Source organism: Pollicipes pollicipes, unplaced genomic scaffold (assembly GCF_011947565.3).
Source record: "Pollicipes pollicipes isolate AB1234 unplaced genomic scaffold, Ppol_2.1 Scaffold_5724;HRSCAF=6776_pilon_pilon_pilon, whole genome shotgun sequence".
Taxonomy (NCBI): Eukaryota; Metazoa; Arthropoda; class Thecostraca; order Pollicipedomorpha; family Pollicipedidae; genus Pollicipes; species Pollicipes pollicipes.
In genome coordinates this window covers 54471871-54542005 of record NW_023596746.1, presented here as the reverse complement: position 1 = coordinate 54542005, position 70135 = coordinate 54471871, and the positions used below count along the sequence as shown (strand labels likewise).

The 70135-nt window shown below is 54.3% G+C and overlaps 3 protein-coding genes and 1 pseudogene across 4 annotated transcripts; 2 read left to right on the top strand and 2 right to left on the bottom strand.

Moving 5' to 3' along the window:
* Positions 1-15551: 15551 nt before the first annotated feature.
* LOC119103212 (regulation of nuclear pre-mRNA domain-containing protein 2) lies at positions 15552-37370 on the bottom strand. Its single transcript, XM_037226656.1, has 13 exons — positions 37130-37370; positions 24551-24677; positions 22512-22668; positions 21035-21170; positions 20073-20248; positions 19495-19648; positions 18420-18508; positions 17583-17616; positions 17293-17378; positions 16923-16997; positions 16434-16496; positions 15952-16130; positions 15552-15858 (listed from the first exon to the last, which is right to left on the bottom strand). Exons 1-13 carry the CDS (start codon positions 37284-37286, stop codon positions 15552-15554), a joined length of 1740 nt encoding a protein of 579 aa, XP_037082551.1. The 5' UTR covers positions 37287-37370.
* Positions 37371-41020: 3650 nt separating this feature from the next.
* On the top strand, positions 41021-46989 carry LOC119103736 (60S ribosomal protein L17). Of its 2 annotated transcripts, none has more exons than XM_037227369.1 (5): positions 41021-41034; positions 43512-43600; positions 44000-44134; positions 45352-45576; positions 46841-46989. In XM_037227369.1, the coding sequence occupies exons 2-5, from the start codon at positions 43520-43522 to the stop codon at positions 46952-46954; spliced, it is 555 nt and encodes a 184-aa protein (XP_037083264.1). In that variant the 5' UTR covers positions 41021-41034; positions 43512-43519; the 3' UTR covers positions 46955-46989. The 2 variants fall into 2 exon arrangements, with proteins under 2 accessions (XP_037083264.1, XP_037083265.1); XM_037227370.1 differs by lacking the exon at positions 41021-41034 and adding an exon at positions 41239-41249.
* Positions 46990-48598: 1609 nt separating this feature from the next.
* On the top strand, positions 48599-56229 carry LOC119103211 (pentatricopeptide repeat-containing protein 2, mitochondrial). Its single transcript, XM_037226655.1, has 8 exons — positions 48599-49158; positions 50714-50939; positions 51475-51577; positions 51971-52165; positions 52854-53042; positions 54557-54673; positions 54943-55050; positions 56040-56229. Exons 1-8 carry the CDS (start codon positions 49089-49091, stop codon positions 56211-56213), a joined length of 1182 nt encoding a protein of 393 aa, XP_037082550.1. The 5' UTR covers positions 48599-49088; the 3' UTR covers positions 56214-56229.
* A 45-nt stretch (positions 56230-56274) lies between these two features.
* LOC119103433 (juvenile hormone epoxide hydrolase 1-like) lies at positions 56275-61549 on the bottom strand (annotated as a pseudogene).
* Between the last annotated feature and the right edge of the window lie 8586 nt (positions 61550-70135).

Here is a 70135-nt window from a genome sequence, read left to right as displayed (position 1 = left end):
TGTCATGAGAGGCGCATGGACGAAGGGGGACGGCTTGAGAGGCTGGTGTCATGAAGGCGCATGGACGAAGGGGGACGACTTGAGAGCTCGTGTCATGAAGGCACATGAACGATTTGTGGCCGGTGCGGCCAAATGTGACCGGGCGCATAACGCGGGTGGTGCGACGAATGGGGACAGGTCCACGACGGAACTACCGAGATCATCAGGCCGAAATGATTTTTGGACGTGATAACGGGACCGGTGCGGTTGCAACAAGCGGGACCACACGAGTGAATGTGGTGCGACGAGGACAAGTCGCAAGGTGGTGGAGAGAGTGTGAAATGCATCATGTACGGCTTGAATGGCAACTAAAAAGTTTGGTGAGACGAACAGAACTCATGTGTTGAACAGACTTGTGCTTGATTCCGATTCCAACGAAGTCGATTCAGACTGACTCACAATATGCGGGGGTTGGCTACGACTCTGACTCCAAACAGCTCGGCGCAAGCTTGAGCCGACTCAAGAGAACATGGCTTCATTCCGTGAACGATTCCGACAAGTACTTTTAGGTAACAGGAGTTTAGGGGAGCACCCTCCCATGGCCTACATGAAAGCCCAAATGGGACATGCGTGTTGCAACATTACAGTTAGATGCCTGTGTTCCATTTAGTGCGCGTGTGAACCGCCAAACTTTTAATATCCTGTTGTTAACATATCTGTTACGGTCGACTCAACTCTGGCTGTGGTTCGCAGGATAGTTGCAAAGGAATCGATTCCACCCTAACTAGACAAAGACCGTTATCCATCCGGAAGACTGCTTCCGACCCAACCCGCAGTGAAACACAGGTTTGCAGGCGCGATGAGCACGCTGATGTGATGGGTGCACCTCGTGTGATGAATAGGACTGATATGATAAGCCAGACTGGCGTGATCTACTGGAAAGAGATGACTGGGGTTGATTGATTAGGATTGGCGCGATGAATGCGGCTGGTGCGCTGAGTGGAACTTTTCTGGCGAACTAGACCGCAGGGACGCACGTCACGAGCGTGACGAGCGCCACTGGTGCGACAGGCACCACTGGTGTGCGGCATGCGACTGATGCAACAGACTGTGAAATGTCATAAGTAGCACTGATTAGGAGCGAGGCCGCAGTCCTGGCTTGAACCATTAGCACGTTTTCAACATGAGCGACCCGGCCCAGCCAGGCAGGCCGTCATGCTTCATGCAAGCGTTTGTCTTTCGCATACCCGAGCGCCGGCCTCAAGCTTTTTTGCAGGAAACCGCGGCTGAGCGCTCAAGAGCTGTGCTAGACTGCTGGACACTGATACACAGTTACATCCGAGCTACTTGATCGGGGTGTGTGTGCAGAATTGCAAAGTCACCACGCTTAACCACGGACGTCGCACTGGCGGGTGAGTGGGACCATGTGCGCAGACCAGGACGATCGTACTGGCAGGGGGCGTGGACCATGTGCCCAGACAGCAGGACGATCGCACTGGGGGGCGTGGGACCATGTGCGCAGACCAGAGACGATCGTACTGGCAGGGGGGCGTGGGAGACCATGTGCCCAGACCAGGACGATCGCACTGGCGGGGGCGTGGGACCATGCGCGCAGACCAGGACGCGCTATGGTGCGAAAACCGTGGGTCAACCCCTCTTGGGGCATTGGGGGGGGGGGGGGCGGGGGGGAGGGTGGGGGGGCCAGAGCAGTGACTAGTACGGTGAATGAGACTGGTGTGATGATTGCGACACGCAAGTGCGGACACGTGTGATGGGGTTGATGCGCATTATGACTGGAATTGGCACGGCAGGAGGCAACGTGTGGTGAGTGGTCATGACGTGATGAATGGGACTAACGTAACCGACTGACCCTGATGTGATGAATGTGACCGATGTAATGAGTGAGACTTGTGCGACGACTGAGTCTGGTGTCATGAGTAAGCCTGATGTGATAACGCGTCTGGTGTGATGAGTGAGCCTGGCATGACGGTAGACCATACCCGAAGAGTAACAGTAATGCGCTTGAATAGCATGGGGTCTGGGTATGCAACATGATGCATACACAACACGGACACGATGAGTGGGACTTCTGTGATGAGTGAGGTTGAGTGATGAGTGAAACTGAGGGGTGAGTGGGGCTGTGTGATAGTGAGACTTAGTGACGGACAGGACTGATGTGATGAGTGGGACCGTTGTGATGAGCGAAGCTGAGTGATGAGTAAAACTGAGGGGTGAGTGAGGCTGTGTGATAGTGAGACTTGGTGACGGACAGGACTGACGTGATGAGTGGGACTGTTGTGATGAGCGAAGCTGAGCGATGAGTGAAACTGAGAGGTGAGTGAGGATGTGTGATAGTGAGACTTGGTGACGGACAGGACTGACGTGATGAGTGGGGCTGTTGTGATGAGCGAAGCTGAGCGATGAGTGAAACTGAGTGGTGAGTGAGGCTGTGTGATAGTGAGACTTGGTCACGGACAGGACTGACGTGATGAGTGGGACTGTTGTGATGAGCGAAGCTGAGCGATGAGTGAAACTGAGAGGTGAGTGAGGCTGTGTGATAGTGAGACTTGGTGACGGACAGGACTGACGTGATGAGTGGGACTGTTGTGATGAGCGCGACTGACGCGATGATACTAACTGGTCGGTGAGTGGCGGCGGTGTGACGCCGCTGGCTGACCAGACGTGTGAGGCAGACGTGAAAGGGGAAGTGTCAGGTCAATACCACCAGTGTGTATACGCATGACTGGCTGACGGATACAAAGAACGGGACCCGCTCGCTATGTGTATAAGTGATGCGACGAGCGGGGCTGGGGGCCTGGCACGATGGGTGGGATCATTGCGACCAGTGGAGGGAAGGGGGGGGGGGGAGTGGTGATCGGGTCTGGCGCGATGAGTGGGACCATTGCAACCAGTGGGGGGGGGGGGGGGGGGGGGGGGGGGGGGGGGGGGGAGGAGGAGATGTGATGGGTCTGGAGATCGGGTCTGGCGCGATGAGTGGGACCATTGCAACCAGCTGCGCAGGCGTGAATAAACCTGGCGCGATGCTGAGGTTGGTGTCACGAGTGAGGCGAAGGGCATGCTTATGATGGGAGTGACCGCTTTGGTGGGTGTGACTGTTCTAAGAGGACAGACTGGAAGGGTAGTTCCATTGGCGTAAGGAGTGCAATTATGGGATGGGAGTGGCTTGTTCATTGAATGCCTTTGTGTGGTAGCTAGTCAGGTGCAAAAAAGGAGCGACTGGTTCGATATGAGTGGGACTGCGTGATAAGAAGGCCTCGTGTGATGAGACTGAGACTGAGATGATCACTTAAACTTCCACGAGAAAACCATTGGAATTAATCTGATTCTCATGGTGTACAGGTAATTTTCTCTGAGTAAGCAGTCCATTGTCTTGACCTAGTCTGACATCCACAGGTCACCAGTGAGCTAGTTCGGCCCCTTCAGTGGAACTTGGCCTGTAAAATACCGCTGCCGGATAGACGATTAGCCATTGTGAGTTATGGTAGCTTCTGGCACCCTGGTTACGATATTCTTGCAGTCTGCCAACAACAAATGCAATTGGTCTATGGCCCATCCTAGCCCAATGACAGACCATCCATGCGTATGGCATTCAGCTGAGCATGTTCCACATCAGCGGGTCATACGGTGCAAAGCCCGATTTTGATACATGTTGAAGATAGTTCGGCCATTTTTTTCTGCCCAGACCACAAATTTTGCGGAAATACGCCTGTGAATTGACCCATGCATTTCGATCTACAAATGGATACTTAATGTCTATTGACCAGGGGTAAAGCGAAATAACTTCGAGAAAAATAAAGCAATTTTAGCTGTCTTTTGGGGGCACGCCTCACTAATTTGCGCACGCTCGGCATGGATATTGACACCGTTCATGTCAGGGGCCTATACATAGCTACCTGGCTATTCTCAGCAAGATCAGTCGGCCTGTAAAGATCAGTCTGAACAATGGCGTTGCCAGGATTCCGCCCAGAATGAGGGCAAATCGGGGCACAGTGGGCACTTCATTCCCGCGGATCCACTTCGTCACTTTAGGGGGCCCATTTCTCCCTTTTTAACAGAACATTTGAAGGGTCGGGATCCCAAAATTAATTCCTTCAAGAATCGTCCTTGATGTTTTAGAAGCCTTAAAAGAGTCTTAACTACCAAAAATTCCTGGGTCCTTCGGCTCCACGACCCCCCGCCACCTCCGGGTGGGGACAGGGGTGCCAAAGCTCTCCCCTTGGCTACGCCAACCAGTCGTATTATTCGGCGGACTCCCACTGTCCGCACGGAGACTACAGCCGGTCCGTTCTGGCTATCGGTCGTCTGACCCAACATTTTCCAACGCTTTTCCAACACAACGCTTTTGCCCTCGGCGGGGTAAGCGGTGCTGTTTTCTACAGCCCGTGCGCACGTCCGTCCTCGGCCTGATCGCTCCTTTTCTCGCAGTCCGTGGTCGAGCTCTGACAACTCATCCAGGACGTCCACCAGTCGATGCGGACATTTCATGTCCGCCACATCACTGCCAAATGATAGCCACCAAGCCTGTTGCCACTTTCTTATCCAGCCGTGACTTCTGTAGCAATACACCAGCCATAAATATGCACGGAAAGCATTAGTCATCAACAAATAATCACACGCAGGGTAATTCTCATCACGTTCTTTCGTGGGCTGTTGAGGACATGCGGTCACGAACTAAAGTTTATGCCAAGCTTAAGTCACGTCTTGTCTACGCCCACGATCTCACTATGTTGATCAACCTTGCGCAATTCAATAATCCGTGCGTGATGTTCCCACGCATTGCCTCTTGCATACGGAATCAGCCAATGTGTTGGAGACTTTCACCCAATTTCTATATTCGCATGAGGGCTGAAACGCTCATCGCGTGCCAGCGGCTGGGGCGACTGGGAAAGCGCGCCGAACTCGACTGTCACTAATGGACTGCGAGCTATCGTCTGTCACCACGCAACACTCGCGGAGAAATGCTCCCCGGAACACTTCTAAGGCTGTCCGCCTAAGGCTATCCGCGCAAGCAACCGAACGTCCGACCTTGCAGCGCAGTTTTGGGCAGGTCCTGGTCGCTTGGAGGGCAACCGCGGGCGCATCCAGAATAAACGGCAAATACGATGCCCTCTAATGACGGAATTAAAAAAAGCATTCGCAGTAAACTTTTTCTTATCAAAGGCCGGAGCCGACAAACGCGCAAACATTATTATCTTACCAGCAGTTGCTTTCACAATCCACACAAACATCCACAGCCGAGAGAAGCAAAATTGGCCAGTATTGAAAGACATGCCAAAATCCTTGAAACTGCGGGACTGGCCATGGGGGATTGTGTGGGCCAAGTAAGCGCAGTCTGTCCTAAGGTTGCTTTAATGACCACGTGGGCTCGTCTCAATTCCTGTCGTGAGGTACATTTCACCGCAGAACCTTTCGCTCCCCCCGATCTCGCCCTCTACTACACGGAACTGCCCATCGCATGACGCGGCACTGATGCAATTTCGGGCTCCGTGACCACTCAATGTCACCAAAGAGCCGAAGGCAAATCCCTGATGGTCCGTCAATGACAAGAGGATTTGGGGCCAAGTCAGCGCCGATGTCACAGCAGCGTGCCGCCCGTCCGGCCCCAGCCGCCAGCGCGCGCGCCGGTCAGGCCGGCTGCCGGGTATGGCAGCCGCCCCAAGGCCACAGCGCGCGGCAGCGGCCGCTATGACCGTCAAGTGTCACGCGCTGAACGGCCAGCCGACGCTGGCTGGGGCACAGCACCGGTGCGTTCAGAAGAGCGGGGCACCTCGCGCGGATTCCATGTTTGGCAAATGATTCCAGGGTACCGATGTTCCGGCCAAGGTTCGCGTGCCAGGTACAGCCAGGAGTGCACTTTTCGAAATCAGTTATATGGGCTGAGCAGGATAAATTGGCTTAGCCCTTTTTCAGTTTCATCCCAACTCGACCACAAAATATGGTATTTTGAGCTGGTCGGCCGACTGGCACAAGTTAACGCATTTGCAATGTCTGCTCTCCGTGACCCCTTACCCCCGCCTCCCAAAGCAAGTTGTACCTACGGACTTCAAGCGTCCAAAATAGACAAAGCGCTTCCCTTCAAGGGGAACGCAACAGTCTATGATGTCACTGAAAAGGACTGAGTTAATTGAAATAGTTATGCGAGATGCAGTTTCCAGAGCTCATAAAAACCTGCAGCACCTTTTGACCCGAATTCATCTTCCTTTCTACGCCGCTACTCTTTGCACTACAATATTTTGTGAGGTTTTGTTTCTAAGATGCGCCCTCCCATGTAAAAGGCCCGGCGCCATCACCGTACCCCAGCTTCAGCACATTATTCCATCCCTCATGCGACCAGCCGTTACACCGTCCCAACGTTTTATCAGGTGGTACGTTTGCACCTATGGGAGTGGCCCTCAGGGCCTGCGTGTGAAAGCTACCGGAACCAAAATAATAGGTGAGATCAGGGGTGTAGTTTCCTATGCCGTTGGGGGGGGGGAGGGGTGCTTCAGCCCCCTCGCGCCAGCTTAGGCGAGACCACACACAACTTTGCAAAAAAGTGGGCAAAATCTAGGGAGTAACTAGGTTGATGGCGTATTTTGGAGGTAGGTTAACACGCCCGCGAGTGGCCGGTTGGATACCCTTCGCTCGAGTGGGTGTCAATTTAACCCCCCCCCCCGAAATCTCAGGAACAAAGAAAGCTAGGGACACAAGATTCATAGGGTGTGTTGACCTGCACGTAAGCTCACACAGGTCAAATTCTGAGGTTTTTAGGTCATGGCCTTCGGTAAGGTCAAAACAAAGCCCGGGCCAAGTCAAGCCAAGTTTTAGGCCATGGTCTTCGGTAAGATCATAAGGTCAAACAAGGTCAAATTCCAGGTTGGTCTCCGAAGGGCCGCTAGAACCCATATGTCATGTCATTGGGGCTTTACGACGCACTCAGCTGCTGAGGCTATATAGCATTGCCTGCCTCTCACCCTGGCAGGAAGGGCGGGCACCGCGGGGAATCGAACCCCGTACCTCTGGATTCCCAGACGTGCGGTGGTTCCTAGAACCTAGATAACTGTTCTAAGTAAAAGGTAACATACTCATTTAAAGTCAGTGACCTTTTTGACCCTTTGAAGGTCTTGCCGACCAAAATCACACAAGACTGCTTTGAGCTTTGCATTTGAATCGGCGCCACATATTACGATAGGCAGTATAAACAGCAACTAAAAACAAAGTGTTGACCTGGGTCATTTAAGGTCAGTGACCTATTCTGACCTTTACGAGGGTCCATGAAAGGCGTGTGAATGCGGTTCCCGTTTTCAATAAATTCGAATGAGCACCAGAAAACTACCCCGCAAAGCAGGCCCTAGAGTAGTAAAACAGGTTGGTTTTGACCTTGGTCTGGCCTTTATACCTGACCCTAGGTCGATCGTTATTTGTTCATTTAATTGTTGTGTTGCCTAAAAAAGTATCTGAGATGTATGGCTTCGTCTAATACTCCGTTGTTGGATCAGATTGAACGATTCCCTAGAAAATGCCTTCGCTGAAACCATGGCCTGACTGGCCTGCCATAGGTCAGCGACCTCACCAGGTACATGTAAATGTTTGGTGCCAGACGATCTGCTATTCAGTTGTCTACAGCTATGCAAAATTTGACGCAGCTACGCGGCGTCGTCCCGAAACCATTCCGGAAAACCTTGGAGGGTCAATTTAACCCCCACCCGAGCGCGTCATTCTCACTGTTTAGCCCCCTTTCCCCTCCGCATTTACCCTGTGAAACTACGCCCCTGGATGGCCTGGTGCAGGGCAGCGGCCAGTGGACGTCTCAGGGATGTGCGTCATAGGGGCCCTCTTGCTAGCAGCAGCAACACACCTTTTCAAGGATTGAGCCCAGTTCATTGCTTTGGCCCTTTGCAGAGCACCTTCTACCACCATGCACAACATTTAAGACGGCCTGGATAGGTGGGCATGTCCGTGGTGGCATGTGGGTCGACATCAGGACACGGCGTCTTACTCTGACCGTTCCGACTGCGGAAACCTGACTTTCCTGAGTCCAGGCAGAGCCTTACGCCCTGGATGGCCCTGATCAGGAGGCCCCGGAGCAGCCACCCCCTCGGTTTGTAATACTCGGAAACATCTCGGACGCGACCTTTTGTGTCTTTTGGGCGTTTAGAGGCATGCTTTGTACCCAACCAACTTTACATTTTGCGAAAGACATCTTTTGGCCACAAAACACGCAACCAGAATTTCAGATGTTGCTCATTCTTGCAAACCTTATCGCGAGCGTGAACTTCCCTCAGACAGCCAAAGTGACAGCGGAGTGACAGGGTGGCCATCTGAGGTGACCCCAGAACACGCGCTCCGGTGGGGTGCGGGTCAATTTAACACCTCCAAAGGCTATTTCCAGGATAAGCTGCTAGCAGCGCGGCGCAGCCACACCAAACTTTGTATAGCTGGAGGCAGTCGAATGGCCAAAAGTCGGACCATTGCTTTAGCAAAGATAATCCCCATGGATCGTTCAATATGATGCGACAACGGAGTCATAGGTGAAGTCATATGACTTTGAGTTTCCACAGCTAAAGAATTGACTTATATTACGATCGCCAGGTAAAAACCAAGGTATTTTATGGGAAATCTTGCTTAAAGTGGTTGTCATTAGCAATAATTTCGAAGTCCCGAGTACGACAACAATAGATCTCTTGGTTTTACGTCATGGAGGTCCGAACAGCACAATGACTTGCAATGACGATCAACCAATTCCTTTGAGGAGCATACCGCCTGGGGCAGTATTCGGCGCCGATCGCAAATTCAAATAACAAAATAATTCCGACGCGTTTATCATTTTCCATTCTGGAGGTCAAGCAAGGTCACCGATCCGATATGAAAGCCAGTGCTATCCCGTTTAGAGGAGGCATCTAGGTTGAAGCCGTCGCATGAGGAGATCTGAGGGCACTATGGACGCCAATCTGGAGTTTGATCGTATTTGACACGCAGGTCAGAACCTAAGGACCTCAAATTGCCCGCGCCACCGGAGCGCGTCTTATTACACCGGCCACCCTGGATTGTGTCAAATCCCACTGAAAACCGAACTGAACGGCCGTATAGGCAGCTACCACCCCGTCTCCGCCAACTAGCAGCCAGCAAGTTGCCGGGGGGCGAACTTGAAACGGGGCTCACCGCCGGTGGGTTGCCGCCGCTCACGATACAGCCGGCGCCTGTGCGTCCAGATACAGCCGGCCCGTGCGAAGACTGGTCCAACAAACCGGCCCCGGTGGAAGCCAGAACTGCGGACCGGTTCTCAAGTTCTCGGACCGGGCATTCCACAGGGGTCACGTGACTCGATAAGTATCCGTAGGCGCGCTGCGACTGGTCGACAGAGTACCAGCACAGCACTGTCTCAATGGGGAGAGTGCAAGGCTGAACGTTTGCCAACTGGGAAGACAGGTAACCCGTCAGGGGCTCGGATGCAGTAGTACATAGCTGCCAAAGAGAAGCCCAGTGGTGCACGCAATGAGCGAAGTTTAATGTCACGAAGAAAACGCGAGACGGCACTAAATTGGTCCAATGAGTGAAGTGCTTATTGCGGTGCGAGACACCTCAGACGGGTTCCAATTTCCTATCGCTGAAGCCATTTGCCGCATTCAGGGTCGCAAGCCATTGCCAAATGTATACCGCCGAGGTATATGTTCGCTAAGGGTCTGTCCTCACAGCGTGTGCGCAAACCACCAAATTATGATGGAGCTCCGGTCCGCGCGCCGTTTGGGCGGCAACAAGAGGTTGCGCCATGTGAACACGAACCACCTATATCAAATATGGGCAATCTACGTCACGATACGCGCGTTTTAAACGCAAACCATCGACATGTTGCAGGGAACGCACCTGAATCTTTAGGTCAAACACGTGACACTAGGAGCGGGAGTGTACCCTAGAATGTCCCGGAACAACACTTCTTTGAGAAGTACGAGTGCCCGGGGCTAGGCTCGTTCCTCGATTCAGTGCGAGTTCGGAGGTGTAATTTTTGCTAGACCTGATGTGTGCTTAGCGGGTACGCAAAGAGCCTTAAAGTTCAGTGCTTTGAAGCCATTTCCTCTCATAGACCAACAAGGCGTTTTTCAAATTGACATCGGCACGGACGCTTGAAACGGAGCCCTCAGCACTCTCTCACCATGCTGACTCTGTTTTTTTCTACCTTAACATCAAGCGAATGTGTCCCCCGACCGGAGGAGAACAATATATTTTTTTGGAGGGAATGCAGCATTACTTAACAGTGAAAATATTATAAACTTATCGACATGGGTGTCAAACGAACCCTTGCAACGAAAGTAGCCCGATGGTGCACATTTCAATGCGATGTTGTCACACTTGACCTCTCGCCCGACCTGACTTAATGTCGACCTTTCTATCCTTGTTTGAACTGAACCAAGAAAATGAAAATAAAATATGTATCCACTAACCAAATACATTCAGTGCCTTTCGCACGTGGAGCTCAAAGCCACGTTGGCAGGTGATTGGATATCACATGCCTGCAGCCTATGGATATAAAATATTTCTTTAAGGCACCAGCGAAAACTAATATTGATGTTGTGCACGCGCTACAATGCAACATCATTGATCCCCCAAGTGCGATTGCTATTTTCGTACGATCTCCGCCAATGACCGTCACGTGCTATCAGCGTTTCAATCGTGTTTTTGCAGAAGCTTTAGAACTCAAATAGATCCAGTCCCGCAACTTTGCGTATGCTTTCCATTCATACCGCACCTACATTTTGTGCATAGGTGCCTCGCATGATAGCGCGAGATAAGTAGCGCAGTTTTCCTTTTCAGTTGGACAGGCTGTCAGCCTATCCCCACTTTGGCCTCAGCTCTCTTCCGTCTTTGGGAAGAAAGTGAGCAAGGACCCGCGGAGGAGCCTGTTTGTGTACCATACTCTGGGTGCAGTGGAACAATTTTTATAATCCTCATCCCCAACTTATTTTGCGAAAATACGCCCCTGGCCGGAATATTTTTTTTCTTTACCTACCGTACTCCAGGGACCCGGAACGACACTTTGTACGGCAATTTGGATGAACTTTTGCAGTTGAAGGGGACTTTTTAAAACCAGCATCGTTACTCTTGGAATAATTGCCATTCCAACAGTGTTGGTGCAATTAAGTTCCGATTTGAAACGAAAACGAGCTCTCAGCCGGTCTCAGCCAGGGACGGCCCGCGGTGTCCCCCTCTTCTTGCCAGGGTGAGAAACAGGCAAAGCCACTTAGCCCCCGCAGCTGTGTGCACCGTACAGCCCCAATAGTGATGACGATAGCCGGCGCGACAGAAATCCATCCTCTTAACGCTTCCAAGGCTTAGAAGAAGAAAAAAACGCCGGCGCGGAGCAACGCGAAATTTTAAGTTCCTTTTTTGGTATCATCCGTTCAATGAACGGGGATATCTTAAATGCAAAGCAAGTCACTGCGGTAGCCCACATCAGTATGAGGTGGAAGTCCGAAAAGTTGGAACCCTGGTAGCTTGTCTAATTATGGACAACTTTCATGAACATTGCTGAAGCGCCCCGTTACGTGTCATATGCACATTCATTGGTCTTGTTTAATATTTAAGCCCTCTATGGTCTCATAATTTGCAGCGGAACGGGTTTCAGTAAGTATTCCCTCAGTGGCTGGCCGAACTGGAAAGACACGACTTCAAAGTATTACTCCCGGGTGACGGGGCCCGTATTCTCTGCATCACTGCCAATCAGGCACATGCGTGACACGCCTTATATCTTTCGATTCCTGGAAATTCCTTCAGCGGTTAACTCATTTAAATAAAATGAGCTATTAGTTAAATACCAAACCGTGGCAAATGGTTTTCTTGAAGTTATTTCAGTTCATCTAGCCCCTGTCACTGACCTGAGCTGCAACACCGTCCACAATAGCGGACAATATTTAGAAAAAAATGCGGGGAAATTTTTGGACGGAGCCGAGGGTAGTGTGAAAGGGAGCCCAGCCCACTGTGCCAGGAGCTTTACACCAGGCACTACGCGATTACGCAGGAATTATATCCAAGTTCGCATGATTTTGGAGGTATTTTAAAGATTTCGCGGGCTTTGTGTCGTTTCATTTCCACGGCGTACTGAAAAAAGAAAACTTTAAGGGGTCCCACATGTCCCAACCAGCCCGTCATGGGTTTTCAACCCGCATTTTACATGAAAGCATACTTGAAATGCGCTTTGCTTGAAGCACACTACGTCGTCATGTTACCCGAAAAGATACGGTTTCATTCATTTTTTCACTCTTTTCAAGCTCGGAATATTCTTATTCCGGGTCGCGCAGAGCTGTGAATACCAGCCACACAGACACACCCCGGCGCAGCACCACCAGCGAGACAAGAGGGAAACGCCCCTTCGCATTTGCCAGTGGGCAGATATAGCCCCTGGTGGCTAATTTGCTACCTTCCCCTGTCCGTTACTCAAAATGTGACGCACCACGCGCGGGAACCCATCCCCAAATTCGTCAACCTTGGTCGTCTTCTCAATATCTGCCTGCCAGTTCAGCCGCACCTGAACACAGCTTCAGCGCGCGACAGAGTATGAAAATTGCCTTCGCCTAATGGTGACGCGCAGCGCAGGGACAACGCAGCGGCAGTGCGTTACGTGCTGGCCCTCGCCGCCAGGGACAAATGGATCCAGTCCACGCCGCAATCGATTTTGCTAGCCCAAACTCATCAGGCCGAAGAACGTTTGGCTGCGCTTTAGACACCGCCATAAGCGGCGTTGCTTTGGAACCTGGAAGGAATATGCGAATTCTGTGATCCTCAAGCAGCGCATCGTTGGGATGCTTTATGAAGAGCATAATAGAAGGCCGGCTTTCCTCTCGATTACGATTTTTCCACAAGCAAACAGTCAACACTTTTGGAACCGACAGTACAGGGCAGAGTGTACCTACGACATAAAAATGCATGCAATATCACCATGCGAAACTTTTGGCACTGCTGCTGGTCTGGATACACTGCACTGAGTGGTTCCGACACGGCGATATTTTGTTTCCGCCCGTATGGAGCGGAAACAAAATATTGTTTCATTCCATTTGGACCGTTTCACTCCAGTCCACGTTCAAAGTGTCGATACTAGATTTTCAGAAAGTCGTGGGTCTCAGCCCCTGCCCCCTCCCCGGTTTCCGAGCCTCCACGCCTCACGGTGGCGCAACCCCAGACACATGTGGGATTTGCATAGCAATGATCATTTTCGAAAACGCCAGTTAGAAGACGCGTAATCTCTTATTAATTTCCCTTTATTCAAGTGTCCTGATGATCTTACACGACTTGGTCCCCCCATCAAAAATTGGTGGCCCCTGGTCATTACGCGTCTCAGTGCCCGGTGAACGCTCAATAAGTGCTGATTTTCTTCCGGCGAGCTTCCACCTCCTGCAGATGCTTCCCACGCTCTACAATTCCAGCAAAGACCTCAATCATTTCCACAACTTCCTCCGAAACATCAGTAGAAACTTTAGTAAAGCCGCTCAAAATCCCAATCAAGCGGATAGCCGTCGTTGCCTTCCACGATTACTTAAGCGCCAGCTGGCATCGACCTGAAGAGGCTGTAATATCAGCCACGGGGATTCATCCATCTGATGACAATTTCGTGCGATTCTAAACTGACCTGACCAACAAGCACTTCTGATCTGACCTGCAGACGGACGGCGCAGTATCCTCTAAATCCCTCACCACTGGCGTAAACAGCAGCACCGAAGCCAAGGCCGCGTTCTCTTTATCCCTGACACCACCCACAACCTGACAGAAAACGACCAGCTCAGGCCTCAAATAGGTCACACGACACAGGCCGGCTAACGTTGCTGCCACGACATGCTCGTCCACCGTGCAGCGGCGCAGAGGTTGCCGTGGAGCCTCTGGTCTTTTCTAGGGGCGTCAGTGGACAGCGCGCCCACGTGGCTGTCTGCACCGGTGTCCGTTGACAGCCCCATGAATGATCTGGAAGCTGCACAAGGACCTGCTGCACCACCGGACGTGACACGTTCGTGGTCGGAGCGGCGGACCAAAATGCAGCGGCCACCGCAGGGCTCTTTGCTCCAGGACATCGCCTTGCTGTCTGGGAGCGCCAAATAGCACATAGCAGGACCTCAGGGGGAGGAGGGGGGGGGGGGGGGGTCTGCACCATCTACACACCCATCGCCAAAGGCAGGCCCTCCATACATTCTTTGCCACTGCACATGCCCACGCATTAATTCAGGAGTCGACCACTAAAACATCTAAATATCGATTAACATATCGCCCGTGTCCCCCATGGAAGTCTTGGTCTCACGTGAAGCAGTCCCCTAAGACCCTTCCTGCCGAGCAACAGGCCTCAAGCCAACTATGAAGGTCTCCTACCGCCTCGCAGAGTTGACTTAGTTGCGCGCGACGAAGTGGAATAGCCCCCCCCCCCCCCCACGCACACACTGAAGCGGAACGGTCGCCAATTCGTCTGTGGATCGTATAGAACATTCACCTCATCTTCCATGGAACATTGTTAAGGTGCCCTGGAGAGGGGTTTTAGGAGAGGGGATTCGAGATTGTCCTGCGAAGTGTCCCCGACTCAGCGTTGTCTCCCAGTCTCTTATGGGTTGGTCTCCTAGTCTACTGCAGAAACCCCCTTTTTTCACCGGCAACGGTCTTCTTTCATGGGGCGCCTAAGTTTTTAAGTCGCCCATGGACCATACTGCTCATCTGCTGTCAATTCCTCCTATTTTCACGGGTTCAAGTCCTCCTGCGCCTGTGAACCAATCTTTCAACGTTCCTTAGGGCAGTCCCCCAACCCTATTCGCCCTTTTTCATAACATTGCCACCACCGACTATTAACAGCCTCCCAATTACAACTTCTTCACGGCCAAATGCCGATCAAGAGACTTCTGTCGACTCTCCTCAACCTTTCTCTATCGAAACTAGGACATGCCCTCCTTGGAGCTCAGCAGGTCACCGAGAATGAGATGCGGCGACCAAAAGGCGCCGAGTCCAGACGGATCGGCAAGCGATGGTCTGCGCACGTTCATTTTCGGCACGGCCCACCTCCAATCAAAGCAGAGATCGACGTGGCATCGTTCTTTTGGCGCGGACAGGACGTTTACTCTACTACACCGTGCCCGTTCAGACAGCTTCGTCGGCGCGACAAGTGCACACATGCACACACACACACACACTGCTCGCGCGCGCACCGCACAGGTCACTACAGCGCCGACATCACGCGAACGCGATATGTCGCCGGCGCACAGGGCCGGCCCGCCGACTCGTACAGAGCTAGCGCCGCGCGGAGGCGACAGCTCGCTCGCAGGCGAGCGGACGGCGATCTCCGACGTCGGATACAGCGCTCACTTGCCGGTCGTCACAGCAAAATGCCGATATACAAGCTTAACTAGGCAGCCCGCCGAACGCAAGCCAATAAAGTGAACAGCAAAAATGAAACAAAGAAATCCATAAATCACGCTGGAACATCCAGTCAAAACGCAAGCTTCACGTCAACTCGGTTACAGCCTCCATTCGCCAAAGACGCCCCACCGCCTACGTATCCCTGCAAACACGTGTCGTCGACTGGCAGCCCGCCTGCCCCGCTCAGTCCGGCCTTACCAACGCCGACTGCCTCTGTCGCGGTGCGTCGCACCGCTGCCGCCCGCCTTGTGCGCGCCGGCACCCACCTGGCTGTAGTCGAAGCCGCCGCCGCCGCTCCGGCGCCGGCCCTCGCTGCGGTCGCGCTCCCTGGAACGCGAGCGCGAGCGACCGTGGTCGCGCGAGCGGCCCTTCTCGCGCTCCTCTCGCGAGCGCTCCTTCTCGCGCTCGCGCTCCCTGTCGCGGTCGCGCGAGCGTCCCTTCTCGCGGTCCTTGTCGCGCGGGCGCTCCTTCTCGCGCTCCGACGAGCGCCTCTTCTTGGCCCTGACAGCGTGCTTGTCGCGGCGGCGGCGCTCGTCGCGCTCGTCGCTGTCGGAGCGTCGCCGGCGCGCCTCGCCCGACGGCCGACGGTCGCGCTTGCCGGTGCGGCTGGCCGAGTGGTGCCGCTCCTTCTTGTGCCGGTGGCCGGCGCTGTCGCGGCGGCGGCGCTTCTTGCGGTGCTCACGACTGCGGTGCCGCTCGCTACGGCCCTCCTCCGGCTCAGGCGAGCCGACGCTCGACGACCAGCTCGAGAGGCTCGGCTCGTCCGCCTCCGCCTCGTCGGCGGCGACGTCCCGCTCCGGCTCGTCGTCGTCGATGTGCACCAGCTCGGGAGGGGCCGCCGCCGAGGCGGGGGCGCCCGGCGACACCACCATGACCTCGGCGGTCGGGACGGTGGCCGACCCGCGGCCCGGGGTCCCCACCGGGGCGGCGCGGCCCGGCGTGCCGCCGGACGCGCGGCGCCCCTCGTCGTCGGAGATCTCCATGTCGAGCGAGTGGTGGTCGTCGTCGCCGGCCAGGTCGGTCAGCGGCGGCCGGTAGTCCTCGTCTCCGCGCCGCCGGTAATCCCTGTCCGTCACCTGCGAGATGAAGTCGTCCACACTGCGATCCCACAGCCGGTGGTCCGAGTCGGCCACCGACGGCTGCCGCAGGTCCGAGTCGGCTGACGGCACGGCGGCGGCGGCGACGGCAGCGGCGGTGGGCGGCGGCACCGGTAGCGGCGGCGGCAGCACGCGGTGGTCCGTGTCCGTGCTGAAAGGCAGCCGGCTCTCCTCCACCGCCTTGAACGCTGGGGGGAGGTCAATCTGCGAGTTATACGCGCTGTTACCTTTCTCGTACTGGGGCGGCGAGCAGGGCGCGTCGGGCGGCTCCTCCCAGGAGCGCGCGCGCTCTGGCGGCGGCACCGGCGGCGGCAAGCTCCACAGTCCGGCGCCGGCCGGCGGCTGGGAGGCGCCGGGCAGCGCCGGCGGCGGCCGCGTCAGGTCCAGGCCTGGGATCTGCACGACAGACGCGGCCGGCGGCGGCGGCTGGCTGGTGAACGTCCGCGCCGGCTCCGGTGCCGCGCTCGCCTGCAGCTTCTGCCCGATCAGCCGCATGAAGTCGGACAGCTGGCCACCGGACGGGCCCGCCTCGTAGTCGTCCTCCTGCGGCGCAGGGCGTGGCCGTCATACTCCGGCTTCAGACACAGGGATTGACGCGGCTGGAACACCGGTCACTCGCAGCGTGTATGCAGCGCGCTTTTGCATACAACATTGGCATGTTTCATAACGCATGTAAGACACGCAACACAAACACAAATCAGACAATTGGATACACTCCAAAGTCAAGAGCACAGCAGCCTTCATCCAGCGGTGCGACGAATCGTCTGCCGTATACGCTGCCCACGCGGCAGCGACCCAGGCCGAAACCGGGAGACCGGCCGGACACCGGCGCACTCACATAGTCGTGATCGTCCTCGAGCGGCGTGTCGCGCGCCGACACGGTGCCGCCCTGCTGCACACCCGTCACCACCGTGATGCTGGAGCCTGACTCGGCGGGCAGCGCCGGCGCCGGCGGCAGCGGCGGCGGCGGCGGCGGCGTGTCGCGGCCCGGCAGCAGCGTCGCCAGCGGGCTGCGGCTCGGGAAGAGGTCGGCGGCCAGCGCGGCCGGGAACGGCTCGCCGCCGGCCGCCGCCAGGCCCAGGAAGCTGCCGGCCGCGCCGTCGGCCGCCGCCGCTAGGCCGGCCAGGCCGGACGGGGCGCCGTTCTCCGGCGCGCCTGTCGACTGACGACGCGCGCCGGCCGGCCGGCGTCAGAGGACCAGTCGGGGGTGGGGGCGGTCCGGGGCGGCCCGGTGACCGGCCGAGACCAGGCGTGGCACGGACCGGCTGGTGCCAGGCGAGGGCGCAAGGGGGCGTGGAGCGGACAGCCGAGCTATGAGCGGGGGCGGGCGATACGACTCGAGACACAGGCTGTCGTCAACTTTCAACGACGGAGGGTTATGGTCTGAATGGCCGAATTCACACCAGTAACAGTCATCCTGTGATTCGCACACGAGCAGCGATCGAACAGCGCACGAGGGAGCTGGACAGATGACGGGCGACGGGACCCGGCTATCAGCCCCACCATCCCAGCCGTGGTGCTGCCAAGCCGTTCCACTCTCCAGGTACGATCGGTGGAGCCGAGGACGAGTAAAGCTAACTTTCGACGGCTACGCGGAAGCAGGCCTTCGAACATTGCCTCACCCCGTGCCCAATATCGACGATCATTCCAGGAGCGGCAGGCTACGTGTGAGAGCTGGCGTACTTACCCCGGCAGGCAGCGGCGGGTCCGCGCGACCACATGAGCCAGCTGACGCGCAGACAGCGAGCTGCACGTCACTGATGCCGCCGCGGCCATGGCAAACGGACGCCAGAGAGCCGGGGAGAGCACCAGCCGTGCAGCGACCGGGCTGACAGGGACCGCCGACGTACCGGCGCAGGCAAGGCCGGGAACAGGAGACGGCCACGACCAGGCGACGGCCACGGTCGGGGTCCGGTGCTGACAGCGGCCGAGCGGAGGCGCCGCGTCACCCGGCAGCGCTCTCACCTTGGGACTGTTGGACGTGTTGCCGGACGTCCAGCTGCCGAGAAGACGCTCGATCTCCGACCGCGGGTCCGTCTTGTCGCTGCTCCCGGCTGAATGCACACACACAGCAGCCGCTGTACACACGGACGCGCTCCACACACCGCCCAATGCATCTCTCACCGACGCTTAGAGACGGTCCGACGACTGGCACGTGACTATACAATCTTGGCCCCTGTAGTGGAGTCAGGCTTCCCAAAAGCAGCAGGTAAATATGAGCCCAGCCCAACTATGCAAACGGACCAGTCCATGATTCGTCTTCCACGCGGTGAAAACAAATGTCTCGGCTGCACGTGATAGGACCCTGTGACCTCTGGACGGACTGTGCGAACCAACAACAAAGCACAGTACAATGTCATGCACTCAAAAAAGAAGCGCAGTTTTCATCGCGGTCCCTCCAGATCCACAACACAGGGAACAATCACCATCGCTTTGCAATAGAAGAAAATAACTACAAAACCGTTACAAGACTTCCAAATTACAAAACGGTTAAAAAAAGAACGCGACTAACAGTGACCGTGGAGTGTTCCAAACATTGAAGATCACGATATTAAAGCCAAAAGACGGAACGCAAAAGTGCAATAACTGCGCGAACACACCTGTTTTTATTCCTACCAGGTTTCTCAATCCAATACATGCACCAAAAATTCAAAGGTATTACTGCAAGACAGTGAAAATTATCCACGAAGGTCATTCAGCACGTCAACTGAACTACCAGACATGGTGATGTCAACTAAGTATTAATAAACATTGGTCTAAACATCAACAAGTTCAGGTCATCCCATGACAAAATACGGTCAAAGAAATGTTATGTACCACGTGTACGCCAGAACACAAGCAGCCCAGCCCAAGCACGGGCTGCGTTCAAGGCGCATCGCCAGGGAGAGGGAGCCGGACGGGTGCTCCCCTGGGGCCCGCCACCCCAGCTGCCGACCACACCCCTGTGACTGGAGTTTGTGCAGGACCGGCCCGGTCCCGGGCGGTGTAGGGGACGTCGGTGACCTGACCTGACCTGCCCTAAGGTCAGCGGAGACCGTACCGTCGTCGGGCAGCTGCAGACCGTCGTCCGAGTTGGTCGGTGAGGGCGCGTTGATGTCTGGCGACGGCACCGGCGACACGTCCGGGAGGTCGGGCAGCCCCTCCTCCACCTTCTTCTTCATCTCCCGCACCCGCTTGCTGAAGTTCTTGTATGCCTGCGCGTAGAAGGACTGCACTGCACCGAGCAGACACGTCCAGTCCCGGTGCCCCAGTCCACCGGGGTGACATGGCGCGGCTTCAAGCGGGCAACGGACTTCCCCTCCCCTCCACGAATGGAGAACAGCGAATAACAGTTTAACAACTATAATACCATATCAAAAACAGCATGTCAACACACTTCCAAATAGCCATCAATCTCGAAACATCAGGCACCGTCGTGATCTAACAAATAGCAAGCGAAACGTTCTAATCCAAAACTAATCAAGCCCCGGGGGCCTACCAAGCACATGTCGCCGTCCACGCCGCCGGACCAAAACATGGCGACGGACAGGCGCAGCTGGCGACGTAGCGTCTCCTCGCGCTCGCCGGCGCCCAGCCGCCCGGCCCGCGTGCTGCCGCCACCGCCGCCCGACCACGTACCACGGCCACCACCTTGGCGTCGTTGCGCTGCGTCTCGTAGTAGATCTCGCTGCGCTCCAGCTGCTCGATGAGCTCGGCGCGCTGTTGGATCTCGCGGTCCAGCGCCGACACGTACCGCTCCACGGCGCGGATGCCCTCCTCCAGCTCGCTGACGAACAGCTTCGACTGCGAACGCGCTGCCGACGGTAGGCGTGGCGGTCAGCGGGCGGGTGAGGACGGCTGGAGGGGACGACGGGCTGTGGGGGAGCCGGCACTGTGGGGCTGTCGGGGCCCAGGGGCCGTAGGACTGCCAGGGGTCCAATGGCTGTGGGACTGTCGGGGACCAGGGGCTGTAGGACTGCCAGGGGTCCAATGGCTGTAGGACTGTCGGGGACCAGGGGCTGTAGGACTGCCAGGGGCTCAGGGGCTGTAGGACTGTCAGGGGCCAGGGGTTGTGGGGCTGCCGCGGACCAGGGGCTGTAGAACTGTCGGAGACGAAGGGTTGTAGGACTGCCGGGGGCCCGGGGGGTGTAGCGCTGTCGGGGTCCGAAACCGCAGGACGGTCCGGGGGCCCAGTGGCTGTAAAACTGTCGGGGACCGGGGGCTGTGGGACTGTAAGGGGCCCAAGGGCTGTACGTCTGTCAGGACACCAATGGTTGTGGGACTGCCGCGGACCAGGGCTATAGGACCGCCAGGGGCCCAGGGCTGCGGGCCTGTCGGGGACCACGGCGAGTGCGGAGAGCCTTCGGCAGGCCCACAGCGTTGCCAGGGAGACGCGCAGCGATGGTGATGGACGGAGAGACGCGACAGGCCGTTCGCGCCACAGCTAACCCACCAACGGTCGACGGCCAGTCCACTACAAGCCACCACAACACGTCCCACTGTCCGCCCCGTCCGGCGTGCGCCCTTCCCACGCGCTCGACGGAGGGGCCCCACCCGACACCGGAGCGGCCCTGCTCGGCGCGGCCGACTGCGCCACTCACACTTGACATTGGCTCGCAGCTCCTCGATGGCCGTGTCCGAGACGTGGAACTCGCCGTCGTTGATGGCCTTGAGTCGTTTGTCCGTTTCCTTCTCGGTCTCGTCCACCTCCCGCACGTGCTTGATCAGGTCGCTGGTCTGCAACAGGGCACGCGGGAGGGTGAAGGCACACCCAGGTCCTCGGGTCCGCAGTGAGACGGCGGGATACGCGGACGGGTGAAGGCACACCAAGTCCCCGGGCCGCAGTAACGGCGGGGGACGCGGGCGGGTGAAGGCACACCCCGGCGCTCGGGCCCTCAGTGACGGCGGGATACGCGGACGGGTGAAGGCACACCAAGTCCCCGGGCCGCAGAGACGGCGGGGACGCGGGCGGGTGAAGGTACGCCCAGGCGCTCGGGCCCTCAGTGACGGCGGGGCACGCGGGCGGGTGAAAGCACACCAGGTCCCCGGGCCGCAGAGACGGCGGGGACGCGGGTGGCTGAAGGCACACCAAGTCCCCGGGCCGCAGTAACGGCGGGGGACGCGGGCGGGTGAAGGCACACCCAGGTCCTCGGGTCCGCAGTGAGACGGCGGGATACGCGGACGGGTGAAGGCACACCAAGTCCCCGGGCCGCAGAGACGGCGGGGACGCGGGCGGGTGAAGGTACGCCCAGGCGCTCGGGCCCTCAGTGACGGCGGGGCACGCGGGCGGGTGAAGGCACACCAAGTCCCCGGGCCGCAGTGAGACGGCGGGGCACGCGGGCGGCTGAAGGCACACCAAGTCCCCGGGCCGCAGAGACGGCGGGGCACGCGGGCGGGTGAGGGCACACCAGGTCCCCGGGCCGCAGTGACGGCTGCCGATATTCAGCACATACAAGGCCAGTTACCACGTCAGCACACCGCCACACACTGGCGTCTGGCTCTGATAACCGAGGAAAACGAAACTGGTGATGGGATGGCACGCTTGACTTGATACCTGTTGTGCCGCCTAGCATCTGGCGCATGATTAGGGTTTGCTGCTGGATGATGTTTGACAGTAAATCGCATTACACTTGAAAAGTAAAACAACCTGGGAATGAATTGAAACACCTTGGCTCCCGACTACCGGTCGCCATTGTGACAACAGTACACACAGCACCAAACCCACCCCTCGACAACACAACCCCAGCCGCGCACACTGCCGACTTGGCCATCGTCGGCGAGCATCCCTCGCGTAGTGGTCAACGAGAGAAGGCTACAATACGGGAGTTTGCACTTTCTTTTTAAGCGTGAATAGCTCCAAAGACGCCTGGTACCTCTTAACCCTCTAAAATCACAAGCTCCCGAAGGTACAGAGTTCGAATGACGTGCCTTTCATCCTATCCCAAGCAGCAAGGCATATCAATGAGAGTTGCAAAGGCCACCGTTCACCGTACTCCGCCTGTACCACCGTCCCAGACCAACAGTTCCACATTCGAGCGGGCCCGCGGCCGCTGCTGCGACCGCCCAGGAGTCGCGTACCCTGAAGTCGGAGAGGATCTGGGCGTTCTCCTTGGTGTCCGCCTTGCTGACGTTGCTAACGACGTTGGTGAGCGTGGCGATGAACTCCTGCGGGAAGATGCCGCGGTCGTCCCAGATCTTCAGGATGCGCGTGATAGCCGGCCGAAGCTTCTCGTCCCTGGAGACGGCACGGGCGTCAGCGCCGGGGGAGGGGGGCGTCGGGTCGGTCAGGGCGGCAGGGCCACAGCAGGACGGCGAGATAGCCGGCCGAAGCTTCTCGTCCCTGGAGACGGCACAGGGGTCAGCGCCGGGGGAGGGGGGCGTCGGACCGGTCAGGGCGGCAGGACCACAGCAGGACGGCGAGATAGCCGGCCGAAGCTTCTCGTCCCTGGAGACGGCACGGGGGTCAGCACCGCGGGGAGGGGACGTCGGGCCGGTCAGGGCGGCAGGACCACAGCAGGACGGCGAGATAGCCGGCCGAAGCTTCTCGTCCCTGGAGACGGCACGGGCGTCAGCACCGCGGGGAGGGGACGTCAGGTCGGTCAGGGCGGCAGGACCACAAAAGGACGGCCAGCCAAACCGGCAGGGAGCCTCACGCCCGACATCCGAACCTCACATTTACAACCACGGCAGGTGCTTGGCCGAGGAGGCGACAAGGCTGCCACGGCTGTTAAGTCGTTCAGAGGCTGCCTTTGATGGACGAGATACATCGGCCGGTCGGTGAGGAGTCACACGAAACCATCACCAAACAGGGTTAGTTAACACAGCACAGCTCGTTGATGCTTACTACACCCTCCAACACCAAGACCCAGAACAGTCAGCCCGTACAAAACGCAGAGCCAGCCGATACGAACAAGAAGTTCACTCGGCACACAGGGAGACCCAACAGCCGGTACACCCAACAGCGTCAGTTGACACGAAGGCAAGATTCGCCCGATACCTACACCACAGTCTGTCGGCAAACCGGGCAGGGCCAGCCGGTACGGACATCAGACTCTGTCCACGCCCACAGCACTCAGGCGGAACACATAGCAGCTCCACACACGAACTCTCAGTCAGTTGGTTCACAGTGTGGGGGCGGTCGACACACAGAGAGCACAGTCCGTAAACATGCAGAGCACGACTGCTTGACACAGCAAAGGCCCGATGGCCCCAGCCACGCCACACGACACGTGGCCTCGGCAGACCGAGCTCCAGCCCCACGCCAGGCGACACGTGACCTCAGCAGACCGAGCTCCGGCCCCAGGCCAGACGACACGTGACCTCGATAGACCGAGCTCCAGCCCCCGGCCAGTCGACACGTGACCGCACGAGCTCCAGCCCCAGTCCAGTCGACAAATGACAACACGAGCTTCATCCCCAGTCCAGTCGACAGGTGACCTCGGCAGACCGAGCTCCAGCCCCAGTCCAGTCGACACGTGACCTCGGCAGACCCAGCTCCAGCCCCAGTCCAGTCGACACGTGACCTCGGCAGACCCAGCTCCGGTCCCAGTCCAGTCGACAGGTGACCTCGGCAGACCCAGCTCCAGCCCCAGTCCAGTCGACACGTGACCTCGGCAGACCCAGCTCCAGCCCCAGTCCAGTCGACACGTGACCTCGGCAGACCCAGCTCCAGCCCCAGTCCAGTCCACACGTGACCTCGGCAGACCCAGCTCCAGCCCCAGACCAGACGACACGTGACCTCGGCAGACCGAGCTCCAGCCCCAGACCAGACGACACGTGACCTCGGCAGACCGAGCTCCGGTCCCAGTCCAGTCGACACGTGATCTCGACAGACCGAGCTCCAACCCCAGACCAGACGACACGTGACCTCGGCAGACCCAGCTCCAGCCCCAGTCCAGTCCACAGATGACAACACGAGCTTCATCCCCAGTCCAGTCGACACGTGACCTCGGCAGACCCAGCTCCGGTCCCAGTCCAGTCGACACGTGACCTCGGCAGACCCAGCTCCAGCCCCAGTCCAGTCGACACGTGACCTCGACAGACCCAGCTCCAGCCCCAGTCCCAGTCCAGTCGACACGTGACCACACGAGCTTCAGCCCCAGTCCAGTCACCCTGACCTGACGAGCGGCATGGCGCCCTCCAGCACCGTCTGGAATGACGGCACAAAGTCCAGGCTCTTCCGCTTGCTGTACTGGATGACATCGTTGGCCAGGTAGAACAGCGGCAGCCGCTGCTGCACTTTGGCTGCAGGCAGAGGCACGGCGTGTTAGCAGGATGGCGAAGATAAGGCATGCAAACGCTATGACAAGTGCTTTATGAATACAAACGCTGACGGCCGCCAGCGCCGCCAGCGCGCGCCGGAGGGCACAGAACAAGAGGTGGGGGATAGCGCCTGTTTCCCGCGTCATCGGCCGACTGCTTAACACTGACGGCCGCCACTGCAGACAGCGCGCGCCGGAGGGCACAGAACAAGAGGCGGGGGATAGCGCCTGTTTCCCGCGTCATCGGCCGCCTGCTTCCGGTTCTCAACACGGAACCGCCCAGACGGACGCAAGGAAAGTAAGTCAAACTACTTGGATCAGCCTAACCGTTAAAAAAAGGCTTACGGTTTCTTGTTGCGTACCTCAGAACATACCAATCCCATCTAATTTTTGGGGGGGTTAGTTAGACTCGTAGGTATTTTCGATCTCAGTGAAATTACTAATTGCAGGACTTTGTTTTCGACTCCTCTGACGAGGCTGCTGAGACTGCACGCCCTTAATGAGACAATATAGCCTTATCGCAAGGAGATAATTAAGTATCAAGGTCAATCATATGCTTGCAGGTGAGTTCGGACACGATTAGGTCCTGTTTTTAAACACGTCGTTACAACGGGTGAGTACCTTGATTTTGGACAAAGGATGCGCGTACGGTATGACGCGTGCTCTTGATGTGGCACCGTGATCTTTGGCACGTGCAAAGACGCATTCCTAGCCGGCAAGTTGTGTAAACATTTACGCTTAACCTCATTCTGTCGGCAGAGTGGCATACCTATACTACCACAAATTCGTCGATCGGATATCGCACAGGACCGCCTTTTACGAGCTGGAGCAATGCCACCGCTTCAACCCCTTCGGCTTTAACCAACTCATTTTTGGGGCCTTGTAACGAAGAAAAGTGAGAAATAGTTACGACCTGTCTTACCAAGATTTCTAGCCCATCTTAATACACACATTCAATCCATATACACACTGAATGCACTTATCATAAATCTGTAGCTCGAGACGTTGCCGACAACATAAAGTGAACAAACAAAATCCATACCAACCGCACTACCCACGAGCCACTTCAACTTACTTTAATTTCAAAACGACCAAAAGGGAGCTCAGAACAAAAATGACGCAGATATCGGGGTCTTTTATTAGATTCAACTACACAGCTGTCCGTTAAATTCCTTTTTGGTTTACGATATAAATGCGCAAAATGATGCAGAACAAAATATAGACTTTCACGTTTGTCCTGTATTAATGACCAGAGCTGACAGATATTGCGTTCTGTGGTTATTACGCGTGCTTAGTTGTTGCTATCATAAATAACCAAATATACATGCACACACACACACACATTATATATATATATATATATATATATATATATATATATATATATATATATATATATATAACGAATAGTAGTTAACCAGCTGGAGTCCTGGCCCGGCAGGGAGATAGCGTGACCGCCAAGGGTCCTAAGCGAACAATGGTTCAACGGTTGCAACACCACTATTTAGATGCATAAACAATGCGAGCAGAATATGTTTTTATTGTTTATGCAATATCGTGATCATAGTCATGATCCATTCAGGTCTACACGGTGGACGTGTTCGTCTGCGAACTCGTCCAGCAGCTTGTGCGTGGCCATGATTGTGTTGAAAGACGTAACTACAGCTCAAATTCCCCACGCACATCTATGCAGCCTGTGTCAAAAGTATGCGGTTAACCTATTTTAGACGAAGTGCCCATTATGAATTCCATCGATTCACTATGACTATAGCTTTGTGGTCTAGCAATTTTTCTTTTTGAGCCAGCGAATGCCAGTCTAAAGCCTCTGGGGAATCAAAGTGTAAAACCGTTGAACGATGTCGTGCCCAACAGTGGCGTTGGACACATTACTTCAACAAAAAGTAGTAAAGCAGTTCACATGCCTCCCCCGCCCCGAAAACACCGACGAAAGCAGCAAAGTGTACTTGAAAGACAAGGCGGGAAAAACTAGACCAACAATGAATGCGCTGTTTGATGTTGTGCATAATTACCCAGCTCAAAACTTCGTAACCGCGAAGCTGAACTTTCCAATAAAAACGAGTTTCAAGCAGAAACGTTCAATAAAGCAATGCAACATGCTTTCCCAACAGGATCCGAACACAGTGCGATGCACTGATTGCTAGTTTGGCTCCCGTCCAATTCGACCTGACAGGGCCGAATTCGACATCGTATAAGGTCATCACATCGCCCAACAATTATTGCATGACTATACTGCGACAGTGGTATGAGCCTTACTCCTTGGAGAAAACCAGGAGGATGGAGATATCATTGGGTTGACATTTCAGCAACATGCCTTTATCGAAACAATCGCATAAGACTTCTGCTATTGTTTCGATAAAGCCATGATGCCGAAATGTCAAACCAACTATATCTCCGTTCTCCCGTCTTTTCCGAGGAATAAGGCTAATACTACTGTCTTATCTATGTGAATAATGTTCCCCGCTAATGCACTGAACAACTTACATGACTTTACTAATACAACCTAGCAGAACTAGCATTTGTCTTCCGTCAGCCGTGGACCCGTCACACCGCAAGCGAGCGTTCCTTCACCGTTGCAGTGAGCCTACAAGCGCATTAGGCGAATGCTTTGATTTCGCCAGGAGGTAACTAAAAACGATACTGTTTTTTTCAGTTCTCTCATTTGATTTCTTCGTTTTCGTTCCGTTTTCTTGTTAGCGGATACACCAAGTCCTTTGCTGGCAGCATAAGCCTAAACGACTGCTGCCTGACGTGTGCAATTCACGATCATTATAGAAGGTCCTAGCGCTCATACGGTGGAGAATCTCCCGCTAAGTGACAGCTACCATTACGGAGCAAATGAGCCTATCTAGGAATATTTGCTATACATCCTAGAATGCCACCCAGGTTCTCGAGTCAAGCATGGGACTGAAGGACATAACCGTGATAGTGCCTTGGAAGGTGGAACCTGGCGCGGCGATCACTAAGTAGCACAGCATTGATCAAATATGCCATATTCAAGGTAAAAAAGCGGTCATTCTCACATCTGCCAACTGCCTATGTTTGCAACACATTTTCATGTAACACTCACTTATTTCCAGGAATAGTTATGAGCCGTTTTTCAACCCAATACTTTAGTCAGAAGTATTTAACATATTATATAGATTATACGACTATACACATTATATACATCATAAGTACTGTACAAATCCCAATGCCAAAGTTCATGGCTGGAAACGGGCCAATTCACCGCATTTTTATTTGTCATCATTGATGCAATAAGCGACAAGACACGTCGGCCAAAGTGGAAACTTTTGTCCGAAGCGTTCAGGTCGCGCAGACGGCCTAGGTTTCGCCCTGAGAACCTGGCCGCGCGAAAGCGGCCGACCAGGACCAAAGCTGTGAGTCCGGAAAGCCCCGCTGCCCTGCCCGCAGACTGCAAAGACAGTGCTGTAAGCATGACCTAAACGTGCTGCAGCGTTTGCAGTAAAAAAAGTAGAGCATGTCAAGCACATCATAAGATCGAGCAGTGAAGCAATCAGCCAACGCCGAAACACTGTGCTCGCTCTCCCCAGGGACGCCACGGTACACGGCTTGTATGACAATCCTGGCTCAAAATGGCGTCCGATGGAGCATGATCTCACGTGCCATAGCGCCCGTAATATGCGCTTCTCTTGCCGCAACGTTTTTTTTCTTACTGAGTACACCCTGCCGTGATTTCACAAACAAATAATGCAGCCAACCAACGTATTACCCTAGTACCAGAACCACATTTTTCATTTCCGTTTTGTGTCAACAAACGGAACACGAACGACATCCATTGACAAAGCACTAAGTGTCACATAACAAAGTTTATTTGAACAAAACGGCGGAGCATGAGACTGAGAATCACTGTTTGTAGACTTAGGCTAGAGAATGAGCGAGACGCGATGTCACAGCACCAAAACATGACTAAAACACCCTGAAATGTCGACATCACACCGGCGTGAAACTTGGGAAAATACTATCGCCAGAGACAAGTCCACAGAGACGAACACAACGGAGAAGATGCAGCTGATTGAAGAACAAGCAGCGGCTGGCGGATTGGAGAATAGGCCAGGACAACAGATTGGAGAACAAGAGAACAGGAGGACAGCGGATTGGAGGACAGGACAAAAGAACAGGAGAGCAAGAGGACAACGGATTGAAGGACAAGAGGACAAGAGGATAGGAGGACAGCAGATTGGAGGACAGGGGGACAAGTGCAAGCTGCGACCGCGCGGGCATCAGGCATCGCCGGCGACTCGAAGCGCCTTTTACCATTAAACTGGTTGGTGCAACTGAAGCTGCCGAGATTCAGTCCGGGGTCGCCGGCCACATGCGCTTGCCGACAGCAGGGAGTTGAGCCCGGTGACGTAAGCATATACCAGCCACAGCTGCTGGTCTTGGGATGTTATGTGACTGCGCGTTGCAGTGGGTATAACAAAGCCATAACGCAGCTGTCCATCTGCCGCACTGTGGCCACGGAGTGCGTCGTCTGGATTGCGAGGCAACCACAGTTGACTCATTACGTCCCCAGGACCTCCACAGCGTCTGCTTCATCCGCGTCCTTTTGCAGGACGCTCCCCTATCCCAATGCCCGTAACGTGATGGCCGCGGAGCAGCAACGCAGCCAGTACTATGTGCCGGTGAGTGTTGGCGCTATACGGGCAATACAGGTTAGTTCTAGCCACGGGTAATTCAGAGCCTTCTGCATCCTCACCAAACATTCCATCGACATGTGAGCCACAGCTCGCCCGCCTGGCTTTCACAAATGTCTTTCACATTCCTTTTTTTCTTTGTTTCCTCCGGGTCGTTCCGCGGCCCACCGGGTTCACGCAATCCAGCACAACGAGGTTTCACCCCCCGCCGCACAAGGGAATGGTTTTCGGAAGTAGAGTCAATATATATATATATATATATATATATATATATATATATATATATATATATATATATATTGCATTCAGGATGCCTCAAATTGTGACCAATCCGACATTCACGTCACGAACATTGGACACGAAAGCAAAAACACACGCATATCACACAAGCTGGTAAAAGTGGTGGATTCACCTCGATCGCATGTGAACACCAGGCTGTTCATATAAGCCAGGGTATATGGACTACCCATGAGACCGACACGCGAGTGGCTCGGGAAAAATCACCGGCGTATAAGCTCAGTGTCCACTCGCGGGAGCCGCAGCACGCCGCCAGCTGTGGCACGACGACCGGCCCGGGGGCAGCTCGGGGCACCTCGAGGTCATCCATCTGTGGCACGCCTCGAGAACACGGGTGTCGGACAGAATGTTTCGTATCATCAGCATATACCACTCGGTGATCATAAAAGCTGTTTTAGGTCAACCCAGCTCAAGCAGCGCGGGGGACACGTGATCGTGAACATCTCGGCTGCGGACTACAGAACCCAGCTGAAGCAGCGTGGGAGACACTTGATCGTGAACATCTCCGCTGCGAATTACGGAACCCAGCTGAAGCAACGCGGGGAACACGTGATCGTGAACATCTCCGCTGCGGACTACAGAACCCAGCTCAAGCAGCGCGGGAGACACGTGATCGTGAACATCTCGGCTGCCGGCTACACAACCCAGCTCAAGCAACGCGGGGGACACGTGATCGTGAGCATCTCGGCCGCGGACTACATGCGCGCCCAAGTTCAAAGCTTTTTGAGCCCTTTGTTTCTATGCAGCAGCCACCGCAGCCCACACGGTCACGTAATATCGAAAATGGGGGGGGGGGGAGGGGGCATCAGCACCTCTACCATCCTTTCCTCAGCCTCTTGCGCTACGCAGCGGCGCACCCGGGAAAGTGCCGTCAGAATGCAGTAGAAGCGACGAACGTGACTGAGACGTGGTTTTCCCAGCTACGGTTGGAGTCCATGTTGACATCCATGACTTTGATGCACGATAAAGATTTGATTTCGTTGTAGTCAAGTGATGCCGTTAGCTGCTAATCAGTCTTAAGTTGCTGAGGCTTGATCATAGTCAATTCTGTTCTACACGGCTCTGAGAAAACCGCTCAAGGGTTATGGTCGAGCTACTCAAACACGAGTTGAATTCGAAAATGTTTGCGGGCATGTCAGTGTCAAGAAAGCGGACATCATCGGCGTGCATGACAGCCATCCCGCAGACCAATGTTTTCTGACATCATTTGTGAAGATGAAGCACGAGACCGGCCCCGTGTGGAGCCTGGGATCACACCGTGCGTGAAATCCGGACAGTCGGTTCCGTCCCGCGCTGACTAGGCGCGGCCTGGGGCCAGGCACTCAACCATTTGACATTAATGAACAGCTTGACGGGACTTGACAGGACTATTGGGACAACGCCTTTCAAACAATAGTTTGTCATGCACAGGATTTTTTAACAAAATTGCAGTTCCTCCGCTGTTGGACGTTTTACGGGAATGATAACCTTTGCCATATCAACGCACATTGAAAAAGGGAATGCTGCGTGCAGTCGCGTGAGTATCTGGCAGAAATATTGTTAAACCTAGAATTTCTCGGAAAGTTAATTACGTCTCGTCTTTTATGCTGCCCGCCAGGCCGCGGCAGTTCAAAGACATGAACCTGAGCTCAGACGTGACTTGAACGGTTTCCCATCAACAATAAATTGGTGCAACGGTGCAAGTACGCGCACGCACAGACAGGTTGCGTTCGTGCGTTCGTGCGTTCGTGCATGCGTGAGTGCGTGCGTTGTGTATGCTGGAAAAGCAGGACAACCTTACTAAATGCCAACTGCACAAGGCTTAACAACGACCAGTTGTTCCCATACAAGACAAACAGCGGTGAGCGTGTCAGGTATCTAGACACATACGCCAATTACAAGACCATTTTTTCATCCTAAAAAACGAACACAAACAACATAAACGGATATCAGCACGACCCGGCCTAACAGTGGTCTGAGCGGCAGCAGCCCGCGGCCCAGAGCGATTAGGTTCCAAAAACGGAAAACTCTACCGGTGGAACAACCGAAAAAAACACACTATGTACTTGTTACTAGTCCGAGGTCAACTAGTCAATATTGACTAACGATATTCAAGGAGCGTCCGTAGGGGTGGAAACAGAGTACGTTCTGATTCAGAAAACGCAAAAGCCGCCTACATCTTAAACAATACAGATCACAAAAACACTTTCACTTGAAAAATACTCCATCTCGACGCTTTGGTTAGATTGCCGCCAATACGACTCACGCAAAATACAGGGAATTAGTTTGGCGTTTTGCAATGTTTTATTTTGTTTATTTTTCTCATTCGGTAAGGACTCGAGTTTTACTTACATCCGACACTAACCGGCGGTTTTACTGGTTTCATCTGCGAGACAAATTCCGACAGGACGTCCGGAGGGCGAAGGAGCCTCGCCAGCCAGCGGCTCAGCGGGCAGCTGCTTAGCAGACAGCTGCCCCGCTGACCGCTCCGCCTCCCTCGATGCCTCAACCGCAAGTCCCGTTGCAGATGACGCCCCAGCAGGGGGCCCAGCAGTTGAAGACTCTCCCGCACGTAGCTCGGATGCAGTCGCCGCCTCAGCCGGCAGCGCCGCGCCGTACGGCGGCCCAGCGGGCCGCTCCATGGCGGCCCCCGGCGTGGCAGCCGAGCGCTCCCAAGCGGACCGCCCGCGGGCGAACGGCTGCCGGCCGGCCGCCTGCCGGGCGCCTGGCCCCCGAGCGCAGGGGACGCCAGTGGTCACAGGGCGGGCCGCCGCAGGGGCAGATGGTGCAGAGGCGGGCACAGGCCCAGTTGAACGTAGGGCAGGCGGTGCACCCCTCATGACCAGTCCAAGCTACTGTTGTGAGAAGACTCTCGTTGGCGGAGAGTCCCTGCCCATCTTGAAACAAGGAATGCCCTGTTTGGTGTATACGGTCCAGATTCGTTCCTTTTTCTTACGCAGTTGGACCTTGCTGAAAATTTCTCGCTCTGATTTCGTGAGGGACTCATTCACGAACAACGTATCGTCTGGGTCCTGCCGTCTCAGCCTCAGTTTCGTGCGATCTACGTTGATAACGTTTCGAAGATGTTTATCCTTGAAGGCACAGATGACAGAGTTGTCATTCTGCAGGCGATGCACTGCTGAGAAGTCCGCATTTGTGACGATTTTTCCGGGAAAGCTCTCATTTATCAGCTTGATCAGGACAGCTGCTATGTCTTCGCCGTCCCCGCGTCTTCCGATTTGTTTGCTCCAAAAAATCAAGTTTGCAGACCGACTCTGCCGCTCTAACTCCTCTGCTTGTTCTTCCAAGCATTCCATTGTCTCATGGCACGACTGCAGCTTTGCTTCCAGCTTTTCGATATGCTAGTCTCGGGTAAAGATTTCGCCTTGCATTTGGCCCGACTTGTCTTCGTAAGCCGACAGCCTTTTGTCGATTTCTTCCCAGTGTTGGGTTTGCTCTCTCAATGGATGACACAATCGATGCTTTTATGTCAGCAAGCATGTCTCCATCTTCGAAACTGGCATTTTCCTTGTGTTTTGGTGACACCATTCTTTGGCGTTTGTCGTCCATTGCCCTTATCATTTCACCACCTGACCGCTGTCGGTTTTTTCGCGGTAAAGATCAGATGCAGGGCAGGCCCTTCTTCGTTATCTGCCGGAAGGAATGCTGACTCGCTGGCTGACCTTACGTCAGGCACAGATGCAACAATCTGGCTTAGGCTTCACTCTGAGTCACCACTTGCTATCGCAGAGACGCTCCGAGACCACGGGCCGCTCCCCTCACGAAGTTAAACGCACCGCATCAACAGCTGATGAGCGACGCGGAGTGGGCCCGTAGGCACAACCGCACCGGCTGGGGTCAAGGCTCCGGCTGCTTTTACGACGCACTCAGCTGCTGAGACTATATGGCGTCGCCTGCTTCTCACCCTGGCAGGAAGGGCGGGCACCGCGGGGAATCAAACCCCGTACCTCTGGTTTCCCAGATGCGCAGTGGTTAAAGCAGACGCGTTTGCCACTACACTACCGGCACCTGATTTTGAATTTTTGAGCGTGTACTTGGGAATATTGGTTGGGTGAAGTCAGCACCTTTAAGGTCACTATCCTAAAAGTCCCGTGACTCTTGAGAGTCGGGCAAGACTGAGGACGGCTCTTCCAGCCACCCATCTTCTCATGCGTGCGCGATTCGTGTCCATCCGTGGGTGGCCGCGCCGCGACTCCAAACCGTGTCGTCGCCGTGTTTCCGCTGTGTTCGCTTCCGTATGTATAAGCGCTGTGTGCGTTCAGTTAAAAACAGAAGGAATGTTTGCATCACGCCCATCAAATGCATCACGACCATCATAGTTTTCGAATAACTGTTTTCACCGTGTCCTTAAGGACACGCAGACAAGAGCAGCGCATGTAAAATTCCAAACACAGGATGAATACGGAAAAATCCAAGTGAAAACCAGCATATTACATTTGCAGAAAAACAAATTTCACTAAGCGATCACATAAATGGAAGAACACATCTCTCACTGACCGGATCACTACTGGAGGGAACGCATTTCCAGGTTTAATCGCATTAGCCTGCACTCCAAAGCCAGTTATCGGCGGATGGGAATACCTTCCGCGGCTGGCATCGCAGTGGTCGCTGTGGATGGCTTTCCTGGTTTCGCAAATGCCTGCTGACATCCGCAACCATAAGCGCAGAGGAAAGAACTACTGCGCTAGTGTTCTGCATAAGTGGCAGTGTTGGAATTCTAGAAGTTTTTCGCGGAATTCAACCATATTAAATTTACACTCCGAATTTCATACTAGAAAGAATGAGCACGCGAGGCTTCCCGTACAAAACCGTACATATATCACCCACAACAAGGAAGAAGTACCAGACACACATACGTCACATCAATTAATATCGTCCAACAAGCCATCTCAAACAATTTTCTTACCAAGGTCCACGAACGATAACCCACCCACCCTCACCGACACCTTCCAACCGGGCCAAGTTTCCTCCGCGCTCTCACCGCACAACATTACATAAGCCACAGCCGCGTCAGTCTTGTCTACAATCGCGTTTTCGCGTGCCGTGCGTAAGTCATATATATTTGAATAATTTAAATTACATCCACTTTTCCATGCCAGTCTTGAAGTGACAGTGATATACCAAGAAAGCAAACAGCTTAGCCTGATGGACAACCAGTCCAAATGCGCGTCTTTGTTTTGATTTACTGAAGGAATATTGCGGCCTACAAAACAGTCAACATGCTTATATTCACCTTTGAGTTATGGCTGTGATGATGAACATTCCGAATTTCTCATACAATTGAAAACATCCCTCTCAGTATTTGAATCTTTGTCATAGACCCTCGCCCTGATTCGCCGTTTTTGATAACGCGGACTGATAGGAGAAGGGGGGAGGGGGGGTCAATAAGAACCCCCAGAACGGCGTTTCCAAACAAAAACACACCATCGCGGAAAAACCAGAGGATCAGTACCAGTTTTATACTGTTAGGTCAGTAATTTACCCAACCACGCCAGGTGAAGAAGTCAAATTTTCCGGAAAATCAACTTTTTCAGCTTCACATCACACATGCAAGACTATGTGACCCATGGCGAGAAAAAAAACACACGGGTGTTTCTTGTTCAATTCTGAGCACAATGGTGCATATCTTTGTGTCTTGAGCATGTATTCATGACGTATGGCTAACATTAAGTTAGCCATACGTCATGAATGTCATGTAACAAGGTCGGCCTGACGCGCGCGTTCCGTGGTGTCGTCGGTTGCCGCCCGCCGCCCGCACCGGCCGTGGATCGCCATGCAGTATTCCTAAAAAAACCGGTGCTGTTCCAACACCAGATCCAAAAGTCGCACTATTCAGTTTAACAACATCACAACTACGAGACCATGCTTTGCAACGAAACGACACTTAAAGGGGGTGTTCCACATCTGTAAGGTATTTTAAGCTGAAAGAGCCATCTTGAAATCATTCGGCGAAGTTCACAGCCCTACCCTTCTTAAGACCTACACACCTCTGGTTTCGGAGCTATGCGACCGCGAAGATGTGCTTTTATTTGAGGAAGGACTATTTCAAGGTCACCCAGGCATCCGTGACGCCACTGTAGCGCTATTGAAATACTGGTATCCCATTACCTACGCCGCGATCAACGACAATACAAATATAATGGCAGAACCGTTCAGTGTGGCGTTCGTGAACACGATTTCCAGATATAACGGCCCTCAACTGGCTATCAGTGTTTTACAAGGCGATGACGTAATCAAACAACGACGTGTTGAGCATATTTACTAAACAGAAATTGTGTTGTCTGGAGCGGTCATCTCCACTTTACAATATGTTCTCATGTAGAATATTCCTTTTAAGCATGTTTCTCGTCCCATTCATGGCGTACAATGATGCATCTTTTTACGTGCTTTGAGCATACATTTATGGTACATGACTCCGTTAATGTAACAATGTCGGCCCACCGCGCGCTCTCCGCGACATCGTTAGTTTTCATAACGCGGACTGATGCGGAGGATTAAGGCGACCCGCCTGGCGTTTCCAAAATAATGACGACGGAGCTTAGCAGAGAACACCCGCGGATTGGTCCCGACGAAATCTCGCGATTGGTACTAGTTTTTAGGCCACTCAGGCCGTAGATCGCCGTACAGTGTTCCTCAAAAACAGCCGCTGCTCCGACACCAGAAAAGCTAGGAACACGTTTCTGGCCTGAAAATACACGCAATAAATGCCTCATAGACTGCTTAAATATAATGCACGATTGCACTACATTCCGGAGAGGCATCCTCAGTACAACCATGAAACCATGGAGAGGGGGGGGGGGGGGGGGAGGATCCCATCATCAAGGCGAGGGTAAACAACATACGGATTACAGAGTGCTCTTGAAAAAGTAGATCGGGAGTAATTTAGTAGTTTTCATTGGTTGTGAGGTATGTATTGTATTAAAGGCAAGTTTAAATGAGCCTAGTCAATGACTTTGCCTGATTGTTGTTGATTATCAAAGCATACATGAAACAGTCAATCTCTACAAGCAAAACTACCGCCGACGCATTAAGCTTCCCTTTTATTCCACCTCGTACATGGAAGCAAATACAAACTTCCACCTCCAAACTGGTTGGCAAAAAGTACTCCAACCCTGAAATATGAATCCCCAAGTCAAAATTCCCACTTTGATAGATGGTTGGGACCACAGCTCCGACGTGCGCCTCCCAAGTAGGTCCGACCCCCGGCTGCGCCATGAACCCTCCTCCGGTGCTAGCGGCCACCGTATTGGCTGGAGGCCCAAACAGGGGTGAGCGAAGGCATGGCCAGGATTTCATTTCTAGTGAAAATAATTGGTTTTCCATGAATCATGTTCCACATAACTGTGATTATCAAACATCAAGCATTTTCTTACCAACAATCCGGCACAGGAGCCTGAATTGCCGATGACACAGTGACATCAGTGTGCCGAGGAGTCTCTGGCGGGTCAGCCAGACCACCTACCTCGCTTGATGATCTTGAACCAGCTGTTCACAATGCGCCGGTGCTGGTGTTTGTGCTTCAGACACCAGGCGGACAGCGTCTGGATGCTCTCGGCCGTGTCCTTAAGCTGCGAGAGCCGCTTCTCCAGGTCCAGCTGGCTGAAGGCACTCATCACCATCACCGGGCCGCCCGGGCGGCGGCTCTCGGCACGCCCCGGTCTCGCCCGCACCTCGCTGGTGCCGCACCACTCACGGGCCGCCGCCGCCGCCGCGCGGCCATGCACTGCCGGCCGGCCGCCGCCGCCGCTCTCTTCCCCGCGCTCACGGGCGGCACTCGACACGGCACCGCGCGGCAGGCTGTTGTCAGCAGCGCGGCAGACCACTATCGGCCTCGTCAGCTACGGTAGCGAAGAGCCGCGCCCGTCTGGAATTACAGACAACATTAAAGCCATGATCTTATGACGTGAACTGTGCAAACAATGCAATTTCTGCCAGAACAATCCACATGTGGCTATGCGCACCACCAACAACAACAAAAAAACAGGCTAAGATTACCCACACAGGCACAATATCAGCACCATTGGCGATGCATATCAAAACCTATCAGTCAGGGTTGGCGAAAGTTCTCAAGACTTGTGCTGGGTCAAATTACAAACATTTGCAAAAGCCAATGTTCCATTTGGTTCTAACAAGGACCAAATTAAGTCCTTTGAGCAAATGTATCATGCAGGCATGAAATCCTAACATTGACTCAACATAAAAGATAATGGCAAGAATCCTGTTGTGCTGATGACAAAAATGAGTGCTGTTGACAGCATGGTTCTGTGTCATCTTGGCTGCTGCGAATACACTCTCTACCACATAAGAAGTGTCACCTCAGTAGGTATACAACAAAAGCATGGAAATCTTGGGCAAACTGGGTCAAACTGTGCTGGCCTGTAAACTGACATCTTCTTGTCGACAATGTGTTAGCAAAAAGATTGACTACTTAAAAATGACCTGTGCTTTCCAGCTCATAGATGTCCATTGGCAATGTTCCAAGTACCAACCATGTTCAAAGCCATAGAAGCATTCTTGTAACCAAACAGACCTTGGTCTAATATATGTAAAGGAAGTAAGTCACAGACTTTCTTTGCCAAAAAAAAAACCCTAACTTTACAATAAAGGAGTGCCATCTCCTCAAGTAAACTCAAGTGAAAAGTGTGAACTTAAATACTGTTCTTCCAGAAACTTATAGGTAAGCTGCTCAGGGTGCAAAAGCATTATGGGAGATAGATCGAAATGCCTTTTTTAAATGGAAGCTGTAGAATTACACTTGCTTTTCAAAAATTTGCCTTCTGAGACCTTTGTGAGAATTACTGTCATGTTTTTGCTTTCCCTCCCCATTATCCTGCACCCCAAGGACACCCTGAGAATAGTGGAGGCCTCAGCAGGAGTGTATGCAGGCACCTTTGTAAAAGATAATATGATGGGAATGGTGTTGTCACAAAATATATATTTGATCAGGGTATACCTTGCTACCTCATGTTAAAAAAGAGCACTGTACATCAATCATCATTTTTAAGGCAGAACAGTAAAAACAGGTCATCTAATCTCTTACCTTGGAACTTAAGTAACTACGATAGCAAACATCTGAGCGCCACAAACACGCAGCAACCGCGACCCCGGCGCCATTGTTACACACGATCACAACAGTACTGTGTGATTACAACATTACTGCGCATCAAGAACCATAAAAATGCACGAGGCCAAGGTAACAAGAATCCTATGAAATACGTTCCTTGCATATCCAAGCGGTTTTCCATATTGTTTGTAGATTTGTCACCATGGTGGGGAAATGATGTTGTTGGGTGGAAATGAAAAGCAAAATGAGAATAAGGCAGCTAAACAAAACTTCTTAATATGGTACATATATATGGCATGGAACATGGATGCCAATGGGACACTGGGTCAAAGGGGATGGGGTGGGGGGTAGGTTAGGTTAGGTTAGGTTAGGTTAGCTTAGGTTAGGTTGTTAGGTTAGTTTAGGTTAGGCTGGGTTAGGTTAGGCTAGACTAGGTTAGGCTATGTTAGGTTAGGTTAGGTCAGGTTAGATTAGGTTAAGCTAGTTTAGGCTATGTTCTGGACTATTCTGGCTTATCTGTTTCATAAAGTACCTAGATGCGATAAGAAACGCTTTTCATTGCATTATTATTGTTACCTTGGCCCCATACATTTTTTAAGGTTCTTGATAAGCAGAAATATTGTACTTACCCAATGATAACACAGAAACAGTGCTGAGGAGTCAAGGCTGGTGGGGTGAGTGTGGGGCTCAGGGGGTCACTATCATAGTTATTAAAATTTGAAGGTAGGAGCATGAATCTACCTGTTGTATGATTACTTACAATATGTTTTGCCTTAAACACAACAAATGATGTACAATTTTTTCTAGCATTAGGCACCAATGTGAACCAACACCAAATATTCCATTTAACACACATGAGCCTAAATCCCACTGCCTGACCATATGGCCATCTCAGAATCACAGGCTTCTGCAGGCCTGTAAGGCAATGCTGTGCCAAAGCAAAGATGCATAATGTAAATACACTAACAAACCTGAGAATCCCTCAAAAGTGAGGTCCTTATCATTCCACTGTGATAGAGGCCCTCCTCAGCCTCCATATGCATCACTTCCTAACAACATGATTGACAATGTCAGTATTGCTTGTAGTTTTAACCAAATCCCCTCTGCCTTTGGCACTTATTGCAGACAAACATGCACAGGGAGGTTGAAAGAATGCTCTTGGCACACACTGCCTTTGCCATAACATCTTAGGATGATGCCCCACAATGCTTTCAAGGTGGTGAGAATGGCATATTCCACACCAGGTTCAAAACATCATTTACATCACAACTATTCACTGCTGCATGAGCAATAAGCTTCATGAAAATGTTGCAAGTTCTCTCCACACACCAGCTCCTACCTAGATGATAATGCTTTGCCAGGATCTCAGTAGCAATTTCAGAGCATGCAAGCCATACATCTGAGAGCCCAGTTCCTTACACAAAAGGAAACTGTGAGCAAGCTCACAACTGACACATGATAAAGATCAGGCTAAATTAAGTTCAAAACCACAAAAAAATTGACCTGGCCTCAGTTCAGCATATGCCTGCCCCAAGCTAAGTACTTACATCACGTAAGCACATGGAGCAGTGAACTTATTTTTGTAGACTGGCCCTCTGCCCTGGTTCCATATCACAGACACTATCCATCCCAGCAAAGAATGCAATTACGTTCGTACATACCCGATTCCTCAAGAATACTTTTTGAGCCGTATTCTATCTAACGTCGATTTCGGTTTAATTGAAATCCTTTTTGCACTCAACATTCAGCTACAGATCCAGACACATTAGTCGCAGCAACGCCAAACATCCGCGAGGGTTGAGGACTCAAGGCCACTTGTACGAAGATGTGTACGCGGGGTCCAGAGTAGCGGTAACGGCGCGGACATAAAGTTCTATATATGACGCACGTAATATTTGTAGACGAACTCAACGCATAACAAGAGGATTCATTTTCCCGTGTACTAAAATGACTTTACCTTCACTAAAAACGAAAAAGGTCTTACATTTTAGAAGTCGCAAGTCTACATTCAATATCTCCTACAAAAGCCAAATCACACTATTATTGTGTTATTACCACTACCGTTTCTCCAAGCTCAATACTCCATTTATTAAACCTGCTCTGTGGAACACCTTAGTCTAGCCCATGTACGGCCATGAAGGCTTTGTTTCCATGATATATATGTTTCAACCGCCATAAAAGTTTCATAAAATTGCATTTTATCGGCCTTCCAAGTGATGAACCGTGATATTACGACCGGTATAATTTGCGATATTTTCTCGAACCGGCGGCGCTGGCCTTTCCGTCTAAACAACTGGTAAGAGGTTGTCGGCATTATACTTATCATCGGGTTTACGGCTTTCGTTATCGTTGTTGTGAATTTAGATTCAAACATTGTTTTTTAATTTTTATTCCTTGATCAGCTCACGCATTGGGTCTGTGAAGCGTGACGGTCGGGGAGTGTCGAAGCGAACTCCAACTTCGTCTCGTGCGCTGGTACTGTGTGCACCTACCGTGCTTCGGTTCGGTGATCCTTTGGGTGCACTTAGTTTTCTCACAAACGGACTTTTTCATGGATGTGATGAATGTGTCTCTTAGACTGATATTTTTGTCAGCATATGCGAGTCCATGGCATGCTAAGTTAAGATGTTAACAGGTTTATTAACTGGAAAGCTTGCTACTTGCGTTTCCATATAGAATGTAGATGTAATGTCAGTGTTTCCATTGGAATGATTTGTTTGTTCATCTATCTGTTTTGCCCCATTTTATGATCATAATTCATTAAAGAACAAGGTAGAATGCCATGGATATCTCTACTTCAAATGCTCACAGTAGGAAACTGTGGCAGGTGTCTTATATTAGCCATGTGCAACATCAAAGCTGAATATGTTGGTCAGTGATTATCTCCAGGATAACCACTTAGGTCATTATTAGGAAGGGACCTTATAGTGGTCACTAACCTAATGGCAATAGCTTAACAGTGACTATCATATTAGGATATTTGTAGGTAGTACTTGAATGCAGATGGTTTCCATAGATGCCACAGACACCATAGCCAAGATGCCATGGCTCTACAGTGGCATATTGTTTAAGTGCAGGTGTAACCCAGCCTTCAACAACTGTGTCTTCTCTTAAGTATCAGCATAGAAGAGTGCTACATGTCATCTTTGGACATATATTTGAGAACATGTACAGAATTTGTCATGCAATGAGTACCAGTATGAGCCATTTAAGGCCCACCTAATGCAATACATTTTATGAACAGTTCAGGTCAAAGATGGTTTAAGCCAAGCTATGGTTACTGAGTTTGAAATTTTTTTTGCTTAATCGACCAGAGGGTGGACAACATGCTTTTTGTATGGAAAAAAATGAATTGGGAAAAGGCCATTTGTCTAGAGAACATTTTAAAGTAAACACATCATTTTCCACTGGGGACAGCATGGTTTTAAAATGGACCCTGTTCATGCATTATCTTGTGGCATTGAATATCAGTGTGGTGGACAAAGGTTGACTTGCCCCCATACTGGTAGCTGCCATGTCAGAGTAACTGGGTGTGCCTTTGGCCACTCAGCTTTCTTAAACTTAGTTCAGCGTTGCCTTACTACGACATTGACTCTGATGAAACATTTACATCAGGTATCTGATACCATAGGTTAAACTGTGCAGGCTGAAATGTCTAGTTGCCTTCTTATAACAAAAATGAGCTTGCTTGTGCCCACATTTTGGCTTACTGGCCCTGTTTGCCCTCAGATCTATATCACACTTGTCCAGTTTATAGGTGCTGAGAGGCATGCATATCCCCATTACATGGTGTTCCATGAGAGTAAGGGTCTGGCACAGTGGTCATGCTGGGCCATATAGTACACCTGATGGCAGCTTTTTCTGCTTGACGTACTATGCATCTTCATGTGGGTGCCCTCCCCCTGTATGACCCAGGGGACCATGTCAAGCAAGATCCAAAATTTTGCAGCCAGGCACTAGCAGAATGTATATAGTGCATGTAGTCAGGTGTTTGAAAGTCCCACATTCTTGCAGGAGCTTCTGCAGGAAGGACACTTCTGGTTTACCCACGGTGTTGTAGGCAAGATGCATGTATGACGGCACAGGTCCAGGTTCAGTCTCTACTTTAGCAGTATTGCAAATCAAAGACTTAGGGTATGATTGGGTTATGATTGTTTGGCAAAAGTTGTGGTGGCCATGCTAATCAGCTCTGTTGAGTGTGCAACAAGGTACTAGCCTCTCTGGTAGTGCTGCATGACTAAGGAGAGGATAGAAGCTCCACCATGCCAGGCATTGCATCAATGCTGCCAGTCCAGAACAAGGGGGGGGAGGCAAGAACTGAGAAGGAGAGCAAGACCAAACCACATTTAAAGTGTCAAAGCCCAATAACATTTCTCACTCATAAATTGCCAGTCCAGGGCAAGAGCAAGCCTTGCCTCACATGGGTGAGGCAAGTCCATCCACATTTGAGTCCCTGTTGATCTGTCCTGATGGTGTGTGTGGGGGAATGGAGACACTGCCTGCAACACCTGCACAACCGCCAGCCTGGCACCTCAGCAGAGTACTTCTATGGCCCACACAATGAAACTATTGGATTCCAAGCTTTTAGAATGCAGCTGGTTGTGTGTAGATGTTGGCTCAGCCTGCCCCAACTTGAGGTGTGGCACCTTGGAATAATTTGGGAAAACCCACCAAATTGCAGATGATCCATGTTACTCAGGGTAAGTACAGATAGGCTCTGGCAAATGTATTGAGCTGCTGTGCGGGGGTCGATTGGACTAACAAAGATTTTGCGTTTCAGTTCCAGGGATGGGACGTTACGCAAGGGAGCCTGCCAATCAGGCCAAGAGCTGCAAGTCTCGCTTTGACAACCTTAGGGCACACTTTAAGGTGTGCTTCTTGTGCTGTACTTGAACTGTTTGCCTGCATATTCAGCTTGGACATTATCACAGTAGATTTGTTACAAGGGTGCAATATCATAAACTTGATGTATTTTTGTGGTCTCCAGTGATATATTTTTGTGGCTTTGTCTGTGACTGTATTAGAGTTGAAATCAAGTTTGACTTTATGATCGTGTGTTTCATGTTGATGGATGGGTAGTCTCCAAGCTGTAGATGTGCAGTAGTTTAAACCAGTATTGCTATGCAGGGTTGGCATTGAGATTGCTTCATCATCCCAGTCTTTCTTTGTTATGAAGTTAGGGAATGTTAGCTATCAGTCTTTTATTATATATAGGTATTAAGATAGGGAATGTAAGCTTATGTTGTATATTTGTGCTTTTAATTACAGAACACCTATGAAACGGCCAAGGTGCTGAAAAAGATGCCCCTGAGGCGGGCAACCCGCTACCTGAAGAATGTGATCGGCCACAAGGAGTGTGTGCCTTTCACCAAGTTCAGCGGCGGAGTTGGACGTTGTGCCCAGGTCAGCATCAACAGATAACAGTGGGGGTGCAGTCTTGAATAATCGACAAGGTGGTGCTCAAGCTTGTCCCAATGCATGTAGCGTCAGTGGCATGGCAGACAAGATCTGGCTGGCTGTGCTTTTGATGACACCCTCTTTGTAATGACTGATTCCATGCCTTTTTGATGACAAGGGATACATTTTTTAGAGGTTAGTGCTTCAATATAACCAATGTTTGCTGTAAGCCACCATTCAGTAGCGACTTTCTGGCAACATCGTAATGTGGCCGAAAAAACTGGTCTCAGCTTATGAGGGATTTTAATGGAATCAGAGGAGACCAAGGTATGTGTGGCACCCAACTTCCACCGAGGAAAGCTTTTGTTGGCCCCACCTAACACCGGAAGTGGCGGTGCTAATGATCTCATATTCAGATGCATCAGTAGGAAGTTTGGACTGTGGTCGAGTTGGGGGAATTCCAAAAAAAATTCTGGTAGCGGAGTATAACATCTAAGTGCTGCAGGTCATTACAGCTTTATTTAGGTTATCTTTGAGGGAGAAGAGATAGTACAATGGGAAGAATAGTACAATGGGTGGCACTCAACAAAAGTGCTACTTTTCATATGCAGGAATTCATGTAAATGCACTTTGAATGAAAGGAAACATCAGTATTAAAAATGGCACACTGGAACAACACAGTCTCATACTCTCAATGTCGCACACAGAGAACAATTTTTAGATTCTTTCCGGTCTATATTTGTGGAGAACAAAATGTATTGGGGTTAAAAACTGCCAAGGAACACTGAAGTTTCAGACAATAGGCCTCAGTTAAAACTGGTTTTGAATACCTGCTCCCCCTAAAGCCAAAGAGCCTTTGAGAAATACAGCCGCACACCTGCGGAGCCTTCTGGGCTGCGCTGCCCCTGTACGTCCAACTGCGCCAGTCACGTGGATTGTTCAATGGTTGCAAATCTTGTCCTCCATTGGTATGCCAAAGCCGTAGTCCCAAATGTTCAGTGATCTTAAGTTCTTGGTGGTACAGCCAGATGCAGGTCATCTGCAATCTGCCCTGAAATCCCTCACAAGAAACAGTTTGGTTGTCTGTCCCAGTTGGTGGTCTGCCGTACCCATTCCCACCACTAGATGCGTCGCCACGTGCTGCCGGCACCAGCCCCGGTCTGCTCCCGGTCCGCCGTGGGCCCGCACCTTGCCGCGCCGTTCCCACATCCGCGTCATTGCAGGCCAAGGCGTTCGGCACCACGCAGGGCCGCTGGCCCAAGAAGTCGTGCGAACACCTGCTGCAGCTGCTGCGCAACGCTGAGGCCAACGCCGACTTCAAGGGGCTGGACGTGGACCATCTGGTGGTGGAGCACATCCAGGTCAACCGCGCGGCCAAGATGCGCCGGCGCACGTACCGCGCTCACGGACGCATCAACCCCTACATGGCCAGCCCATGCCACGTCGAGGTGAGACTTCCGCCCGTGCAGCCCCGTACGCTGGTTAGGAAACGGCGCGCTCCTGGTCGCCTGCCCGGACGATGGTGATTAATTTAAGGCCGGTGTGGGCCGGCGGGCGTGCGTCACTGTCACTTTATGGTTGTGTACTCTGTGAAACATGGGTCACTGTGTTATCAGTTTGGTCAGATTGGAGCGATTGGGACGTTGTGTGTAGGCAGTGTGTAGGTCTCGTTCCTAAAGTTCTCCAGGGCGAGAGCGTTTCGAAATTGTGCAAGGTTCATACGTTGTATATTTTTCGTGCGGCCGGTGTTTAGTGTGTTCTGATTTCCCCTGCTGGTGAAAGCACACTGAGCAGTGCCGTCCCTACCTTACACACGCTCCAAGGTCAGCCACGTCCGTTTTTGCCTGTTGAAAGGTGATAGCTGCCAACAATCTGTTTTGCAATCTTGGAAAGCAATCCTTCTTTGTAAGACCACAACAGCACTATCAAATCGTAGCTTTCACTCGATCCGAGCGAGTGGCAGTCGGCTGTGTCCCCCAGCTCCACTCGGTGTGCCGGTGCTATGTCCGCCTTCGACTTGTGCCGGTTCTGTTGACCCCTCCCCCCCCCCTCCCGCTTAGTGTGAACTCGTGCCGGGTCTGTGTTGATGCCTCCCCCTCCCACTTGGTGTGAACTCGTGCCGGATCTGTGTTGACCCCTCCCCCCTCCCGCTTAGTGTGAACTCGTGCCGGGTCTGTGTTGACCCCTCCCCCCCTCCCGCTTAGTGTGAACTCGTGCCGGATCTGTGTTGACCCCTCCCCCCTCCCGCTTAGTGTGAACTCGTGCCGGGTCTGTGTTGACCCCTCCCCCCTCCCGCTTAGTGTGAACTCGTGCCGGATCTGTGTTGACCCCTCCCCCCCTCCCGCTTAGTGTGAACTCGTTGTGCCGGGTCTGTGTTGGTCCCTCCCCCCTCCCGCGTAGTGTGAACTCGTGCCGGGTCTGTGTTGACCCTTCCCCCTCCCGCTTAGTGTGAACTCGTGCCGGGTCTGTGTTGCCCCCCCCCCCCCCCTCCTCCCGCTCAGTGTGGCGGTGCTGTGTCCACCCCTCCCCCCCCCCCCCCCACTCGGTGTGCCGGTGTGGTTCCGACCCCGGCTCGGTGTGCCGACGTTTTGTCCGCCCCCCGCTGGGTATGCCGGTGTTGTGTCCGTCTCGGCTCGTGCGCCGTCGTACACGTGACCCCGCCTGCGGCCCCGCGCGGTCGGCCCAGCTGACGGCGGCACCCCTCCCCGGCAGGTGATCCTGACCGAGAAGCAGGATGTCGTGTCGCGCGTCACTGACGACGAGCCCACTAAGAAGAAGGTCTCCAAGAAGAAGCTGGCCAGGCAAAAGCGCGAGATGCGCGATTAACTGTCTCACGAGAATACAGAGTGCTGAACATCGCGCGCTGAGTGTTTTAATGCTGTGTGGAGGCATGCATGGCATGTGGATGAGTGCTAGTGGACGACGATAGCCCAGAGATGAAGACCTGACCAGGATTAGGCTGCGAATCCATTGGAGTGCTGGAGTCCAATCTTAACTGATTGCTACTTCCGTAGAAGCGATTTTGTGAGCGGCAGCTTTGATAAGTGTGTGTTGAAAATTATTGGGTCGGCGAGGAAATCACCCCCACGAATGCCTTCAGCACCAACAATGCGGATATTGGACATCATTTGTGGAGCTCAATCCTGAAGAATGGAAGGGCATCCTGGGGAGCGGACAAACGGAGCATCCACACAGTCCTTCCATTCTCAGACACGACGCTGCGGTTAGGGAGCACCATACGATTGATTAGTGCCGCTTGTTTCCACGCCTAAGAGAGTTGGGGGCGAGGACTGGCAGTATCCTGCCAGCGCGGCGCTGTCCAGACGGCGTAGTGTGCGTCGGGAGTGGTAGTCGCGCGATATTTAGAGGTATTGATGCGCTACGTCATGGGTCACCTCGAATCTAAGAACCCGGAGCAGGAAGAGAACCAAGGCCAGGGGCGAAAAAGCCTGCGAAGACCGTGCACACCCATGTGTCGGCGGTGCGGCAGGCGTCAGCGAAATTAAACCAAGTGCCAGTCAGCCCATTTCACGTGCCATGGATCCGGCGTTCATCTTCCAAGTGAGCGCGCAGATGCGCGCCTGTGGAGAACCGTCCATGGTGCTTGGTTTACACCTGGGCCGCGTTCCCCATCGCCAACAGCTGTCCACAAGTTGCAAGCTATGACGCTAGATGTAAGTGCATCACGACAGCCCCTGCGGTTTGGAGATAGTCGCTGATGTTTGACGTAGATACTCGCGGCCTCATAGGTGACAACTGAGGTTGGTACTTTGCAGATGGGGGAACGCGACCCTGGTGGGAAAAGCAATGGTGTTGGATACACGATGACACTTTCATAGTTGATACAAGGCTCATCGGTAGACAGCAAGCACGATCGACGCAAGCTTCGCACAGGGGTACTACACGCAATGCGCGATATGCGCAATCTGCAATTGTATTTCTTTTCCGTGGCGTCAGTGCTCTAACTGACCATTTTGCGATTTAGTTGCGGATTATATTTTCCTCTGGGCGGCGCATGCAATACAAAGCTGGCGCGTTACCGTCCGGTGCCGCGTTGATGTACTCTGGGAGGGTCTAGAAAATCGGCATGTGACGCAGACGCGTAAGTTTTCTAAGACGGCTCCCCCGATCGCCTTGAAACCTTTACCAATCGATGCCGTGCAATGATGTAAGTCATGGGGAGGTGATGTTGAGACTTGACCTGAGGTCAAATGCCTCGAAAATGTGAAGAGAAAATTTTACATGCAGATGCAGACAACTCAGTCCTCAGCCTACGGGACCAATCACTGTGAGACCTTCACCATTGGATGCCCCTTATCTGATTCTGGCTTCCGGTTCCAAATTTGGGGACCCCAGGTCAGGTCAAAGGCCTTCAAATTACACAAAGTCCAAAAGTCTTGCTTGAGGGCAACTTATAGTTCTGAACCTCCTGGGCTAGTCACTGCCAGTAGGTCCTGAGCTATGGGTTGTCTGTAAGCAATAATTTTGGACTTTGTGAAATTTGATGACTTTTGACCTGATCTAGCATCACCAAATTTGGAACTGCAAGAGGGAATCAGGTATGGGGCATCCAGTGGTTAAGTCCCACAGTGTTTGGTCCTGTAGGCCCAAAATCTGAGCTGTCTGCATTGACTTGTAAAATATTCCCCTCACATTTTTGAGGTGTTTGACCTCAGGTCAGGTCTCATTATTGCCTCCCCATGATTCACCTTATTGCACAGAATCCATTGGTGAAGGTTTTAAAGTGATCCAGCAGGCCGTTTCCAAAAACTTGCATGTCTGCGTCATATGCCAGTTTTTTAGACCCTGCCTTATACTCTCGACTTTCCTCACAGAGATTAAGGGTCATATCACAGTGTGTAAACGTAATCATGTGGTTTGCGTTTTTAGCAAGAATATAGCTAATGAATATTTTCGTCTTTAAGCTTTTGGCTCATCAGTTTGCTCCCTGACTTCTGAAATGATGTTCTCCATCATTCCTAGTTCCTTGAGAGCTTTAGGGCGGCGGAGAGATGCTGTATCCCGGCATGGTAAGATTTTAGATACATGGTGGTTGATCTCTTGAGTCTGGCCTACAAGTATTGCCATTTTTTGGTACCACATGCAAGCATGTGGTCCAAATGCAGTTTAATTAGGTGTACTTATATTGTTATAAAGGATTGAAATAAAAAATCACAGTGCCATGCTGGATAAGAAACCATGATCTGTGTGAATATCCTGAGCTTCTTCCATGTCCGATGCTAGTAGCTGGTTGGCAGCTCATGTACAACCAGAGATGCATGCCCTGTGAGAACTGCATTGTTAAGGCATCGCATGCAAACAAAGCAGTGGTAAGTGACATCATTGCCAGGGCACAAGCATATCTGACATGACTAGAGCCTCAATGCATTGGACCTCCAGCTGGTCAGCAGGTCAGATGTTTGGAACATCTTTATCAGCCACCTGGGTTGGTTTGTCTAATCACTACCAAATATGTGAACTTTTTCATGAACCTGAATAAGGTCCTCTGGCCTGTTAAGTAAGCCAAGTAATGAGCTTGTATGCAAGAAGGCTTCTGTGTTAGCTATATATAAAACTGGTTATTGCACCCTTTCCATATGGTTCTGGTCTTTGCTATGGAATGACCTCCATAACACATTTCCATGCTCCGGAAATGGATGCACAAGTGTATTGTATTGATATTCGCCAACAGTTAACACATGCTAGGGTGACCAGTTGAATATCCTTCACTGGGTGATGGGATGTCAATTTGACCCTCACCCTTTAGATCTCAGAAATTTGGAGAGCTAGAGACACCAAATTCACAGAGTGTGTTGGCCCATATGTGAACTCACCTGTACCAAAATTTGATGTTCCTAGGTCATGGCCTTGGATCAAATAGGTCAAACAAGGCCAAACTGCAGATTGGTGTCTTAAGTGCCCCCATGCCTCCTCATGCAACCACTGAAGCTGCTGCACCTGTCCTAAGCAAAATGTCAATTAGGTCAGTGACCTTGTTTGACTTTTGTGAGATTGAGGTGACTAAATACCTACAAGATTGTCCCTATTTTGTCATTTGAGTAAGTGTCAGCAAAACACAAAGCAGTATATTCTGAAAACAGAATGTTGACCTTGGTTATTTTAGGTTGGTTACCCTACTTCAGCCTTTAAAAAGTATGTGGAACATGTCTGTTGCAGTCCCTGTCATTAATGAATGTGAAATGAGCACCAGAAACTAGTGCATGAAACCAAGCTCTCAAGTAAAACTTAGTTAGTTTCGCCCTCAGTTGAGCCTTTATACTGGACCCCCAGGTCAATGGCATTGGTTATAATTCTCAATTCAATTGCTTTGGGCATTGGCTGCCATGTCTATTTGCTCATCACCTGCCATAACATGCTGCAAAGCATGTAGTGCAGTGCTCATCTTGTGCCAATTTATGGTTCTGCACCAAGCCATGTTTTTAGTTTTTCATTCCTGATGGGCTTGAGTTATAATTTTTACACTATTGGCCCAACAGGTACATTTGTTGTGAAGCAGGTCATCATGGTGCAGTCATGAGGCAGTTGAGCTGATGGTGTTCAGCGGCGAGTTGTCTGTGCCGCCAGCTCGCACCCTGTTTGGCGCTGGTCGGCTGGGCGTGGACGAGTACCGCCAGCGGCGGACCCAGGTGGGCCGGCGTCTGGCCGACTCTAAGGATGAGCTCCATCAGCGCCTGGAGAAGTTCGCCAGTGGCCTTGAGCGTATGGCCTTCTCAGAGGAGCTACGTCAGCTGGTACACGTGGCCGAAGCTGAAGAGCAAGACCAAGTGCTCCTCACGCGCATGATAACCAGGTGACAGCTGCGCGGGCGATGGTCTCTGGCAAATGAACGCTGTCTTACTATTGGGGCATGACCCATCGTGGCCTCTTGCCATGCATTTGGTGGTGATGTTCCAATTTAAGGCAGCCCCCACCAAGCCATCGCTGACACGATGTCGCATGTATTGTTGGGCGCGCGCCTGCGCCGCTGCGCTCGTCCTAGCACGTGTCCGACCTCCCACCGTTGCGCTCGGTCCGCTTGGCTCCGCTCGCTGCCCGGTCGGTGACCCCCGAACGACTCGGGCGCGCACGCGACACTGTTCCCATTTAGACCGGGTGTTGTTCAGGTAATGAATATACCCTGCTATCCTGGCCGGTGAAACCCTTTTCATCACCATCCCTGCCAGTCTGGCAGTCGATCTGCACTAATGCCAGCTCTCTCATCCCTTTGCTTTGTTGTAATCTTTAAGCCTTTCATTGGGTTTAATAAACCTTTTCACTTTCCCCACAGCTGTTTTAACTGCTGTTATTAGTTCTGCCATTTCTTTACATCACGTCTGGTTTTACAGGCTGCATTCACAGGCTTCATCGGTGCGATTCGGTAGTTTCGTCTTTGGTCCGGTCGTCATGCGAATGTACTGGCACCATCAGCTGGCAGATCAGGCACTTCAGGTAAGCAGAACTTCGGTGAACGCTCTCATTATGACGCTAACACAAATGAGCTCATTCAAAACGTGTAATCGTGTTCGCCACAACTGTGTAGCGCAGGTTTCATCGGGCAGAAAAGCGTACGAGAGAATCTTTTTATGTAAAAGGATGCGTCAAGATCGTTCCTCCTACTGTTATGCGTCCTGTCCAGACCACAGCGCGTGGCCCGGCTGCTGCTCGGTGTCCCCCTGTCCGAAGCTGCGACAATGCCGCTCCGCTCCGCAGGCGTGGCCCGGCTGCCGCTCGGTGTCCCTCTGTCCGAAGCTGCGACAGTGCCGCCCCGCCCCGCAGGCGTGGCCCGGCTGCTGCTCGGTGTCCCCCTGTCCGAAGCTGCGACAATGCCGCTCCGCTCCGCAGGCGTTCCGAAATCCGGAGCTGGACGGCTTCTTTGACCAGCTGACGAGCTTCACGCTGCTGCTGGACCTGCTGTACAAGCAGGGTCGGTACCAGGACGTGCTGGACACCTTCGATGAGGTGCAAACACGGCAGCTACACGGCTCCAAGTACCCGGCCGACTGCGTCGCCCTGGCCATGGCCGCCTGCTACCAGCTGGTGAGGGCTGGCGGCATAGAGAACAAGTATGCACGGCAGGTGTGCGTGGAGCTGGGTTTCGCAAGCATATGGTCTTTCTTTAAGGCATTGAGCCGCATTTAGTAAAATTCTAAAAAAAAATGCTAGACTAAACGAACGTCGTTGATACACTGCTGCCACTAAGGACAGCCCGGTGAGCGCGTCGGTGCAGTCAACTGTTACGGAATGTTTTTTATTCGAATACGTTATTTGACATACGAGTACCAAATCTCGTCAGCAGGCTGTTCAATGAGATGACTATTCCAAAGCCGTCCTCTGTCCCTTGGCTTTACCCACGGCGGGACTCGACTCGTGACTCCTGCCTCGTACCGTTTCCTACTCTCCCTCGGCCTGTGAAGCTGACTCCGACTCTGGCTCATCGAAAGCTGTCCGTTTCGTCCTCTGAGACCATCCCTGACTCATCCGACACTGACTAGCACGCCAAGATGGGCTCCGATTCGCCCCCGACGCGAGGTGCTTTTGACCCACCTCCTACGACTGAATGGGACCCGACTGCTCTCGCGGCCACCCTGACTGACCTGTGGAGGCGACTCTGAGTTCCCCTCCCGCGCAGCTGACTCCGACTTGTCCTCGGCGAGCCCGAGGGTGACTCTGACTCGTTGCCTCCGACGCCGACCCTGACCCTGATGCGTCGTCGCTCGCGCCGCAGAACTCGGCGGCGTCGTTTGAGTACGTGCGCGACCTGCTGTTGCGACTGGAGGAGGTGGGACACGCCACGTCGCCGCGGGCCGTCGCGCTGGCGGTGGCACTGCTGTTGCGCCAGGGGGCGCCGGACGAGGCGCTGCGGCTCCTCCGGCGGCGGAGGGACACGGCCAAGCCCCTGCTGCGAGACCTGTTGGTGAGAGACGGCGGCCAGGCCCCGACTGTGACGTCTGGCCCCCCTCTCATCGTCGCACTGCCAGACCCACTGTAAAGAGACGGCGGCCAGGCCCCGACTGTGACGTCTGGCCCCCCTCTCATCGTCACACTGCCAGACCCACTGTAAAGAGACGGCGGCCAGGCCCCGACTGTGACGTCTCGCTCCCCTCTCATCGTCACACTGCCAGGCCCACTGTGAAGAGACGGCGGCCAGGCCCCGTCTGGCTCCCCTCTCATCGTCACACTGCCAGACCCACTGTAAAGAGACGGCGGCCAGGCCCCGACTGTGACGTCTCGCTCCCCTCTCATCGTCACACTGCCAGACCCACTGTAAAGAGACGGCGGCCAGGCCCCGACTGTGACGTCTGGCTCCCCTCTCATCGTCACACTGTCAGACCCACTGTAAAGAGACGGCGGCCAGGCCCCGACTGTGACGTATGGCCCCCCTCTCATCGTCACACTGTCAGACCCACTGTAAAGAGACGGCGGCCAGGCCCCGACTGTGACGTCTGGCTCCCCCCCCCCCTCATCGTCACACTGCCAGACCCACTGTAAAGAGACGGCGGCCAGGCCCCGGCTGTGACGTCTGGCTCCCCTCTCATCGTCACACTGCCAGACCCACCGTAAAGAGACGGCGGCCAGGCCCCGACTGTGACGTCTCGCTCCACTCTCACCGTCACACTGCGAGGCATGTTGATAGGCGGTGCACCAGCGTGGCCTTCAATCAAGCACTGCTACACACGTTTGCACGCCACGCACTCCTTGTGATCGGCATCCCGCCATCTGGTATCGCGTTTCCTCAGAAATCATCAGCCGTCGTTACCCATTGTCAGCCGTGTGTCTCGACGTCCCACCCTTGTCGTCCGGCCGGGCTTCCCTCACTGCGTCCGGTCCCGTGCGACTGGCCCCAGGGCAGCCGTACGCTGCCGCACGGGACAGGCCGTCTTGGCCGGTGCAACGGCGCCCGACCTGACCTGACCGCAGGCCGACACGCCGCCGTCCGTGGCCTTGCGGGACGTGGACGGCCGATGGCGGCCGGTGCGATGGCACCCGACCTGATCTGACCTGACCTGACCTGACCGCAGGCCGACACGCCGCCGTCCGTGGCCTCGCAGGGGCGCGGACGGCCCATGGGAGCCAGTTGGGAAGCGATCGCCTTTTGTTCGGGATGTCCACTTCCCCCGGGTGTGTAGTTCGCGGTGGTGGGCTCTCCGTGGTGCCAGCGACAGGAGCCCGTGGTCGGTCTGTAGGGGAGGAGGGGTGCGGCGGGGGTATCTGTCTCTCGGCCTCGCGGCGGCGGGGGGTATCTGTCTACCTGAAGCACGGTTTGAGCTTGTCTCTAGTCCGGCATCGGCCTGCCGTATTCCGCTCGGCGTGCTGTTGTTGACCCGACACCCGAGGCGCCATCTGGTGCGTGACGTCATCGGGATCGTGACGTCACTTCGGACTGCAACTGACCCGGCGCCGTGCCTGACGGCTGCCCCTGACCGACAGGCCCTCAGCCTGGCCGACCTGGACCGGCCGGCCGAGGCGGTGGAGACGTTGGGACAACCACTGCTGGCCGACCTGCCGTACAAGCTACGAGACGGCTTCGCCGTTGTCTCGGACGCCGTGAGTGTCCTCACATGAGCGACTCGACAGCTATATTTTTCTTGACCTTGTACGCCGCATGACCAGTGGCATGGCGGGATTTGATAGCGCTGATAGTCCGCACGGAATAAACTGCAGGTTTTTGTGGGCGTGTAGCCCAGAAACTAGAGGGTTGTATGCCTTATGAAGGGCAGGGCTGTGGACCGCAGCGAATGGTCTGCAAGATGGCCACAGCAGCTCAAACCCCATACAAGTGCTGAGAAATCCCGTCAGCGTTTTCACGTCGGCAGGTTGACCGCGTCGAGGCTTCTGTGCAAAGGAAAAATGACGCCCAGGTGAACGCCAAGTGGCAGAGCGTGAAACAAGGCCTCCAAAGCTACGGACTCACTAGGGACGCGGTGAGTACGACGGGTTGTCGCGCTGACAGGTGCGGTGGCGTGTGCTGGAGCGGTCCTCGTTTGAGAGCTTAGAGCTGGAGCACAGTGGAGCGGTATTTGATGAAGCTGTGCATTCCGCATGGAAGATGTTCCTTCGACGTTTTTTTTCTTAGTGTGCTCACAAATCCAAAAAATCCGGTTTATTAGTCATGGCCAAATTTGAGGCGTACAACAACCGTTGTTGTATCAGGCTGTCTTATTTTAATCTCGCGTCGCGGAGAAGGAGAGTTTCATTGCACCACGCATGGAGCAGACTGGCGAGGTTTGGGCGGCTGATACGATCTGACCATAGAGTACAGCACTGAATGACAAAACATCTCACGAAGAAGAGTGTGTTAAGCCGTGCGGTGTGGGCCCCGTGCCGGGGCGGTCCGAGGCTTCCCCCATCCTTCACCTAACCCTGGACGGGCAGCCCTCACCTCCCACCACCCTCCATCAGACCCTGGACGGGCAACCCTCACTTCCCACCACCCTCCACCAGACCCTGGACGGGCTGCCCTCACCTCCCACCACCCTCCATCAGACCCTGGACGGGCAACCCTCACTTCCCACCACCCTCCACCAGACCCTGGACGGGCTGCCCTCACCTCCCACCACCCTCCATCAGACCCTGGACGGGCAACCCTCACTTCCCACCACCCTCCACCAGACCCTGGACGGGCTGCCCTCATCTCCCGGCACCCTCCACCAGACCCTGGACGGGCAGCCCTCACCTCCCACCACCCTCCACCAGACCCTGGACGGGCAGCCCTCACCTCCCACCACCCACCACCAGACCCCGGACGGGCTGCCCTCACCTCCCACCACCCTCCACCCACCGCCAGACCCTGGACGGGCTGCCCTCTCCTCCCGCCACCCTCCACCAGAGCCTGGACGGGCTGCCCTCACCTCCCGCCACCCTCTGCCAGACCCTGGACGGGCTGCCCTCACCTTCCACCACCCTCCGCCAGACCCTGGAGGACGCGCTAACGTCGCCGATCCTGGGGTTGCGGAAACGGCTGGCGCCGAACGACGTGGGCGCCTCGTTCAACCGGGGGTCAGCGGGCGCGGCGCACGCCCACCCGGCCCGGCCTCACCGACATGGAGGACTGATGCCGGCCGGCCAGCCGGCCCGACCGCGCTGAGGCTGGCCTCTAGCTCTGCGACATACGCTCGTGTACGTGTGTAATAAACAGAATGTTTGTTAAAAGCTGTGTATTTGAACTGTCTAGCAAACGCGGCAATGCCCTTTTGCTGAAAACGTGACACGGTGTTTAGGTGTGGCCAGATTGCAGAACGACGTGGTTAGCATACCTGGCTGCAAAAACAGTTCGTTACATGTTTCACCCGCTATGGTCGTTCTTGACGCTGAAGCATCATCCCCTCTGGGCGTTCTATTGATTTTCTCCAGCCCTTCATTGCGCAACGCGACGCTTTATCTGCGCGATTCAATAAGCGGGCCATAGTTTACCCTTTGGTAGGAGTTTCCGTCCGGTCTCATGGCAAATATTGATCTCTTCCCCATGGGTCCGTCGGTGATCGATGGTGATGAGGTTACTCATCTCGCATTTTTGTCTGACTACTGCTTTGTCTTCTGCTGCTTGTGCTGCTTGTGCTGCTTCTGCTGCTGCTTCTGCTTCTCTTTGCCCTGATGGGCGCGATGCTCCCGCTGCTCCTTCTCCCGCTGTTGCCGCTGCTTTTCCGTCTCCCGCTGGCGCTGTTTCTCCTGCTCGGCCTGCCGCTGCTTCTCCAGCTGCAGCTCCTCGCGGCGCCGTATGGCGGTGACGGTGACGAACACGTGCTCGGCCAGCTCGTGCGGCCGCTCCATGGCCAGGAAGTGGCCGCCGTCCCCCAGCTGGCGCGCCGCCACCACATCCACGAACTTGCCGGCTAGCATCGCCGGCGACAGCAGCATGAGTTCGTTGGGCGCATACAGCAGGCCGACGGGCACGCGACACGGGATGGCGTCCAGCTGCATGGCCGCCACGCGCCGGCCGAACGTCTCGGCGTACAGCCGCAGGGAGCTCGTCACGCTGCCGCTCAGCCAGTACACCATGACGTTGTCGAGCAGCGCGTCCAGCGAGAAGTGGCGCGTCAGGCCACCGTCCTCGCGCGCCACGTTGGTCATGTCGGTCCAGCTGGAGAACTTCTCCAGGATGTAGGCGGCCAGGCCGGCGGGCGAGTCCGACAGCGCCACTCCCACTGTGTCCGGCTTGGTGGCCTGCAGGTGGGCGTAGCCCGTCTCGCGCGCCAGCACGGCCAACTTCTCGCCGAGCGGGTACAGCCGGCTGGTGAAGAACTCGGAGCCGGCCCAGCTTGGCACGATGCTGCCCAGCGCCATCAGCAGCCGCATCCGCCACGTGTCCGCCACGGCAAAGTTCGTGTGCACGCCTGTAACAGCGCCGGCGGGTGAGCGCGGGGCGGCGGCGCGTGACTGCTACGCCTGGGGCCCGTGCACAGAGGCCACGCTGGTGCGGCTCGCATCACGGTCTGGCGGGTCAATCCACAACGGAGCGTGGTTGGGATCTTGTTTTTAACGCAGCGCGTGTGCGATCTAATCGCTGGTTGATGCAATGCGTACTGCATAACCGGTGGCCGTTTGCACAACGCAGCGGCAAATCATGCAACACGCCCGCATTCACGTATTCTGAACGTCCATCGTCACGCGCCGCGACCGTGTCGCCTGGACGGCGGCGCGCCGCACCACTTACCCGCCACCTGCTCCGGGAACAGGGTGCCCATGTGGGAGGCGATGATGCCGCCCCAGTCGCCGCCCTGCACGAAGAAGCGCTCGAAGCCGAGCCGTTGCATCAGCTTGCGCATGACGACGGCCACCTCGGGCGCGCCCAGGCCGGGTCGCTCGGCCGCCGACGAGAAGCCGTATCCGGGCAGCGACGGGCAGACCACCTCGAACACCACCCGGTGGCCGGGCCGTGGCGTCGTCAGCAGCGGCAGCACACTGTAGAACTCGACCACCGAGCCGGGCCAGCCGTGCAACAGCAGCAGCGGCTCCACCCGGTACTCGTCACTCGGTACCTGAGAGGTGCGGAGCGGTCAGTACTGCAGCGGCTCCACCCGGTACTTGTCACTCAGTACCTGAGGGGTGTGGAGCGGTCAGTGCAGCAGCGGCTCCACCCGGTACTTGTCACTCGGTACCTGAGAGGTGCGGAGCGGTCAGTACTGCAGCGGCTCCATCCGGTACTTGTCACTCGGCAACCTGAGAGGTGCTGAGCGGTCAGTGGCAGCAGCGGCTCCACCTGGTACTCGTCACTCGGTACCTGAGAGGTGCGGATCGGTCGGTACAGCAGCGGCTCCACCCGGTACTTGTCACTCGGTGCCTGAGGGGTGCGGAGGCGGTCAGTACAGCAGCGGCTCCACCCGGTACTTGTCACTCGGTGCCTGAGGGGGTGCGAAGCCGTCAGTAAACAGCGGCGCGGCTCCACCCGTACTTGTCACTCGGTGCCTGAGGGGTGCTGAGCGGTCGGTGCAGCAGCGGCTCCACCCGGTATTTGTCACTCGGTATCTGAGGGGTGCGGGGCGGTCAGTACAGGCAGCGGCTCCACCCGGTACTTGTCACTCGGTGCCTGAGGGGTGCGGGGCGGTCAGTACCAGCCCGGTCTCCACCCGGTAACTTGTCACTCGGGTGCCTGAGGGGTGCGGGGCGGTCAGCACAGCAGCGGCTCCACCCGGTACTTGTCACTCGGTGTCTGAGGGGTGCGGGCGGTCAGCACAGCAGCGGTCCACTCATTTCTTGTCACGTAAGACGCCCTAAGGCAGGGGGTGCGGCACGACTATGTTTTGTAACATGCCTGCTGTGCGCTCCCCCGTGCGTTCGGGCTACGCGATTGAAGGCAGTTTCGTCCAGATTATCGGTACCCTTACATGCCGGGATGGGACATCAGCCAAGGCGGGGCCGCTCTCTGCTCGCGCGAGCAGCGTTACACACGTGTCGCGAGTGAGAGTGTGATTCCAGATCAGAGGGTGTGGTCCCAGCCCGTGCGATGCTGATTCACGTCTCGGTTTGTGGCAGTACCTTGGGCTTGACGTGGGATGAAGTGGATGTCCAGTCCGTTGACGTTTGTCTTGAACTGGGAGAACTGATTGAGGTTGCTGCAGCCGCCGGTTCCAGTCGTACTTGGTGCGCCAGTGCTCCATCACCTCTCGCAGGTAGTCGCTGTTGAAGCCGTAGTTGAAGGCAGCGCCCTCCAATGGCGGCGTCAGCCGACTCTCCGCCTTCGTCAGACGGGCCTGCAGGTCGGAACACGAGCGCGCCCGTCACAGGGGTGTGGGGGGGGGGGGGGGGCATAAGGCCCGTGGGGTCGGCCTCCACGGATAGGCTTTCAATTTATAGCCACTTCGCCTGATACCGTAAAGCCATATTCGTGGCGAGAAATGCACCCACTTCATAAGCGCTACGTGACAAGCATCCAGAGCGGCTTACGGCCAGTGACGTCATTCTAACGTCAGTCCACTCCTGGAAAGCCGTGGGTTCGGCCAAGGTGTCCGCTGACCCTTATGTCGTCCATGAGGCCGGGCGGGGAAGTGATGCTGAAGGGCCGCACGATCGTGTCCTCGACGTCGGGCCGCGGCGACCTCAGCCACCAGGTGTCGGCCAGCTCGGGCAGTGGGGGCTCGGCCGTCAGGTACGGGTACAGGTACACCGCCAGCAGCAGCGTCAGCAGCGCTGCCACGGACAGCAGGCCGGGCCAGCGCGACGCCGGCTGGTCGCGCCGCGTGCCGCTCTCCGCACGGGCCATCTGCCGAGGTCGGGCCAGGTCAGCCGGCGGGAGGTGACGTCACGGGGACAGCTGCAGAGGTCGCTGGAGGTCAGCAGGTGAGACAGTGTCTGTAAGGTGACGTCACTGGGACAACGGAAGAGGTCGCTGGAGGTCAGCAGGTGAGGCTTAGGCTCTCCACACCGGACAGAAGCGTAGTTTGTATTATCAAAGGGAGGGTGTCCCACACACTACAGAGATATTGGGAATCCCGTGAACATTGACCGTAAATCTAAGGGAGGTCAGCAACTTGTATAAACACAGGCAGTCCTATTTCATCTGGAAATGTTCAACCGGAAGCCAAATCAATTAGTGAAAAGTTAGATGCACACTATCCTTTCAGGCAATTCCCTACAGAGCATTCCGTCCCAGTTCGGGGTGTCTACCAGCTGCCATTCTGGCGACATGGAAGCGGGTTCCCCGGATGGGTTCTTCCTGAGGCTCTCACAGATGTCCGTCCTACATTGGTGCCCTCCCTGGCGCGGAAGGCCCTCTGGCGACTTCTGGCCGGGGCATTTGACCCGGGCGCGAGAGCCCTCGTTGGTGCAACAAAATTCCTGATAACCGCAGGTTGTCCAATAAATGGCACAAAGATCCATGTTTGGCCAATTAGCGGAGCGGCGTGTGAGCGTGTGCATGGGCCCGATAGTTCGGATCGAGGACGGGCCTCGGCTTAATTCGAATCATAGTTGCCCATGTAAACAAGATGTCGTTGGAGGTCAGCAGGTGAGACTGACCGCGAGGTGACGTCACTGGGACAAGTGCAGATGTCACTGGAGATCACTAGGCGAGACTGACTGCAAGATGACGTCACTGGGACAGCGGCAGAGGTCGCTTGACGGCAGCAGGTGAGACTGTGATTGTAAGGTGACGTCACTGAGTCAGCGGCAGAGGGTCGCTTGACGTCAGCAGGTGAGACTGTGACGGTTAGGTAACGTCACTGGGACGGCGGCAGAGGTCGTTGGGGGGGGTCAGCAGATGAGGCTGTTACTGCAAGGTGACGTCACAGAGAGAGCTGCAGAGGTCGCTGAGGTATTCTGCAGCTGTGAGACTGGCTGCAAAGGTGACATCACTGGAACAGTTACAGAGGTTCGCTTGAGGGCAGCAGGTAGCTGTTATTGCAAGGTGACGTCACTGGGACAGCGGCAGAGTTTGTGTGAGGTTGCCTGTCACAAGCCAAATGGCGTTACTGAAACATTGGAAGCGTACGTGCGGGGTTAATAGAGATGCCTCCCACGGGTCGTGGGACGTCATTGAGGCAGCTGGGACTGCCGCATAATGAACGCGTGGCGTGATTTAAACGGAAGGCTGCTCGACAGAACGGCACGCCCTAGATCACCACGTTCAATCGACAGCATACAGAATTAGCTTATTTTTAGAATAAGATTATCTTTGCTCTTCCGTGACCAGCAGTGACTTGAACTCACATTGCTGAGGGAGCGGCATGTGCCTCTTCACCCTCCGTTACGTGAGAGTGGGCACTGGCTGCATCACCTGTCTGACATCCACGAAACGGGTCTGACCTAGAAATGAAGACTGTCTGGTCTGCCCTCCTATCGCGTCTGGGTCCGCTGTCTGAGTGAAATCACCTCCGGTCCGCCTGCCGGTGGCGGAGGTCACGCACCTTCTCTGCGCGCGTCGGCATGCGCGTTGCCTGCTGGGCCGTCGGGGGCACGCACGCCTGATCCGAGACTGTCCTCACCCGCCCGACAGCCACACTTGTCCACAGACTGCCTCCCCCTCCCCTGCTCAGCTGGACGGCGAGCAGGCGCGCGTCCAGGTCCGGATCGGCGGGCGCCACGCTGGCGACGTTCAGCCCGTGGGGCAGCGTGGACCAAGCGCTAACGATTAACCTTTGCGTAGGAGAGCGGGTACTGCCGCGACAAGCGGTGCTCAGAATGGGGTAGCGGAACTATGGGGTTGACTTGGAAGAGGAACGTGCTGACCGTCGCAAGACAGGTCCCTGGCCCGGTAGTTCACCCGTCATATATACAATGACTGGACTGACGCGCGGTTACCGTCCTCGGCCGCATCATGAGGCCCCCGCGCAGCGCCGTCCGGCTCCGGTTCGGCGAAGAATTGCCTCCGATGAGGTGTTGGACCTCGTGCGCACTCCTGCTAGCAGCTGCCGCCGCCCCTGCGCCGAACCAGACGCCCAATCGTGCTATCTGGCTCGTTGAACTTGGGCACGGCGAAACTCTCGGCGGCGTCAGCTGAGGACGGGAGGGGAGTGCGCAGCAACGGGATAGCTGGCGTCAGCAAACTTCCCCTCAGACGCTGCTTTCCGCATGACGAATGCCCGGCGCCGAGAATCAAGCCTGTCTGTTCGTGTATGAGTTCGAAGGTTCTGTCCGGGGGTGATTAAAGACACGCGCCGGTCGCAAGGTTAGCCCGGCCGCGATTCTGCTAATTGCGTCGTCGTCTTCCTTCATCTGCTGACTTCCTGGCACGTCGGGCAGCGGACAGTTGTAATTCGCAGCCGGTTCACAGGCCAGTCAGTGTCTGGCGGACGTGTGTCGGCGCATTGGCCCCGGGACCGCATCTCGGGTCAGAGTTCGCCGCTACCCCCCGGCTCACCGTGCGGTGAATACAGCTATCGGCGCTGCGGGCGTGCCATTCGCGTTTCCTGCGTGACAAGTTACGATCGTCTTTTATGCCAGGAATTGTGAGTTGGCTTTAGATGACTGTCAGCTCCGGTGACAGAGTTCGTGTCTGGGGCAGACGGGGCAGCGCGTCGGTACGGTGCCACGTTCCAGTGATGCACAGACCCTGCCTCGCATGTATGTCTGCAGCCTCAAGAAACGGAGCAAAAGGAGCGATTTACAAACGGACGGGACAGTTGTGGTACGCCAGTCAGCGATGCTAACGACTCCTTTTTAGACCCTTGGAAGCATCTGCACGCTCCCAAAGGCCTGCCGTGGCACTTGTTACGCCGCACTTCGCCGACATGACGCAGCACGGACCCGCCCACCCGCTCTATTCCTCACTCAGCCCAACCGTGTATTGCGTCACTCAACCACGTCACTCCGACGCGACCCACCGACACTCATACACACACGCAGAGCGTGAGTCTCGTGACGATACTGGGGGTCGTCGCGCCTGCGGCAACGCATCTCGCAACGCGGTAAAATCGGCGCCGCGGAGCGACAAGAACGTGTATCAACCGGACGCGTACGGCAGGCGGCACAGCGGCTTACACCAGCGAGTCCCGACACGTGCCGAAGCGGCGCAGAAGCGAAGCCCCCGGCGGGGCGGCCAAGCAGAGATCCGGGCAGCGTGGTGCTCTTCAAGCGCGGGTGGTCGGTGGCGCCGGTCGGCGTGGGACCGCGGCCGGTCTCCCCAGCCGCTGACGCCAGGCCTGGCCCCCCGGCGCCACCACGCCGTCGTAACTGGCAGTCAGCGGACCGTCGCTGTCGTAACTGGCGGCCGGTGGACCGTCGCTGTCGTAACTGGCAGCCGGTAGACCGTCGCTGTCGTAACTGGCAGTCGGCGGACCATCGCTGTCGTAACTGGCAGTCGGCGGACCGTCGCTGTCGTAACTGGCAGCCGGTGGACCGTCGCTGTCGTAACTGGCAGTCGGCGGACCGTCGCTGTCGTAACTGGCAGTCAGCGGACCGTCGCCTCCGCCACCGCCACCGTCTCAGGCGGGGATTTCGCAGAAGAAGGCCAGCTCGCTGTCGCAGTCGGCGGTCTCCCAGAAGCCGTTGAAGCTGTAGATGCGCACGCACTGCTGCGTGGCCTGCTGGAGCGGCTGGTTGCGGCCCCATGCCTCGAACAAGCCGGCCGCGGTCGTGCCTGTGTCAACAGACCGGCGGGGTGACGTCGCATCGGCGGGGAGGGTCCTGCTCACTGACACTGACACGCTGACTGACACGGCGGAGACAGAGGCAGAAGAGAACTCGGCAAGAGACAGGCGAGGAATGCACTGTACAGATCTGACAGCACCGGAGGTCCCGCGGCGTTTCCGTTTTGCCAGGCCTCAAGACGTGGAACGAGTGAGATGATGTCTGGGCTAGTAAAGCCACAGTCTTTCCCTGCTCTCTTCTTTCCAGCTGAGGATCTGTCCCGAGGATCGGCCGGGGATCTGTCCGAGGTTCTGCCGGGAGTCTGCCGAGGATCTGCCAGGATCTGTGCGAGGATCTGTCCCGAGGATCTGTCCCGAGGATCTGTCCCGAGAATCTGTCCCGAGGATCTGTCCCGAGGATCTGTCCCGAGGATCTGTCCCGAGGGTCTGCAGGGGATCTGTCCCGAGGATCTGTCCCGAGGATCTGTCCCGAGGGTCTGCAGGGGATCTGTCCCGAGGATCTGTCCCGAGGATCTGTCCCGAGGATCTGTCCCGAGGATCTGTCCCGAGGGTCTGCAGGGGATCTGTCCCAAGGATCTGTCCCGAGGATCTGTCCCGAGGGTCTGCAGGGGATCTGTCCCGAGGATCTGCAGGGGATCTGTCCCGAGGATCTGTCCCGAGGATCTGCAGGGGATCTGTCCCGAGGATCTGTCCCGAGGATCTGTCCCGAGGATCTGTCCCGAGGGTCTGCAGGGGATCTGTCCCGAGGATCTGCAGGGGATCTGTCCCGAGGATCTGTCCCGAGGATCTGTCCCGAGGATCTGTCCCGAGGATCCGTCCCGAGGGGTCTGCAGGGGATCTGTCCCGAGGATCTGCAGGGGATCTGTCCCGAGGATCTGTCCCGAGGATCTGTCCCGAGGATCTGTCCCGAGGATCTGTCCCGAGGGTCTGCAGGGGATCTGTCCCGAGGATCTGTCCCGAGGGTCTGCAGGGGATCTGTCCCGAGGATCTGCAGGGGATCTGTCCCGAGGATCTGCAGGGGATCTGTCCCGAGGATCTGTCCCGAGGATCTGTCCCGAGGATCTGTCCCGAGGGTCTGCAGGGGATCTGTCCCGAGGATCTGTCCCGAGGATCTGTCCCGAGGATCTGTCCCGAGGGTCTGCAGGGGATCTGTCCCGAGGATCTGCAGGGGATCTGTCTCGAGGATCTGTCCCAAGGATCTGCCGGGATCTGTACGAGGTTCTGCCGGGGGTCTGCCGAGGATCTGCCGGGATCTGTACGAGGATCTCTCCGAGGATCCGCCCGGGAGCTTACCATCCGGCCAGCGAAACTCTCCTCCGACTAGTCTCAGGCCGATCCACGCGTGGTAGGTGTTCCTCTGGAACTGCAGCCACTGCAAGCCAGATCACAGCAAGTCAGAGCCACACGAGCGGCTACAGTTACACTAAAGCTGCCATAGTTATGCTCCAGTGCTCAAGGGCACGCAGGCCATGCGTTCTGCGTAGGAATTTTAGGTGTCATTGGGGCTTAACAATGCGCTTAGCTGCTGAGGCTATGCGGCGTCGCCTGCCTCTCACTGGCAGGAGGGACGGGCGCCGCGGGGGCCGACCCCGTACCCCTGGTTTCCCAGACGGGCAGCTACTTTCTGCGCACACTTCTGCATAAATCGTGCCGGTTTCTCTAAACTGGAGAGATGGGCATATCTCGGCGCTGCAATAGCCACCGTTTAGCCATCCCTTTAAATCAGAGAAACACAGCTAATGTGAATCTTAAACAAAATGTTACATAACATTAAACACGACGCAAAACAAAATATAATCTGCGCAACATATGGCTCAGCGCACGCTCCCTGCGCTAGTATGTGTGCTGCGTGGATACAGTTTCGGACGTCCCAACGGCGTCCCTATGGTGGGTGCCTGTCGGTGCACCCCACCGACTCAACATCTCAGCGACCGCCGCGCCGGTAGCGCCGTGGCCGCGGCGACGGCGCTGCGCGCTAGCCGCCTACCGTCTGCATGCACCGGTTGAGGGAGGCGTCGGTGATCTTGACGAGCCGGGAGTCGGGGTGGTGGGCGCGGCAGACAACCGCCGCCTCGGCCCACGGCAGCGTCGGCTGCGTCACCAGCCGGAGGAAGGAGCCGGTGTTGATGCCCGCCGACAGGCAGCGCGAGTAGCCCGGCGGGATGGCTGCCGGCAGGGCGGCGCTGACGGTCGGGTGGCACCGAGCGGGCAGCCGACGCCGCCGCTGGCCCAGCCGGACCAACAGGACGGAGGGCGGCGGGGAGCTAGCGGCCACATCCCGCCAGCATCTGACCATACACATTTACAGGGGTGATGTCGCCTGTGAGCTCAAATGTTGGTGCGCGTGGTAAGCGGTTCCCAGAAACCCGTGGTAACACACATTGCTAAAACAGCCGTCACACCGGCAATAGAGCATAAGACATCCGCTTGTGCGACGCACACAATTGCTGTATGGCAAGTCAACCATAATATCATCTACTGACGGCACCTATTTTGCATAGCATACCCATATGCCAATTTTCAGATTCCTGTTTATGTTCATATTATTTGTCAAACACCTGGACATCCACAAAGTTAGCAACTCTAATCAAAGCCCACACAGATTGCCTGCGAAGAACATGGTCACCACCCACCTGGCCTGGTGGTTGTTTGAACTTTCACTGTGGTGATAAAACTGCTAGGGAATGGAAGGTCAGTGTCACCCGTGGTGACATCACCTGCGGCTCCAGTGGGTTTAGTGGGTTTAGTAGATTCGGTGGTTGTTCCCTGGGTGGTAGCTTCAGACGTGACGATTATCAATGTGCGATCAGTGGTAGGTATTGTGGTCGGGTCGTTCATAGGCGTGGTGGGGGGCCGTTGTAGATCGGTCGTGATTGGTTCTGTCGTGGTGGGTTCCGTCGTGGTCGGTTCCGTCGTGGTCGGTTCCGTCGTAGTGGGCTCCGTCGTTGTGGGTTCCGTCGTGGTCGGCTCCGTCGTGGTCGGTTCCGTCGTAGTTGGTTCCGTCGTGGTCGGCTCCGTCGTGGTTGGTTGCGTCGTGGTCGGCTCCGTCGTGGTGGGTTGCGTTGTGGTGGGCTCCGTTGTGGTGGGTTCCGCTGTTTGGGGTCCCGTTACGGTGGGTGTCGTTGTGGGGGGTTCCGTTAAGGTAGGTCCCGTTGTGGTGGATTCCGTTAAAGTAGGTTCCGTTGTAGGATTTCCAGCCGGATCATCGGTGGTTGTTGGTTTTGTCGTCGTGTCCACCCGACGTGTGGGAGTGGTCGGCTCCGCACATATTCCAGTATCTGTAAACGGAACATTTCGGACTTTGGCATTCGCAGTTTAGCTCGGGACACGTCACAGATGAGAGCCGGGTGGCAACAGCCGGACACGTCGCCGACTAGCAACACATCGCATGAGAGCCGACTAGCAACACATCGCATCTCTATCTCAGAGCAGATACCGGAATAGCGTGTCATCCTACCGACTCAGTTGGCTGGACCTGCCCTGGTCCACTCACATTCCAGGGCTTCTGCTCTGTTGTTGGCGAAGAAAATGGGTGTGGGGGAGTGGAGAAGTTCGACGGGGAATTCTGCACTGCCCATATGGTCACTAAAATTGAGATGTGCATATCAGTAACTGTCGTATCCAAAATCAGAGACAATCAAAGAGGCGAAATGGTTATGCTACTCGTAGGACATTTTCCATTTAATGTACATCGTTTTGAAAATTTTCTTGATATTCTTCTCGCCTCTTTACTCTTAGCAGGCACCTCATTTTTCCGCAACATTATCATGCTTACCTGACGATTTCTCACCAACGCCTTACGGCAACCACGTGATTCCCAAAGCCCAGCTTGCATACAAACAATAAGCACCGTGTCTGACTCAATTAAGATGAAGTTCCTGTATGTTTTTTTGAAGTTACATGCTCGCACATGACGTTGTGTAATTCATAATGTTATGAATACCTTTCTAAACACAGTGACTTTAGACGAGGTCGGTGTTTTTAAGAGGCCACCCCGTTTGGAGCGTTCTGATGCGCATGTTGAGAACAAGTACTCGGGCCAGGCGTAACAAGCAAAACTGTAGTCGCACATTGAAAACAGCATGTGGCCCGCGGCGGGTTGATTCGCTGCGTGCCACAGTTACAGTAAAATGTGTTGGCAAGTCGAAAACTGTTCAACAAAGAAAGCAAGCAAGGAAGTCATATTTTTTGGGGGGGGGGGGGCATAAACCGCATGCGGTCAGCGTACAATTACAGATTATTTGCGAGCAAGGATTATATAGCCGGGCATACCTCCGTGATGATGCAGTCATTATATTGCTATAATCACAACAATGAATAATTAAAATAATATAAAACATGTGTGACGTATTCGGTTTACTCAGGTAGCCTTTTGTTACAACTTAGTGCTCATCACGTGGTGAGGGTCTCCGGAAACCATATCCGCCATTGTAAATCCTCTCCGAATGATTTCTGAATTTGCATGCATCTTAAAATGACGAGGAAAAACGCATAGATTTGCGTAAAGATGCATGGGTCAACCCATCCCTGGTATTGATCACGAACCGAATGGAGAATGAGATGGGATCATGTTGCTTTACCGCTTTTAGATTTTCCACTTGAAGGGAGGTGGTTAAATGCGTGCATCGGAGACAAAGCAGAAATATGTCACATTTCAGCATGGGAGTAAAGGGACGATCAAAGCATTGTCATGCATTTCACATTCGTTGTGTTTACAAATCAAGTAGATCATGTCTACAAAAAACATGGTGCTTTCAACAGTCGGAAAACTAATTACGCAGGGATTTGATGCCAACAAGAACAAGTGTCATTAAATTGAAAACGGCACACGTCGGGCAGAGCTGCGTTCATGCCACATCTGGAGATATGAAAGCAGCCGTCAGACGTGATGAAATAAGCTCACTTTTAACCATAAATATACTTGTAGCTGGTAGAGACTGATCTAGCCCACAAAGTTTCTATATTTAGTAAATATGCTCTTGAATGCGTTACCGTGTGGTTGCGTTATCGTACCTTGCGCAACATTGGTTGAGAGCTAGCTGACGGCCTTCTACATGAAAAATCGCGCTCCTGAAGGCCAGTATGAACGACTCTACCATTAAGTTTTTATCGGTCTTAAACGCCGCATGTCTAGTGGAATGGCAGGAATTGAATGACGTTATGATGACGTCATGGATGCCTGGTTAGCCTTGAAATAGTTCGCACATACCAGTCTCCTCATCTTTGTGGGTGGGCAGCTCAACAGCCGGAGAGGTTTAGGTCTTAAGAAGGGCAGGGGTGTGAACTGTATCGAGTGATCTTCAAAATGCCTATTTCAACGCAAAACCCCATACAAATGTGGAACAGTTCCTTAAAATTCTACATTGGCATATCCATTTTAAACGTTTTGTCCAGTTAGCAAAGCTGATTTTCTTGGCTGTATCTTCAAGCAAGTCTTCCACTTGAGGCAGCAACTTTCACAGAATTCTTCCATCGAACCCAGTGCCCATCAATGTAAAAAACAAAATTTCGTTGAACAAGATTTGCACTAACTTTGCCTGCACACCGCCATAATTTGCTCCGTATAGTTTCAAGTACATTGATGCAATGCAAAGTACGTGAATGTGTAATATCAATTAAACAGAAATGCGCTGTCAAAATCACAATCATTCGTCATCCAGTGTGGCAATGCTTTGACACACGAGATAAATTCTACCGTGCCATCACCGCAAAAGTCTAATCGCACCGTAAGGCATCGAAATAGCCATGCCTTTCCAAATAAACGCCGTAAAATTGACCCGATGTGGGCATAATAGTGATGTAGGCCGTACGTAAAGTGAGTTAGCGATGCATGCAGTGAGGACTATCTTTAAACTCACATTTAATAACGATGCTTTGAGTATTTTAAGCATTTAGTACCCCAAATGCCCTTTTCAGGTGCCGTGTTAGTCGTCAGCCACGCCCCAAAACAGCCTCAGCCAGACAACCTCTGAAGACGTCCCCTCTGCCTTCGGAGAGCGGAAATCACATCTCGCATGCATCGCAGCCGCTGTGGGCACGGCTGGACGCTGAAATGCTGACCTGGCAGGCAGCCGGCGAACGAGTAGGGGTCGCCGATGTGACCGCGGCGGCACTGGCACCGGTAGCTGCCGGGCGTGTTGCGGCAGACCGTGTGTAGGCCCGGGCACGGCTGCTGCTGCCCGCTGCATTCGTTGATGTCTGTCAGCGCGAGCAGCGCGTCAGAGCCGGGAGCGTCTCACAGGGCGGTAGTGAGGGAGGCTCGCGGTAGAATACCGAGAGAGACTCATGGTAGAATACTGAGAGCGGCTCACAGGGCGGTAGTGAGAGATGCTCGCGGTAGAATACCGAGAGAGACTCATGGTAGAATACTGGGAACGTCTCACAGGGCGGCAGTGAGAGAGGTTCGCGGTAGAATACCGAGAGAGACTCACGGTAGAACACTGGAAGCGTCTCACAGGGCGGTAGTGAGAGATGCTCGCGGTAGAAT

What these genes read in the sequence shown, in the direction of transcription:
- LOC119103212 (XM_037226656.1), bottom strand. Translation starts at nt 37,286, where the DNA reads ATGGTGATGAGTGCCTTCAGCCAGCTGGACCTGGAGAAGCGGCTCTCG. An exon ending in ACACGTCCAACAGTCCCAAG is followed by an intron (nt 17,617 to 18,419) that starts GTGAGAGCGCTG and finishes GCGCGTCGTCAG; the next exon opens with TCGACAGGCGCGCCGGAGAA. An exon ending in TGGACGACTTCATCTCGCAG is followed by an intron (nt 16,131 to 16,433) that starts GTGACGGACAGG and finishes GCCGCCGACGAG; the next exon opens with GCGGAGGCGGACGAGCCGAG.
- LOC119103736 (XM_037227369.1), top strand. Translation starts at nt 43,520, where the DNA reads ATGGGACGTTACGCAAGGGAGCCTGCCAATCAGGCCAAGAGCTGCAAG. An exon ending in ACCTTAGGGCACACTTTAAG is followed by an intron (nt 43,601 to 43,999) that starts GTGTGCTTCTTG and finishes TTTTAATTACAG; the next exon opens with AACACCTATGAAACGGCCAA. An exon ending in GAGTTGGACGTTGTGCCCAG is followed by an intron (nt 44,135 to 45,351) that starts GTCAGCATCAAC and finishes GCGTCATTGCAG; the next exon opens with GCCAAGGCGTTCGGCACCAC.
- LOC119103211 (XM_037226655.1), top strand. Translation starts at nt 49,089, where the DNA reads ATGATGTTCTCCATCATTCCTAGTTCCTTGAGAGCTTTAGGGCGGCGG. An exon ending in TGGCCGCCTGCTACCAGCTG is followed by an intron (nt 52,166 to 52,853) that starts GTGAGGGCTGGC and finishes CTCGCGCCGCAG; the next exon opens with AACTCGGCGGCGTCGTTTGA. An exon ending in ACGGACTCACTAGGGACGCG is followed by an intron (nt 55,051 to 56,039) that starts GTGAGTACGACG and finishes ACCCTCCGCCAG; the next exon opens with ACCCTGGAGGACGCGCTAAC.